The sequence below is a fragment of the Oncorhynchus nerka genome, linkage group LG27 (assembly GCF_034236695.1).
Source record: "Oncorhynchus nerka isolate Pitt River linkage group LG27, Oner_Uvic_2.0, whole genome shotgun sequence".
NCBI lineage: Eukaryota > Metazoa > Chordata > Actinopteri > Salmoniformes > Salmonidae > Oncorhynchus > Oncorhynchus nerka.
The window spans coordinates 12,626,006-12,698,094 of record NC_088422.1 but is presented as its reverse complement, the minus strand read 5'-3'; the positions used below and the strand labels follow the sequence as shown (position 1 = coordinate 12,698,094).

General features: G+C 52.1%; 2 protein-coding genes across 6 annotated transcripts; one reads left to right on the top strand and one right to left on the bottom strand.

The window, feature by feature from the left end:
- The first annotated feature begins 19,204 nt into the window (after positions 1 to 19,204).
- On the top strand, positions 19,205 to 58,307 carry LOC115111260 (SWI/SNF-related matrix-associated actin-dependent regulator of chromatin subfamily A containing DEAD/H box 1A-like). Its single transcript, XM_029637129.2, has 23 exons — positions 19,205 to 19,659; positions 20,100 to 20,229; positions 20,364 to 20,499; positions 20,614 to 20,680; positions 20,919 to 21,010; positions 23,457 to 23,555; positions 24,895 to 24,973; positions 25,136 to 25,647; positions 39,205 to 39,401; positions 39,942 to 40,032; positions 41,897 to 41,996; positions 42,223 to 42,282; positions 42,607 to 42,682; positions 52,023 to 52,158; positions 52,739 to 52,870; positions 55,141 to 55,236; positions 55,499 to 55,616; positions 56,058 to 56,173; positions 56,353 to 56,541; positions 56,719 to 56,837; positions 57,064 to 57,246; positions 57,553 to 57,662; positions 57,808 to 58,307. Exons 1-23 carry the CDS (start codon positions 19,551 to 19,553, stop codon positions 57,867 to 57,869), a joined length of 3,009 nt encoding a protein of 1,002 aa, XP_029492989.2. The 5' UTR covers positions 19,205 to 19,550; the 3' UTR covers positions 57,870 to 58,307.
- On the bottom strand, positions 50,716 to 68,095 carry LOC115111261 (hematopoietic prostaglandin D synthase). Of its 5 annotated transcripts, none has more exons than XM_065011398.1 (5): positions 67,864 to 68,095; positions 64,491 to 64,613; positions 63,388 to 63,497; positions 61,281 to 61,379; positions 50,716 to 50,912 (listed from the first exon to the last, which is right to left on the bottom strand). In XM_065011398.1, exons 1-5 carry the CDS (start codon positions 67,994 to 67,996, stop codon positions 50,814 to 50,816), a joined length of 564 nt encoding a protein of 187 aa, XP_064867470.1. In that variant the 5' UTR covers positions 67,997 to 68,095; the 3' UTR covers positions 50,716 to 50,813. The 5 variants fall into 5 exon arrangements, with proteins under 5 accessions (XP_064867470.1, XP_064867469.1, XP_029492990.1 ...); XM_065011397.1 differs by lacking the exon at positions 50,716 to 50,912 and adding an exon at positions 54,405 to 54,704; XM_029637130.2 differs by lacking the exon at positions 50,716 to 50,912 and adding an exon at positions 58,296 to 58,719.
- Positions 68,096 to 72,089: the final 3,994 nt, after the last annotated feature.

The following is a 72,089-nucleotide window of genomic DNA, read 5'->3' as shown; positions in this document are numbered from 1 at the left end:
CTCCATCCCCAGCCCCTACTCACTATCCAGCTCCCATCCCCATCCCCTACTCCCTATCCAGCTCCATCCCCATCCCCCTACTCACTATCCAGCTCCATCCCCAGCCCCTACTCACTACCCAGCTCCATCCCCAGCCCCTACTCACTATCCAGCTCCATCCCCAGCCCCTACTCACTACCCAGCTCCATCCCCAGCCCCTACTCACTACCCAGCTCCATCCCCATCCCCTACTCACTATCCAGCTCCATCCCCAGCCCCTACTCACTACCCAGTTCCATCCCCAGCCCCTACTCACTACCCAGCTCCATCCCCAGCCCCTACTCACTACCCAGCTCCATCCCCATCCCCTACTCACTACCCAGCTCCATCCCCAGCCCCTACTCACTACCCAGTTCCATCCCCAGCCCCTACTCACTACCCAGCTCCATCCCCATCCCCTACCACTACCCAGCTCCATCCACAGCCCCTACTCACTACCCAGTTCCATCCTCAGCTCCTACTACCCAGCCCCTACTCACTACCCAGCCCCTACTCACGACCCAGTTCCATCCCCAGCTCCTACTACCCAGCACCTACTCCCTACCCAGCTCCATCCACAGCCCCTACTCACTACCCAGTTCCATCCCCAGCTCCTACTACCCAGCCCCTACTCACTACCCAGCTCCATCCCCAGCCCCTACTCACTATCCAGCTCCACCCCCAGCCCCTACTCACTATCCAGCTCCATCTCCAGCCCCTACTCACTATCCAGCGCCATCTCCAGCCCCTACTCACTACCCAGCTCCATCCCCATCCTCTACTCACTACCCAGCTCCATCCCCATCCCCTACTCACTACCCAGCTCCATCCACAGCCCCTACTCACTACCCAGCTCCATCCACAGCCCCTACTCACTATCCAGCTCCATCCCCAGCCCCTACTCACTACCCAGCTCCATCCCCAGCTCCAGCCCCTACTCACTACCCAGCTCCTACCCAGCCCCTACTCACTATCCATCCCCAGTTCCAGCCCCTACTACTATCCATCCCCAGCTCCAGCCCCTACTCACTATCCAGCTCCATCCCCAGCCCCTACTCACTACCCAGCTCCATCCCCAGCCCCTACTCACTACCCAGCCCCAGCTCCAGCCCCCTACTCACTATCCAGTTCCAGCCCCAGCCCCTACTCACTACCCAGCTCCATCCCAGCCCCTACTCACTACCCAGTTCCATCCACAGCCCCTACTCAAACCCAGCTCCATCCCCAGCCCCTACTCACTACCCAGTTCCATCCACAGCCCCTACTCACTACCCAGCTCCATCACCAGCCCCTACTCACTACCCAGCCCCAGCTCCAGCCCCTACTCACTACCCAGCCCCAGCTCCAGCCCCTACTCACTACCCAGCCCCAGCCCCTACTCACTACCCAGCCCCAGCTCCAGCCCCTACTCACTACCCAGCTCCATCCCCAGCCCCTACTCACTACCCAGCTCCAGCCCCTACTCACTACCCAGTTCCATCCACAGCCCCTACTCAAACCCAGCTCCATCCCCAGCCCCTACTCACTACCCAGTTCCATCCACAGCCCCTACTCACTACCCAGCTCCATCCCCAGCCCCTACTCACTACCCAGCTCCATCCCCAGCCCCTACTCACTATCCAGCTCCATCCCCAGCCCCTACTCACTACCCAGTTCCATCCCCAGCCCCTACTCACTACCCAGTTCCATCCCCAGCCCCTACTCACTACCCAGCTCCATCCCCAGCCCCTACTCACTATCCAGCTCCATCCCCAGCCCCTACTCACTACCCAGTTCCATCCTCAGCTCCTACTACCCAGCCCCTACTCACTACCCAGCTCCATCCCCATCCCCTACTCACTACCCAGCTCCATCCACAGCCCCTACTCACTACCCAGTTCCATCCTCAGCTCCTACTACCCAGCCCCTACTCACTACCCAGCCCCTACTCACGACCCAGTTCCATCCCCAGCTCCTACTACCCAGCCCCTACTCCCTACCCAGCTCCATCCACAGCCCCTACTCACTACCCAGTTCCATCCCCAGCTCCTACTACCCAGCCCCTACTCACTATCCAGCTCCATCCCCATCCTCTACTCACTATCCAGCTCCATCCCCAGCCCCTGCTCACTATCCAGCTCCATCTCCAGCCCCTACTCACTATCCAGCTCCATCCCCATCCTCTACTCACTACCCAGCTCCATCCCCATCCCCTACTCACTACCCAGCTCCATCCACAGCCCCTACTCACTACCCAGTTCCATCCTCAGCTCCTACTACCCAGCCCCTACTCACTACCCAGCCCCTACTCACTACCCAGTTCCATCCCCAGCTCCTACTACCCAGCCCCTACTGCCACCCAGCTCCATCCCCAGCCCCTACTCCCTACCCAGCTCCATCCACAGCCCCTACTCACTACCCAGTTCCATCCCCAGCTCCTACTACCCAGCCCCTACTCACTACCCAGCTCCATCCCCAGCCCCTACTCACTATCCAGCTCCATCCCCAGCCCCTACTCACTATCCAGCTCCACCCCAGCCCCTACTCACTATCCAGCTCCATCTCCAGCCCCTACTCACTATCCAGCGCCATCTCCAGCCCCTACTACTACCCAGCTCCATCCCCCATCCTCTACTCACTACCCAGCTCCATCCCCATCCCCTACTCACTACTGGCTCCATCCACAGCCCCTACTCACTACCCAGCTCCATCCACAGCCCCTACTCACTATCCAGCTCCATCCCCAGCCCCTACTCACTACCCAGCTCCATCCCCAGCCCCAGCTCCAGCCCCTACTCACTACCCAGCTCCTACCCAGCCCCTACTCACTATCCATCCCCAGTTCCAGCCCCTACTCACTATCCAGCCCCATCTCCAGCCCCTACTCACTACCCAGCTCCATCCCCAGCCCCTACTCACTATCCAGCCCCAGCTCCAGCCCCTACTCACTACCCAGCTCCATCCCCAGCCCCTACTCACTATCCAGCCCCAACTCCAGCCCCTACTCACTATCCAGCTCCATCCCCAGCCCCTACTCACTACCCAGTTCCATCCCCAGCCCCTACTCACTACCCAGCTCCATCCCCAGCCCCTACTCACTACCCAGCTCCATCCCCAGCCCCTACTTACTACCCAGCTCCATCCCCAGCCCCTACTCACTGCCCAGCTCCATCCCCAGCCCCTACTCACTACCCAGCTCCATCCCCATCCCCTACTCACTACCCAGCTCCATCCCCATCCCCTACTCACTATCCAGCTCCATCCCCAGCCCCTACTCACTACCCAGCTCCATCCCAGCCCCTACTCACTATCCAGCTCCATCCCCATCCCCTACTCCCTATCCAGCTCCATCCCCAGCCCCTACTCACTACCCAGCTCCATCCCCATCCCCACTCACTATCCAGCTCCATCCCAGCCCCTTACTACTACCCAGCTCCATCCCCAGCCCCTACTCACTACCCAGCTCCATCCCCATCCCCTACTCACTATCCAGCTCCATCCCCAGCCCCTACTACTATCCAGCTCCATCCCCAGCCCCTACTCACTATCCAGCTCCATCCCCAGCCCCTACTCACTACCCAGCTCCATCCCCAGCCCCTACTACTACCCAGCTCCATCCCCATCCACTACTCACTACCCAGCTCCATCCCCATCCCCTACTCACTATCCAGCTCCATCTCCAGCCCCTACTCACTACCCAGCTCCATCCACAGCCCCTACTCACTACCCAGCTCCATCCCCAGCCCCTACTACTGCCCAGCTCCATCCCCAGCCCCTACTCACTACCCAGCTCCATCCCCATCCCCTACTCACTACCCAGCTCCATCCCCATCCCCACTCACTATCCAGCTCCATCCCCAGCCCCTACTCACTACCCAGCTCCATCCCCAGCCCCTACTACCCAGCCCCTACTCACTACCCAGCCCCTACTCACTACCCAGTTCCATCCCCAGCTCCTACTACCCAGCCCCTACTGCTACCCAGCTCCATCCCCAGCCCCTACTCCCTACCCAGCTCCATCCACAGCCCCTACTCACTACCCAGTTCCATCCCCAGCTCCTACTACCCAGCCCCTACTCACTACCCAGCTCCATCCCCAGCCCCTACTCACTATCCAGCTCCATCCCCAGCCCCTACTCACTATCCAGCTCCACCCCCAGCCCCTACTCACTATCCAGCTCCATCTCCAGCCCCTACTCACTATCCAGCGCCATCTCCAGCCCCTACTCACTACCCAGCTCCATCCCCATCCTTACTCACTACCCAGCTCCATCCCCATCCCTACTCACTACCCAGCTCCATCCACAGCCCCTACTCACTACCCAGTTCCATCCACAGCCCCTTTCACTATCCAGCTCCATCTCCAGCCCCTACTACTACCCAGCTCCATCCACAGCCCCTACTCACTACCCAGCTCCATCCCCAGCCCCTACTACTACCCAGCTCCATCCCCAACCCCTAATCACTATCCAGCTCCATCTCCAGCCTCCTACTACTATCCAGCTCCATCCCCATCCTCTCTACTCACTATCCAGCTCCATCCCCATCCTCTACTCACTATCCAGCTCCATCCCCAGCCCTGCTCACTATCCAGCTCCATCTCCAGCCCCTACTCACTATCCAGCTCCATCCCCAGCCCCTACTCAATATCCAGCTCCATCTCCAGCCCCTACTCACTATCCAGCTCCATCCCCAGCCCCTACTCACTACCCAGCTCCATCCCCATCCCCTACTCACTACCCAGCTCCATCCCCATCCTCTACTCACTATCCAGCTCCACCCAGCCCCTACTCACGACCCAGTTCCATCCCCAGCTCCTACTACCCAGCCCCTACTCCCTACCCAGCTCCATCCACAGCCCCTACTCACTACCCAGCTCCATCCCCAGCCCCTACTCACTACCCAGCTCCATCCCCATCCCCTACTCACTATCCAGCTCCATCCCCAGCCCCTACTCACTATCCAGCTCCATCCCCAGCCCCTACTCACTATCCAGCTCCATCCCCAGCCCCTACTCACTACCCAGCTCCATCCCCAGCCCCTACTCACTACCCAGCTCCATCCCCATCCACTACTCACTACCCAGCTCCATCCCCATCCCCTACTCACTATCCAGCTCCATCTCCAGCCCCTACTCACTACCCAGCTCCATCCACAGCCCCTACCCACTACCCAGCTCCATCCCCAGCCCCTACTCACTGCCCAGCTCCATCCCCAGCCCCTACTCACTACCCAGCTCCATCCCCATCCCCTACTCACTACCCAGCTCCATCCCCATCCCCTACTCACTATCCAGCTCCATCCCCAGCCCCTACTCACTACCCAGCTCCATCCCCAGCCCCTACTCACTATCCAGCTCCATCCCCATCCCCTACTCCCTATCCAGTTCCATCCCCAGCCCCTACTCACTACCCAGCTCCATCCCCATCCCTACTCACTATCCAGCTCCATCCCCAGCCCCTACCACTACCCAGCTCCATCCCCAGCCCCTACTCACTATCCAGCTCCATCCCCAGCCCCTACTCACTACCCAGCTCCATCCCCAGCCCCTACTCACTACCCAGCTCCATCCCCAGCCCCTACTCACTATCCAGCTCCATCCCCATCCTCTACTCACTACCCAGCTCCATCCCCATCCCTACTCACTACCCAGCTCCATCCACAGCCCCTACTCACTACCCAGTTCCATCCTCAGCTCCTACTACCTAGCCCCTACCACTACCCAGCCCTACTCACTACCCAGTTCCATCCCCAGCTCCTACTACCCAGCCCCTACTCGCTACCCAGCTCCATCCCCAGCCCCTACTCCCTACCCAGCTCCATCCACAGCCCCTACTCACTACCCAGTTCCATCCCCAGCTCCTACTACCCAGCCCCTACTCACTACCCAGCTCCATCCCCAGCCCTACTCACTATCCAGCTCCATCCCCAGCCCCTACTCACTATCCAGCTCCACCCCAGCCCCTACTCACTATCCAGCTCCATCTCCAGCCCCTACTCACTATCCAGCGCCATCTCCAGCCCCTACTACTACCCAGCTCCATCCCCATCCTCTACTCACTACCCAGCTCCATCCCCATCCCTACTCACTACCCAGCTCCATCCACAGCCCCTACTCACTACCCAGCTCCATCCACAGCCCCTATTCACTATCCAGCTCCATCTCCAGCCCCTACTCACTACCCAGCTCCATCCACAGCCCCTACTCACTACCCAGCTCCATCCCCAGCCCCTACTCACTACCCAGCTCCATCCCCAACCCCTAATCACTATCCAGCTCCATCTCCAGCCCCTACTCACTATCCAGCTCCATCCCCATCCTCTACTCACTATCCAGCTCCATCCCCATCCTCTACTCACTATCCAGCTCCATCCCCACCCCCTGCTCACTATCCAGCTCCATCTCCAGCCCCTACTCACTATCCAGCTCCATCCCCAGCCCCTACTCAATATCCAGCTCCATCTCCAGCCCCTACTCACTATCCAGCTCCATCCCCAGCCCCTACTCACTACCCAGCTCCATCCCCATCCCCTACTCACTAACAAGCTCCATCCCCATCCTCTACTCACTATCCAGCTCCACCCAGCCCCTACTCACTACCCAGTTCCATCCCCAGCCCCTACTCACTACCCAGCTCCATCCCCAGCCCCTACTCACTACCCAGCTCCATCCCCATCCCCTACTCACTACCCAGCTCCATCCCCAGCCCCTACTCACTACCCAGTTCCATCCCCAGCCCCTACTCACTACCCAGCTCCATCCCCATCCCCTACTCACTACCCAGCTCCATCCACAGCCCCTACTCACTACCCAGTTCCATCCTCAGCTCCTACTACCCAGCCCCTACTCACTACCCAGCCCCTACTCACGACCCAGTTCCATCCCCAGCTCCTACTACCCAGCCCCTACTCCCTACCCAGCTCCATCCACAGCCCCTACTCACTACCCAGTTCCATCCCCAGCTCCTACTACCCAGCCCCTACTCACTACCCAGCTCCATCCCCAGCCCCTACTCACTATCCAGCTCCATCTCCAGCCCCTACTCACTACCCAGCTCCATCCACAGCCCCTACTCACTACCCAGCTCCATCCCCAGCCCCTACTCACTACCCAGCTCCATCCCCAACCCCTACTCACTATCCAGCTCCATCCCCAGCCCCTACTCACTATCCAGCTCCATCCACAGCCCCTACTCACTACCCAGTTCCATCCTCAGCTCCTACTACCCAGCCCCTACTCACTACCCAGCCCCTACTCACTACCCAGTTCCATCCCCAGCCCCTACTACCCAGCCCCTACTCGCTACCCAGCTCCATCCCCAGCCCCTACTCCCTACCCAGCTCCATCCACAGCCCCTACTCACTACCCAGTTCCATCCCCAGCTCCTACTACCCAGCCCCTACTCACTATCCAGCTCCATCCCCATCCTCTACTCACTATCCAGCTCCATCCCCAGCCCCTGCTCACTATCCAGCTCCATCTCCAGCCCCTACTCACTATCCAGCTCCATCCCCATCCTCTACTCACTACCCAGCTCCATCCCCATCCCCTACTCACTACCCAGCTCCATCCACAGCCCCTACTCACTACCCAGTTCCATCCTCAGCTCCTACTACCCAGCCCCTACTCACTACCCAGCCCTACTCACTACCCAGTTCCATCCCCAGCTCCTACTACCCAGCCCCTACTCGCTACCCAGCTCCATCCCCAGCCCCTACTCACTACCCAGCTCCATCCACAGCCCCTACTCACTACCCAGTTCCATCCCCAGCTCCTACTACCCAGCCCCTACTCACTGCCCAGCTCCATCCCCAGCCCCTACTCACTATCCAGCTCCATCCCCAGCCCCTACTCACTATCCAGCTCCACCCCCAGCCCCTACTCACTATCCAGCTCCATCTCCAGCCCCTACTCACTATCCAGCGCCATCTCCAGCCCCTACTCACTACCCAGCTCCATCCCCATCTTCTACTCACTACCCAGCTCCATCCCCATCCCCTACTCACTACCCAGCTCCATCCACAGCCCCTACTCACTACCCAGCTCCATCCACAGCCCCTACTCACTATCCAGCTCCATCCCCAGCCCCTACTCACTACCCAGCTCCATCCCCAGCCCCAGCTCCAGCCCCTACTCACTACCCAGCTCCTGCCCAGCCCCTACTCACTATCCATCCCCAGTTCCAGCCCCTACTCACTATCCAGCCCCAGCTCCAGCCCCTACTCACTATCCAGCTCCATCCCCAGCCCCTACTCACTACCCAGCTCCATCCCCAGCCCCTACTCACTACCCAGCCCCAGCTCCAGCCCCTACTCACTATCCAGTTCCAGCCCCAGCCCCTACTCACTACCCAGCTCCATCCCCAGCCCCTACTCACTACCCAGTTCCATCCACAGCCCCTACTCACTACCCAGCTCCATCCCCAGCCCCTACTCACTACCCAGCCCCAGCTCCAGCCCCCTACTCACTACCCAGCCCCAGCTCCAGCCCCTACTCACTACCCAGCCCCAGCCCCTACTCACTACCCAGCCCCAGCTCCAGCCCCTACTCACTACCCAGCTCCATCCCCAGCCCCCACTCACTACCTAGCTCCAGCCCCTACTCACTACCCAGCCCCAGCTCCAGCCCCTACTCACTACCCAGCTCCTCCCCAGCCCCTACTCACTATCCAGCTCCATCCCAGCCCCTACTCACTATCCAGCTCCATCCACAGCCCCTACTCACTACCCAGCTCCATCCCCAGCCCCTACTCACTATCCAGCTCCATCTCCAGCCCCTACTCACTACCCAGCTCCATCCCCATCCCCTACTCACTATCCAGCTCCATCTCCAGCCCCTACTCACTACCCAGCTCCATCCACAGCCCCTACTCACTACCCAGCTCCATCCCCAGCCCCTACTCACTGCCCAGCTCCATCCCCAGCCCCTACTCACTACCCAGCTCCATCCCCATCCCCTACTCACTACCCAGCTCCATCCCCATCCCCTACTCACTATCCAGCTCCATCCCCAGCCCCTACTCACTACCCAGCTCCATCCCCAGCCCCTACTCACTATCCAGCTCCATCCCCATCCCCTACTCCCTATCCAGCTCCATCCCCAGCCCCTACTCACTACCCAGCTCCATCCCCATCCCCTACTCACTATCCAGCTCCATCCCCAGCCCCTACTCACTACCCAGCTCCATCCCCAGCCCCTACTCACTACCCAGCTCCATCCCCATCCCCTACTCACTATCCAGCTCCATCCCCAGCCCCTACTCACTACCCAGTTCCATCCCCAGCCCCTACTCACTACCCAGCTCCATCCCCAGCCCCTACTCACTACCCAGCTCCATCCCCATCCCCTACTCACTACCCAGCTCCATCCCCAGCCCCTACTCACTACCCAGTTCCATCCCCAGCCCCTACTAACTACCCAGCTCCATCCCCATCCCCTACTCACTACCCAGCTCCATCCACAGCCCCTACTCACTACCCAGTTCCATCCTCAGCTCCTACTACCCAGCCCCTACTCACTATCCAGCTCCATCCCCAGCCCCTACTCACTACCCAGCTCCATCCCCAGCCCCTACTCACTACCCAGCTCCATCCCCATCCCCTACTCACTATCCAGCTCCATCCCCAGCCCCTACTCACTACCCAGTTCCATCCCCAGCCCCTACTCACTACCCAGCTCCATCCCCAGCCCCTACTCACTACCCAGCTCCATCCCCATCCCTACTCACTACCCAGCTCCATCCCCAGCCCCTACTCACTACCCAGTTCCATCCCCAGCCCCTACTAACTACCCAGCTCCATCCCCATCCCCTACTCACTACCCAGCTCCATCCACAGCCCCTACTCACTACCCAGTTCCATCCTCAGCTCCTACTACCCAGCCCCTACTCACTACCCAGCCCCTACTCACGACCCAGTTCCATCCCCAGCTCCTACTACCCAGCCCCTACTCACTACCCAGCTCCATCCACAGCCCCTACTCACTACCCAGTTCCATCCCCAGCTCCTACTACCCAGCCCCTACTCACTACCCAGCTCCATCCCCAGCCCCTACTCACTATCCAGCTCCACCCCCAGCCCCCTACTCACTATCCAGCTCCATCTCCAGCCCCTACTCACTATCCAGCGCCATCTCCAGCCCCTACTCACTACCCAGCTCCATCCCCATCCTCTACTCACTACCCAGCTCCATCCCCCATCCCCTACTCACTACCCAGCTCCATCCACAGCCCTACTCACTACCCAGCTCCATGCACAGCCCCTACTCACTATCCAGCTCCATCCCCAGCCCCTACTCACTACCCAGCTCCATCCCCAGCCCCAGCTCCAGCCCCTACTCACTACCCAGCTCCTACCCAGCCCCTACTCACTATCCATCCCCAGTTCCAGCCCCTACTCACTATCCAGCCCCAGCTCCAGCCCCTACTCACTATCCAGCTCCATCCCCAGCCCCTACCACTACCCAGCTCCATCCCCAGCCCCTACTCACTACCCAGCCCCAGCTCCAGCCCCTACTCACTATCCAGTTCCAGCCCCAGCCCCTACTCACTACCCAGCTCCATCCCCAGCCCCTACTCACTACCCAGTTCCATCCACAGCCCCTACTCAAACCCAGCTCCATCCCCAGCCCCTACTCACTACCCAGTTCCATCCACAGCCCCTACTCACTACCCAGCTCCATCCCCAGCCCCTACTCACTACCCAGCCCCAGCTCCAGCCCCTACTCACTACCCAGCCCCAGCTCCAGCCCCTACTCACTACCCAGCCCCAGCCCCTACTCACTACCCAGCCCCAGCTCCAGCCCCTACTCACTACCCAGCTCCATCCCCAGCCCCTACTCACTACCCAGCTCCAGCCCCTACTCACTACCCAGTTCCATCCACAGCCCCTACTCAAACCCAGCTCCATCCCCAGCCCCTACTCACTACCCAGTTCCATCCACAGCCCCTACTCACTACCCAGCTCCATCCCCAGCCCCTACTAATTACCAGCTCCATCCCCAGCCCCTACTCACTACCCAGCTCCATCCACAGCCCCTACTCACTACCCAGTTCCATCCTCAGCTCCTACTACCCAGCCCCTACTCACTACCCAGCCCCTACTCACGACCCAGTTCCATCCCCAGCTCCTACTACCCAGCCCCTACTCCCTACCCAGCTCCATCCACAGCCCCTACTCACTACCCAGTTCCATCCCCAGCTCCTACTACCCAGCCCCTACTCACTATCCAGCTCCATCCCCATCCTCTACTCACTATCCAGCTCCATCCCCAGCCCCTGCTCACTATCCAGCTCCATCTCCAGCCCCTACTCACTATCCAGCTCCATCCCCATCCTCTACTCACTACCCAGCTCCATCCCCATCCCCCTACTCATTACCCAGCTCCATCCACAGCCCCTACTCACTACCCAGTTCCATCCTCAGCTCCTACTACCCAGCCCCTACTCACTACCCAGCCCCTACTCACTACCCAGTTCCATCCCCAGCTCCTACTACCCAGCCCCTACTCGCTACCCAGCTCCATCCCCAGCCCCTACTCCCTACCCAGCTCCATCCACAGCCCCTACTCACTACCCAGTTCCATCCCCAGCTCCTACTACCCAGCCCCTACTCACTACCCAGCTCCATCCCCAGCCCCTACTCACTATCCAGCTCCATCCCCAGCCCCTACTCACTATCCAGCTCCACCCCCAGCCCCTACTCACTATCCAGCTCCATCTCCAGCCCCTACTCACTATCCAGCGCCATCTCCAGCCCCTACTCACTACCCAGCTCCATCCCCATCCTCTACTCACTACCCAGCTCCATCCCCATCCCCTACTCACACCCAGCTCCATCCACAGCCCCTACTCACTACCCAGCTCCATCCACAGCCCCTACTCACTATCCAGCTCCATCCCCAGCCCCTACTCACTACCCAGCTCCATCCCCAGCCCCAGCTCCAGCCCCTACTCACTACCCAGCTCCTACCCAGCCCCTACTCACTATCCATCCCCAGTTCCAGCCCCTACTCACTATCCAGCCCCAGCTCCAGCCCCTACTCACTACCCAGCTCCATCCCCAGCCCCTACTCACTATCCAGCCCCAGCTCCAGCCCCTACTCACTACCCAGCTCCATCCCCAGCCCCTACTCACTATCCAGCCCCAACTCCAGCCCCTACTCACTATCCAGCCCCAGCTCCAGCCCCTACTCACTACCCAGCTCCATCCCCAGCCCCTACTCACTATCCAGCCCCAGCTCCAGCCCCTACTCACTATCCAGCTCCATCCCCAGCCCCTACTCACTACCCAGCTCCATCCCCAGCCCCTACTCACTACCCAGCCCCAGCTCCAGCCCCTACTCACTATCCAGTTCCAGCCCCAGCCCCTACTCACTACCCAGCTCCATCCCCAGCCCCTACTCACTACCCAGTTCCATCCCCAGCCCCTACTCACTACCCAGCTCCATCCCCAGCCCCTACTCACTACCCAGCTCCATCCCCATCCCCTACTCACCACCCAGCTCCATCCCCAGCCCCTACTCACTACCCAGTTCCATCCCCAGCCCCTACACACTACCCAGCTCCATCCCCATCCCCTACTCACTACCCAGCTCCATCCACAGCCCCTACTCACTACCCAGTTCCATCGTCAGCTCCTACTACCCAGCCCCTACTCACTACCCAGCCCCTACTCACGACCCAGTTCCATCCCCAGCTCCTACTACCCAGCCCCTACTCACTACCCAGCTCCATCCACAGCCCCTACTCACTACCCAGTTCCATCCCCAGCTCCTACTACCCAGCCCCTACTCACTACCCAGCTCCATCCCCAGCCCCTACTCACTATCCAGCTCCATCCCCAGCCCCTACTCACTATCCAGCTCCATCTCCAGCCCCTACTCTACCCAGCTCCATCCACAGCCCCTACTCACTACCCAGCTCCATCCCCAGCCCCTACTCACTATCCAGCTCCATCCCCAGCCCCTACTCACTATCCAGCTCCATCTCCAGCCCCTACTCACTACCCAGCTCCATCCACAGCCCCTACTCACTACCCAGCTCCATCCCCAGCCCCTACTCACTACCCAGCTCCATCCCCAACCCCTACTCACTATCCAGCTCCATCCCCAGCCCCTACTCACTATCCAGCTCCAGCCCCTACTCACTATCCAGCTCCTTCCCCGTCCTCTACTCACTATCCAGCTCCAACCCCAGCCCCTGCTCACTATCCAGCTCCATCTCCAGCCCCTACTCACTATCCAGCTCCATCCCCATCCTCTACTCACTACCCAGCTCCATCCCCATCCCTACTCACTACCCAGCTCCATCCACAGCCCCTACTCACTACCCAGTTCCATCCTCAGCTCCTACTACCCAGCCCCTACTCACTACCCAGCCCCTACTCACTACCCAGTTCCATCCCCAGCTCCTACTACCCAGCCCCTACTCGCTACCCAGCTCCATCCCCAGCCCCTACTCCCTACCCAGCTCCATCCACAGCCCCTACTCACTACCCAGTTCCATCCCCAGCTCCTACTACCCAGCCCCTACTCACTACCCAGCTCCATCCCCAGCCCCTACTCACTATCCAGCTCCATCCCCAGCCCCTACTCACTATCCAGCTCCACCCCCAGCCCCTACTCACTATCCAGCTCCATCTCCAGCCCCTACTCACTATCCAGCGCCATCTCCAGCCCCTACTCACTACCCAGCTCCATCCCCATCCTCTACTCACTACCCAGCTCCATCCCCATCCCCTACTCACTACCCAGCTCCATCCACAGCCCCTACTCACTACCCAGCTCCATCCACAGCCCCTATTCACTATCCAGCTCCATCTCCAGCCCCTACTCACTACCCAGCTCCATCCACAGCCCCTACTCACTACCCAGCTCCATCCCCAGCCCCTACTCACTACCCAGCTCCATCCCCAACCCCTAATCACTATCCAGCTCCATCTCCAGCCCCTACTCACTATCCAGCTCCATCCCCATCCTCTACTCACTATCCAGCTCCATCCCCATCCTCTACTCACTATCCAGCTCCATCCCCAGCCCCTGCTCACTATCCAGCTCCATCTCCAGCCCCTACTCACTATCCAGCTCCATCCCCAGCCCCTACTCAATATCCAGCTCCATCTCCAGCCCCTACTCACTATCCAGCTCCATCCCCAGCCCCTACTCACTACCCAGCTCCATCCCCATCCCCTACTCACTACCCAGCTCCATCCCCATCCTCTACTCACTATCCAGCTCCACCCAGCCCCTACTCACTACCCAGCTCCATCCCCATCCCCTACTCACTACCCAGCTCCATCCCCATCCCCTACTCACTACCCAGCTCCAACCCCAGCCCCTACTCACTACCCAGCTCCATCCCCAGCCCCTACTCACTACCCAGCTCCATCCCCAGCCCCTACTCACTACCCAGCTCCATCCCCAGCCCCTACTCACTACCCAGTTCCGTCCACAGCCCCTACTCACTACCCAGCTCCATCCCCAGCCCCTACTCACTACCCAGCTCCATCCCCAGCCCCTACTCACTACCCAGCTCCATCCCCAGCCCCTACTCACTACCCAGCTCCATCCCCAGCCCCTACTCACTACCCAGTTCCGTCCACAGCCCCTACTCACTACCCAGCTCCATCCCCAGCCCCTACTCACTACCCAGCTCCATCCCCAGCCCCTACTCACTATCCAGCTCCAACCCCAGCCCCTACTCAATATCCAGCTCCATCTCCAGCCCCTACTCACTATCCAGCTCCATCCCCAGCCCCTACTCACTACCCAGCTCCATCCCCATCCCTACTCACTACCCAGCTCCATCCCCATCCCCTACTCACTACCCAGTTCCATCCTCAGCTCCTACTACCCAGCCCCTACTCACTACCCAGTTCCATCCCCAGCTCCTACTACCCAGCCCCTACTCGCTACCCAGCTCCATCCCCAGCCCCTACTCCCTACCCAGCTCCATCCACAGCCCCTACTCACTACCCAGTTCCATCCCCAGCTCCTACTACCCAGCCCCTACTCACTACCCAGCTCCATCCCCAGCCCCTACTCACTATCCAGCTCCATCCCCAGCCCCTACTCACTATCCAGCTCCACCCACAGCCCCTACTCACTATCCAGCTCCATCTCCAGCCCCTACTCACTATCCAGCGCCATCTCCAGCCCCTACTCACTACCCAGCTCCATCCCCATCCCCTACTCACTACCCAGCTCCATCCCCAGGCCCTACTCACTACCCAGCTCCATCCACAGCCCCTACTCACTATCCAGCCCCTACTCACTACCCAGCTCCATCCCCAGCCCTACTCACTACCCAGCTCCATCCCCAGCCCCTACTCACTACCCAGCTCCATCCCCAACCCCTACTCACTATCCAGCTCCATCCCCAGCCCCTACTCACTATACAGCTCCAGCCCTACTCACTATCCAGCTCCATCCCCATCCTCTACTCACTATCCAGCTCCATCCCCAGCCCCTGCTCACTATCCAGCTCCATCTCCAGCCCCTACTCACTATCCAGCTCCATCCCCATCCTCTACTCACTACCCAGCTCCATCCCCATCCCCTACTCACTACCCAGCTCTATCCACAGCCCCTACTCACTACCCAGTTCCATCCTCAGCTCCTACTACCCAGCCCCTACTCACTACCCAGCCCCTACTCACTACCCAATTCCATCCCCAGCTCCTACTACCCAGCCCCTACTCACTACCCAGCTCCATCCCCAGCCCCTACTCACTATCCAGCTCCATCCCCAGCCCCTACTCACTATCCAGCTCCACCCCCAGCCCCTACTCACTATCCAGCTCCATCCCCAACCCCTACTCACTATCCAGCTCCATTCCCAGCCCCTACTCACTATCCAGCTCCATCTCCAGCCCCTACTCACTATCCAGCGCCATCTCCAGCCCCTACTCACTACCCAGCTCCATCCCCATCCTCTACTCACCACCCAGCTCCATCCCCAGCCCCTACTCACTACCCAGCTCCATCCCCAGCCCCTACTCACTACCAGCTCCATCCCCAACCCCTACTCACTATCCAGCTCCATCCCCAGCCCCTACTCACTATCCAGCTCCAGCCCCTACTCACTATCCAGCTCCATCCCCATCCTCTACTCACTATCCAGCTCCATCCCCAGCCCCTGCTCACTATCCAGCTCCATCTCCAGCCCCTACTCACTATCCAGCTCCATCCCCATCCTCTACTCACTATCCAGCTCCACCCCAGCCCCTATTCACTATCCAGCTCCATCTCCAGCCCCTACTCAATATCCAGCTCCATCCCCATCCTCTGCTCACAATCCAGCTCCACCCCCAGCCCCTACTCACTATCCAGCTCCATCTCCAGCCCCTACACACTATCCAGCTCCATCCCCAGCCCCTAGTCACCACCCAGCTCCATCCCCATCCCCTACTCACTACCCAGCTCCATCCCCATCCTCTACTCACTATCCAGCTCCACCCCCAGCCCCTACTCACTACCCAGCTCCATCCCCGTCCCTACTCACTACCCAGCTCCATCCCCATCCTCTACTCACTACCCAGCTCCATCCACAGCCCCTACTCACTACCCAGCTCCATCCCAGCCCCTACTCACTACCCAGCTCCATCCCCAACCCCTACTCACTATCCAGCTCCCTCCCCAGCCCCTACTCACTATACAGCTCCAGCCCCTACTCACTATCCAGCTCCATCCCCATCCTCTACTCACTATCCAGCTCCATCCCCAGCCCCTGCTCACTATCCAGCTCCATCTCCAGCCCCTACTCACTATCCAGCTCCATCCCCATCCTCTACTCACTACCCAGCTCCATCCCCATCCCCTACTCACTACCCAGCTCCATCCACAGCCCCTACTCACTACCCAGTTCCATCCTCAGCTCCTACTACCCAGCCCCTACTCACTACCCAGCCCCTACTCACTACCCAGTTCCATCCCCAGCTCCTACTACCCAGCCCCTACTCACTACCCAGCTCCATCCCCAGCCCCTACTCACTATCCAGCTCCACCCCAGCCCCTACTCACTATCCAGCTCCATCTCCAGCCCCTACTCACTATCCAGCTCCATCCCCAGCCCCTACTCACCACCCAGCTCCATCCCCAGCCCCTACTCACTACCCAGCTCCATCCCCAACCCCTACTCACTATCCAGCTCCATCCCAGCCCCTACTCACTATCCAGCTCCAGCCCCTACTCACTATCCAGCTCCATCCCCATCCTCTACTCACTATCCAGCTCCATCCCCAGCCCCCTGCTCACTATCCATCTCCATCTCCAGCCCCTACTCACTATCCAGCTCCATCCCCATCCTCTACTCACTATCCAGCTCCACCCCCAGCCCCTACTCACTATCCAGCCCCTACTCACTATCCAGCTCCATCCCCATCCTCTACTCACTATCCAGCTCCACCCCAGCCCTACTCACTATCCTGCTCCATCTCCAGCCCCTACTCACTATCCAGCTCCATCCCCAGCCCCTACTCACTACCCAGCTCCATCCCCATCCCCTACTCACTACCCAGCTCCATCCCCATCCTCTACTCACTATCCAGCTCCACCCCAGCCCCTGCTCACTACCCAGCTCCATCCCCAGCCCCTACTCACTACCCAACTCCATCCACAGCCCCTACTCACTACCCAGCTCCATCCCCAGCCCCTACTCACTACCCAGCTCCATCCACAGCCCCTACTCACTATCCAGTTCCATCCCCAGCCCCTAATCACTACCCAGCTCCATCCATAGCCCCTACTCACTATCCAGCTCCATCCCCAGCCCCTACTCACTAACCAGCTCCATCCACAGCCCCTACTCACTATCCAGCTCCAACCCCAGCCCCTACTCACTATCCAGCTCCATCCCCAGCCCCTACTCACTACCCAGTTCCAGCCTCTACTCACTACCCCGTTCCAGCCCATACTCACCACCCAGTTCCAACCTCTACTCACTACCCAGTTCCAGCCCCTACTCACTACCCAGCTCCATCCACAGCCCCTACTCACTATCCAGTTCCATCCCCAGCCCCTACTCACTACCCAGCTCCATCCACAGCCCCTACTCACTATCCAGCTCCATCCCCAGCCCCTACTCACTAACCAGCTCCATCCACAGCCCCTACTCACTATCCAGCTCCATCCCCAGCCCCTACTCACTATCCAGCTCCATTCCCAGCCCCTACTCACTACCCAGTTCCAGCCTCTACTCACTACCCAGTTCCAGCCCATACTCACTACCCAGCTCCAACCTCTACTCACTACCCAGTTCCAGCCCATACTCACTACCCAGCTCCAACCTCTACTCACTACCCAGCTCCAGCCTCTACTCACTACCCAGTTCCAGCCTCTACTCACTACCCAGTTCCAGCCTCTACTCACTACCCAGTTCCAGCCCATACTCACTACCCAGCTCCATCCACAGCCCCTACTCACTACCCAGCTCCAGCCTCTACTCACTACCCAGTTCCATCCACAGCCTCTACTCACTACCCAGTTCCAGCCTCTACTCACTACACAGTTCCAGCCTCTACTCACTACCCAGCTCCAACCTCTACTCACTACCCAGCCCCTACTCACTACTCACTACCCAGCTCCAACCCCAGCCATTACTCACCACCCAGACCCTACACATCACCCAGCTCCATCCTCAGCTCCAGCCCCAGAAGAGAGTATTTGTATGTGTTTCCCCCCTGTGGACACGACATGTATGAGGGTGGATGAAATAGCAGCTCTGTTATAGTGTCACCTAGTGGACATTCGTATCGCATACACCTCTAACCACAGCTTCAAATCTTACCGGCTGGCCTGCAAAGATCATTGTTTATTTTATCGATAATCTTATTTTATAATTTTATCCTGTTACAACAATATAATTAATTTCTTATTATGTAATTACTATTATGGATCAGATTGAAACCTTAAGGAAATTAGCAAATATTGAAATAACCAAGACAGAATACCATAATCATGAAAAACGTTTGACAATAAACTGCAATTAATTTCTGTTGTGCTGGAATACATAAAACATATACAAAGTTTCTGGCTACACAAATGTATTCATTAAAATGTAACAAGATGCATGCTAGCTTACGTTACAACATGTATATGGTTACATACTGGTGCCGGATGTGAAAAGCCGGTCGATTCTCTGCTTTAGTGTGTGGTTTTGCTATTGGTCCATTGCTCTTGCAGTGGAGAAATCTTGTCCAATCGAAAACGTCCTTATAGTCATTCGAGGCAGAATGAGTTCGCGGGAAAGTAAATGGATTCTCACAGTATAAGATTTTTTATAGTTAGTGTTAACGTTTAGCTAGCCATATATCTAAAAAAATAATGAACGTATGTTGGATTGTATGATTGATGAGTTTATCGTTGGATAGTTTGAGTTCTGACAACTTGAAAGTCCCGCATTCAAAGGTGGAACGTTTCGTGGCTAGCTTGCTAGCTACTGTTAACTGTTGGTTAATCGTAGCCAGAATAAGCAATCTTTTGTACGGAGACAAAGAGCTCACCTCTATTGCTTGCTAGCTAGTTGTGTAACGTTTTAATACTTGTCGTTTTGAAAATGAGTTTATTTAATTTGGAGCGGTTTCGTTTTGACAATAATAAAACGTCAAACCAGGACAAATACACCGGTTCCGTAAGTCCAGAGTCAGAAAAGGAGAATAAACCAGGTATGATTTGCTTGCTAAGCTAACAGTAGTCAGCCATTATGTAGCTAGCTAGACCGCTATCTGGCACATCGCTTCATGGCTTATAACCTGATATATTTAACTCGTTCACCGGCAAGAGCAGGACCTACAGTATACCTATTTGGCTTAGCTAGCTAGCTAACCCTAATCATAATATTTGCTGACACTATACTGTTGACATTTAGCTATACCTTAGTCGCTAGCTAACGTTAGCTAGCTTTATCAGTCGTTTTCTCTGGGCGACAGCTAACATTAACGTTAGCTAGCTAAATAGAAAGCTAGTTGGTTGGTCGGTCAATCAAATTGTGTTTTGGGTGTTGAACTGGTAGCTAGCAACAATCGCATAACTACAATATGTGCCCTCGCTTTAATTGCATGTGATTGCTAAACTGTCTTTGCCCATATTTCTATGGCGCATACAGCACGCGTAACAACACCTATAGCCAACCTTGGAAAACCTGGGCGAGGAGTAGTTTTTGAAGATGTCATCAGTGACCCTGATGACGATTTGGCAAGTGATTCGAGGAGGGATAAATTAACGAAAGTGGTGAAGTAAGTACAGCGGCGTTGAGATGAAATATCTAGGCCTAGCCTATATTTCCCCCATGACTTGCGTCAAGGTAACGTTATAACTAATTCCATGAAGTGTTGCTTAACATGCCAGTCTAATCTTGTAGTTCTTTCAGGGAACCAGTGAAGCTAGATGTAAGAGAGATGACTGAGCCATATGATAAGGAAGACCAAGTTGATAAGGCGCTGGAAGAGAGACTGTACAAACTGCAGGAAATCTTCCCTAACAGAAACAGGAAGGAGTTGTTGGAGGTAATTTCATATGAATCACTTTTCTGTCACAAACTATTGTATAGTCTCTTAAAGACAGCTGCTGCTCACTGCCGATTCACATTGCTTATATATTGAACTTTGCTTTGTTTTCAGGTGATTGAAAGCACAAGCACTTTAGATGGTGCCGTAGCCTCATGCCTGATGATGTTTGGTGACAAAGGTATCTAATTTGATTTACTACTACCATAGACAGCAGGTTGCGGCCTGTCCCCTACTATACCACCAAACATGGCCAGCTTGACCAGTGTTTTCTATGTTTATGACATCTCTTCTTACGCTCATGACAACACAGCGAAGGCCTCATTGTAATGATGGTTATAGGGCTTTGTCTGCCATTGCTAAAACATGACAAATATAGGCATGTTTCTCCTCACACATTGACTCAATCGGTTGTCCAGACTCAACGAGGAAGAGGAAACCGGACGGATCCAGCAGTTGTCGAGACAAAGATGTGGTCCAGCAGCCCAGCAAGAGGAGGAGAACGTCTCTGGTAAGACGAGGGTGAGGTAGACCGTCTCGGGTGAGGCCGCAGTGGGTGGGGAAGACCGTCTCGGGTGGGGCTGCCGGGGGTGCGGTAGACCATCTCGGGGGTAGACCGACTCTGGTGAGGGGGATTTAGACTGTCTCTGGGGGTGGGGTAGAACATCTCTGGTAAGATGGAGGGGGGCGACCGTCTCTGGTGAGGGGGTAGACCGTCTCTGGTGAGGGGGTGACCGTCTCTGGCGAGGTCGCCAGGGGTGGGGTAGACCGTCTCTGGCGAGGTCGCCAGGGGTGGGGTAGACCGTCTCTGGCGAGGTCGCCAGGGGTGGGGTAGACCGTCTCTGGCGAGGTCGCCAGGGGTGGGGTAGACCGCGGTCGCCAGGGGTGGGGTAGACCGCGGTCGCCAGGGGTGGGGTAGACCGCGGTCGCCAGGGGTGGGGTAGACCGTCTCTGGCGCGGTCGCCAGGGGTGGGGTAGACCGTCTCTGGCGAGGTCGCCAGGGGTGGGGTAGACCGTCTCTGGCGAGGTCGCCAGGGGTGGGGTAGACCGCGGTCGCCAGGGGTGGGGTAGACTGTCTCTGGCGAGGTCGCCAACAATAGGAAATCGGTATTTCCTATTTCAATTTGGTGGACAATTTACTAGACCTTTTATTTAATCTTTATTTAACTAGGCAAGTCAGTTAAGAACACATTCTTATTTTCAATGACGGCCTAGGAATGGTGGGTTAACTGCCTCGTTCAGGGTCAGAACAACAGATTTTTTCCTTGTCAGCTCGGGGGATTCAATCTTGCAACCTTAGTTAACTAGTCCAACGCTTGAACCACCTGATTACATAGCACTCCACGAGGAGATTGCCTGTTACGCGAATGCAGTAAGCCAAGTTAAGTTGCTAGATAGCATTAAACTTATCTTATAAAAAACAATCAATCAATCATAATCACTAGTTAACTACACATGGTTGATGATATTAATAGTTTATCTAGCGTGTCCTGCGTTGCATATAATCGATGCGGTGCGTATCGTTGCTCCAATGTGTACCTAACCATAAACATCAATGCCTTTCTTAAAATCAATACACAGAAGTAAACATTTATAAACCTGCATATTTACCTAACAGAAATCCAGGTTAGCAAGCAATATTAACCAGGGGAAATTGTCACTTCTCTTGCGTTCATTACATGCAGAGTCAGTGTATATGCAACAGTTTGGGCTGCCTAATTTGCCAGAATTTTACGTAATTATGACATAACATTGAAGGTTGTGCAATGTAACATGAATATTTAGACTGATGGATGCCACCCCTTAGATAAAATACGGAACGGCTCCATATTTCAGTGAAAGAATAAACGTCTTGTTTTCGAGATGATAGTTTCCGGATTCGGCCATATTAATGACCTAAGGCTCGTATTTCTGTGTGTTATCATGTTATAACTAAGTCTATGATTTGATAAAGCAGTCTGACTGAGCGATGGTAGGCACCAGCAGGCTCGTAAGCATTCATTCAAACAGCACTTTACTGTGTTTGCCAGCAGCTGTTTATGACTTCAAGCCTATCAACTCCCGAGATTAGGCTGGTGTAACCGAAGTGAAATGGCTAGCTAGTTAGCGGGGTGCGCGCTAATACGTTTCAAACATCACTCGCTCTGAGACTTGGAGTGGTTGTTTCGCTTGCTCTGCATGGATAATGCTGCTTCGAGGGTGGCTGTTGTCGATGTGTTCCTGGTTCGAGCCCAGGTAGAAGCGAGGAGAGGGACGGAAGCTATACTGTTACACTGGCAATACTAAAGTGCCTATAAACATCCCAATAGTCAATAGTCAAAGGTTAATGAAATACAAATGGTAAAGAGTGATAGTTCTATAATTCCTATAATAACTACAACCTAAAACTTCTTAACTGGGAATATTGAAGACTCATGTTAAAAGGAACCACCAGCATTCATATGTTCTGAGCAAGGAACTTAAACGTTAGCTTTCTTACATGGCACATATTGCACTTTTACTTTCTTCTCCAACACTTTGTTTTTGCATTATTTAAACCAAATTGAACATGTTTCATTATTTATTTGAGGCTAAATTGATTTTATTGATGTATTATATTAAGATAAAATAAATGTTAATTCAGTATTGTTGTAATTGTCATTATTACAAATACATATTTTTTTAATCGGCCTGTTAATCGGTATCGGCTTTTTTTGGTCCTCCAATAATTGGTATTGGTATCGGCGCTGAAAAATCATAATCGGTCGACCTCTAGTCTCTGGTGAGGCGGAGGGGCTTCAGACCGTCTCTGGTGAGGCGGAGGGGGTCGACCTTCACACCAGACATGCATTGTGCTGTTGCTGCTTCTCCTCGGCAGTACTAACCTTCACTGTGCGTGTGTTCACTATTATTATTTTTTTGTGCAAAATGTTTTGCTACGGTGTACACTAATGAATACACGCTGTCTGATTCACCAGGCTGAAGACTCTGAAGAGGAGGGCGCAGAGCCCAGCTGGGAAAGACAGGAGACCATGGTTAGGAAACTGCAGAGGAAATTCCCTGACCAGGATAAGGAAGTGAGTGAGAGTGTCAGCCACACAGAAATCCTACAAATCACTTTCTGTACGTGTCAGTTCTAGATATATCACAGGAGGCTGCTGAGGGGAGTACGGCTCATAATAATGGCCTGAGCGGAGCGACTGGAGTGGCATCAAACGCATGGAAACCATGGGTGGTTCTCAAAATGCATGCTACCGCACGGGAGGGTCGGCGTGATTCCAAATCAAAGTATGCGAAATGGGGCACGGAGGGCACTACTCAATTGTGTACTCAGTTTGTACATATTTTGAAGCATGTGTCAATGCAAACTTCAATGGAAAGTATGCCAAGAAATGACTCAAACATGTAACATTTAAAAAATATAAAAAATATCAATGAATGAATCTCAGCCATTGTTTGAGCTGAATCGAGAGAGAATTCACTCCGACTTCAGAATGAAATGTTGCCTCATGTTTCCCGACTGCAATATTTTATCTTGATGTGTTAATTAATACGTGCTATGGTAATTTTGGCATGGTTACCTGCCTACGAAGTAGGTAGCAAGCCCATAGTAAGTTAATAGATCTAACTGGCTAGCTAGTACTGTTAGCTAGTCGTATACCCACAAAGAACCGTTATCTAGCTATCCATGAAGAATTGACATCTACCTTGGATAACATTGGTTTTAGATCATTTTTTTGTCTGTTATCCTCTCTGGTTAGGTACATTGTTAAGATTCACATATAGCTAGCTGATAGTTATGAAGTAAAATGTTTTGCTTTGTGTGTATCTTGTTTGGTCTTTATTGCCATTATCCTGGCAGGAAGAAGGGTCAGGGAATGGGGAGGTGCAGAGTGAGGTATTGCAGTAGGGGGAGAGCCAGTGTCTCCACACTCGTCCTCACAAGAACGTACTCAATAGAACGTCCTCTGAGAGTGTACTTGGAGCATGAGTGTTGATCACGGTAGTATTCATATTGAGAATCGCCCCAATGTGTCTGATGTATTTGATACCATCTCCAATTAAGGTGCCACCAACCTCCTGTGATGTAATTCTATGGTCAGCCGTTGCCACGCATACCTCGCAGAGTCATGATCACAACACACCAGGTGGTGAGAGAATCTTTCTTAGACTCACTGCAAACTTCGAGGAATAGGCTTTTTTTAAAGAGTTGGTCTGACGGTGGCATCATCCTCTTCCCTCGCTTGCGGAAACAAATAGAGAAGCAATAAAGAAAATCGAGCAAATTAAAAAAAAATATATATTTTTTTATTTATTTTTTAAAATATATATATATAATTATTTTTTTAAAGAGGTGAAAAGGTGACTGGAGTGTGACAATTAATCTCTTCTACCCCTGTCTGTCATATCCTACAGGAACTCAGGGCTGTGCTCCAGGAACATAAGTGGAACGTAGCCGACGCCTTGGAGGCGCTTCGCATGTTCTCTGACCCAGGTGATCATGACACTGTCCTCGTCCAGATGAAACATCACTGATAGTGTTGCTACAGTCATGTGACTGTTTCACCTATTCTTACCATCTAGTGTGTTTATTACTACTGTACTCGTTATATTTATCAATGTGCCCTTTTTTTTTTACTGATTTCTTCTCCTGAAGAGGAATACACCAGCTCTCCTGAAGTCAAGCAAAAGGAACCCAAAGCCAAGAGCGACACCAAACCAAGCAAGAGTGACGCCAAGCCAAGCAGAGAGTCCAAGAACAGCATGGAGGAAGCCAAGCCAAGCAAAGCTTCCCCTCTGAAATGGATGTTCAAGAAATTTGCCCCTGAATCCAAACCTACCTCCTCTTCAAATTTGCAGAGCCTGAAGATGTCCAACGGGACCAGCATGGCTAGAAAGGAGGCAGTGGAGAGGAAGGCTCACACCTCTGACGAGAGGGCCAGCAGCTCGGAGGGCGAGGACGAGGAGGCGACCAGCAGCGAGTTTGAGGGCGAGGACGAGGAGCTGGACTCTGGGGCGGAAGACGAGGGCACATCCACGCTACAAGGCCAGATTCTGCTCTTCTTCCAGGAGGCCTCGCTGGACGAGCTGTCCCTCATCACCGGCTGTTCGGTGAAGAAGGCCAAGAAGATCGTGGAGCTGCGGCCTTTTACTTTTTGGCACAAGCTGGTAAAAGATTGCCCACCACCCCTCCTATCTGCATGCTCTTGTGTCACTGAGCCTCAATGCTCCCTCCAACTAAGGCCCTGCAGTTCTGTCCCGTTTTCTTCCATTTGTGTCTCTTGTTCTTTTTGCAATGTACACTGATTTTGGTTTTAGGTGAAGGTGTGTTCTACTCAGTCTACGACTCGTGGCCTGGCCTCCTTAGCCATGTTAGGTTTCTACTCTCTCTCTACTCTCTCTTAGCCAATGGCCTACTATGACAAACCATGTGACTAGTTGTGGAATGATGGAAACCCCAGCTCATTGGCTGCTGCCAATGTCACTCATGTTGGCAGCAGAGAAATATAAGCTAGCAGTGTTTTCCACTAGCATCCGCTATACAGCCGGTTACACACACTTTCAGCAGGGTACTTTTTCCACTTAAATTAAAAAGGCTACTTTTTTACAATTTGCTAGTCAGAAAAAGTCACCCGAGCCCTCTCTCCCTAGAATGAACGATATGCATCTTGCGATTTATTCATAGGACAGGTGCCTGTTAGTCACAAAGTGAGCGACAACAGGGAAACACTGCTGTAAACTAAAGATCTCCTTTGTATTTTCCATATGGGGGGGTGTTCAAAAGCTCTATCCCAAAAAAACAAAACAAAACTTTTTATGAGCCTCTTCTGGCTTATTAGTCTACTTTCTCCTTCTGTGCTGTGGACCTTCCCTCTCGCACACGGAGCCCAAGCCCCTCGCACACGGAGCCCAAGCCCCTCGCACACGGAGCCCAAGCCCCTCGCACACGGAGCCCAAGCCCCTCGCACACGGAGCCCAAGCCCCTCGCACACGGAGCCCAAGCCCCTCGCACACGGAGCCCAAGCCCCTGCCCCTCGCACACGGAGCCCAAGCCCCTCGCACACGGAGCCCAAGCCCCTCGCACACGGAGCCCAAGCCCCTCGCACACGGAGCCCCTGCCCCTCGCACACGGAGCCCCTGCCCCTCGCACACGGAGCCCCTGCCCCTCGCACACGGAGCCCCTGCCCCTCGCACACGGAGCCCCTGCCCCTCGCACACGGAGCCCCTGCCCCTCGCACACGGAGCCCCTGGCACTCGCACACGGAGCCCCTGGCACTCGCACACGGAGCCCCTGGCACTCGCACACGGAGCCCCTGGCACTCGCACACGGAGCCCCTGGCACTCGCACACGGAGCCCCTCCCACTCGCACACGGAGCCCCTCCCACTCGCACACGGAGCCCCTCCCACTCGCACACGGAGCCCCTGCCACTCGCACACGGAGCCCCTGCCACTCGCACAGAGCCCCTGCCACTCGCACACAGAGCCCCTGCCACTCGCACACAGAGCCCCTGCCACTCGCACACGGAGCCCCTGCCACTCGCACACGGAGCCCCTGCCACTCGCACACGGAGCCCCTGCCACTCGCACACGGAGCCCCTGCCACTCGCACACGGAGCCCCTGCCACTCGCACACGGAGCCCCTGCCACTCGCACACGGAGCCCCTGCCACTCGCACACGGAGCCCCTGCCACTCGCACACGGAGCCCCTGCCCCTCGCACACGGAGCCCAAGCCCCTGCCCCTCGCACACGGAGCCCAAGCCCCTGCCCCTCGCACACGGAGCCCAAGCCCCTGCCCCTCGCACACGGAGCCCAAGCCCCTGCCCCTCGCACACGGACCCAAGCCCTGCCCCTCGCACACGGAGCCCAAGCCCCTGCCCCTCGCACACGGACCCAAGCCCCTGCCCCTCGCACACGGAGCCCAAGCCCCTGCCCCTCGCACACGGAGCCCAAGCCCCTCGCACACGGAGCCCCTGGCACTCGCACACGGAGCCCCTGGCACTCGCACACGGACCCCTGCCCTCGCACACGGAGCCCAAGCCCCTGCCCCTCGCACACGGAGCCCAAGCCCCTGCCCCTCGCACACGGAGCCCAAGCCCCTGCCCCTCGCACACGGAGCCCAAGCCCCTGCCCCTCGCACACGGAGCCCCTGCCCCTCGCACACGGAGCCCAAGCCCCTGCCACTCGCACACGGAGCCCAAGCCCCTGCCACTCGCACACGAGCCCCTGCCACTCGCACACGGAGCCCCTGCCACTCGCACACGGAGCCCCTGCCACTCGCACACGGAGCCCCTGCCACTCGCACACGGAGCCCCTGCCACTCGCACACGGAGCCCCTGCCCCTCGCACACGGAGCCCAAGCCCTGCCCCTCGCACACGGGAGCCCAAGCCCCTGCCCCTCGCACACGGAGCCCAAGCCCTGCCCCTCGCACACGGAGCCCAAGCCCTGCCCCTCGCACACGGAGCCCAAGCACCTGCCCCTCGCACACGGAGCCCCTGCCCCTCGCACACGGAGCCCTGCCACTCGCACACGGAGCCCCTGCCACTCGCACACGGAGCCCCTGCCACTCGGACCCCTGCCCCTCGCACACGGAGCCCCTGCCACTCGCACACGGAGCCCCTGCCACTCGCACAGAGCCCCTGCCACTCGCACACAGAGCCCCTGCCACTCGCACACAGAGCCCCTGCCACTCGCACACAGAGCCCCTGCCACTCGCACACAGAGCCCCTGCCACTCGCACACAGAGCCCCTGCCACTCGCACACAGAGCCCCTGCCACTCGCACACAGAGCCCCTGCCACTCGCACACAGAGCCCCTGCCACTCGCACACGGAGCCCAAGCCCCTGCCACTCGCACACGGAGCCCCTGCCACTCGCACACGGAGCCCCTGCCACTCGCACACGGAGCCCCTGCCACTCGCACACGGAGCCCCTGCCCCTCGCACACGGAGCCCCTGCCCCTCGCACACGGAGCCCCTGCCCCTCGCACACGGAGCCCCTGCCCCTCGCACACGGAGCCGCACACGGAGCCCCTGGCACTCGCACACGGAGCCCCTGGCACTCGCACACGGAGCCCCTGCCACTCGCACACGGAGCCCCTGCCACTCGCACACGGAGCCCCTGCCACTCGCACACGGAGCCCCTGCCACTCGCACACGGAGCCCCTGCCCCTCGCACACGGAGCCCCTGCCCTCGCACACGGAGCCCAAGCCCCTGCCCCTCGCACACGGAGCCCAAGCCCCTGCCCCGCACACGGAGCCCAAGCCCCTGCCCCTCGCACACGGAGCCCAAGCCCCTGCCCCTCGCACACGGAGCCCAAGCCCCTGCCCCTCGCACACGGAGCCCAAGCCCCTGCCCCTCGCACACGGAGCCCAAGCCCCTGCCCCTCGCACACGGAGCCCAAGCCCCTGCCCCTCGCACACGGAGCCCCTGCCACTCGCACACGGAGCCCCTGCCACTCGCACACGGAGCCCAAGCCACTCGCACACGGAGCCCAAGCCCCTGCCACTCGCACACGGAGCCCAAGCCCCTGCCACTCGCACACGGAGCCCAAGCCCCTGCCACTCGCACACGGAGCCCAAGCCCCTGCCACTCGCACACGGAGCCCAAGCCACTCGCACACGGAGCCCAAGCCACTCGCACACGGAGCCCAAGCCACTCGCACACGGAGCCCAAGCCCCTGCCACTCGCACACGGAGCCCAAGCCCCTGCCACTCGCACACGGAGCCCAAGCCCCTGCCACTCGCACACGGAGCCCAAGCCCCTGCCCCTCGCACACGGAGCCCCTGCCACTCGCACACGGAGCCCAAGCCCCTGCCACTCGCACACGGAGCCCCTGCCACTCGCACACGGAGCCCCTGCCACTCGCACACGGAGCCCCTGCCACTCGCACACGGAGCCCCTGCCACTCGCACACGGAGCCCCTGCCACTCGCACACGGAGCCCCTGCCACTCGCACACGGAGCCCCTGCCCCTCGCACACGGAGCCCCTGCCCCTCGCACACGGAGCCCAAGCCCCTGCCCCTCGCACACGGAGCCCAAGCCCCTGCCCCTCGCACACGGAGCCCAAGCCCCTGCCCCTCGCACACGGAGCCCAAGCCCCTGCCCCTCGCACACGGAGCCCAAGCCCTGCCCTCGCACACGGAGCCCAAGCCCCTGCCCCTCGCACACGGAGCCCAAGCCCCTGCCCCTCGCACACGGAGCCCAAGCCCCTGCCCCTCGCACACGGAGCCCAAGCCCCTGCCCCTCGCACACGGAGCCCAAGCCCCTGCCCCTCGCACACGGAGCCCCTGCCCCTCGCACACGGAGCCCCTGCCACTCGCACACGGAGCCCCTGCCACTCGCACACGGAGCCCCTGCCCCTCGCACACGGAGCCCCTGCCACTCGCACACGGAGCCCCTGCCACTCGCACACGGAGCCCCTGCCACTCGCACACGGAGCCCCTGCCACTCGCACAGAGCCCCTGCCACTCGCACACAGAGCCCCTGCCACTCGCACACAGAGCCCCTGCCACTCGCACACAGAGCCCCTGCCACTCGCACACAGAGCCCCTGCCACTCGCACACAGAGCCCCTGCCACTCGCACACAGAGCCCCTGCCACTCGCACACAGAGCCCCTGCCACTCGCACACAGAGCCCCTGCCACTCGCACACGGAGCCCAAGCCCCTGCCACTCGCACACGGAGCCCCTGCCACTCGCACACGGAGCCCCTGCCACTCGCACACGGAGCCCCTGCCACTCGCACACGGAGCCCCTGCCCCTCGCACACGGAGCCCCTGCCCCTCGCACACGGAGCCCCTCGCACACGGAGCCGCACACGGAGCCCCTGGCACTCGCACACGGAGCCCCTGGCACTCGCACACGGAGCCCCTGGCACTCGCACACGGAGCCCCTGCCACTCGCACACGGAGCCCCTGCCACTCGCACACGGAGCCCCTGCCACTCGCACACGGAGCCCAAGCCCCTGCCCCTCGCACACGGAGCCCCTGCCCCTCGCACACGGAGCCCCTGCCCCTCGCACACGGAGCCCCTGCCACTCGCACACGGAGCCCAAGCCCTGCCACTCGCACACGGAGCCCAAGCCCTGCCACTCGCACACGGAGCCCAAGCCCTGCCACTCGCACACGGAGCCCAAGCCACTCGCACACGGAGCCCAAGCCACTCGCACACGGAGCCCAAGCCACTCGCACACGGAGCCCAAGCCACTCGCACACGGAGCCCAAGCCCCTGCCACTCGCACACGGAGCCCAAGCCCCTGCCACTCGCACACGGAGCCCAAGCCCCTGCCACTCGCACACGGAGCCCCTGCCACTCGCACACGGAGCCCAAGCCACTCGCACACGGAGCCCAAGCCACTCGCACACGGAGCCCCTGCCCCTCGCACACGGAGCCCAAGCCCCTGCCCCTCGCACACGGAGCCCAAGCCCTGCCCCTCGCACACGGAGCCCAAGCCCCTGCCCCTCGCACACGGAGCCCAAGCCCTGCCCCTCGCACACGGAGCCCAAGCCCTGCCCTCGCACACGGAGCCCCTGCCCCTCGCACACGGAGCCCCTGCCCCTCGCACACGGAGCCCCTGCCACTCGCACACGGAGCCCCTGCCACTCGCACACGGAGCCCCTGCCACTCGCACACGGAGCCCCTGCCACTCGCACACGGAGCCCCTGCCACTCGCACACGGAGCCCCTGCCACTCGCACACGGAGCCCAAGCCACTCGCACACGGAGCCCAAGCCACTCGCACACGGAGCCCAAGCCACTCGCACACGGAGCCCAAGCCACTCGCACACGGAGCCCAAGCCACTCGCACACGGAGCCCAAGCCACTCGCACACGGAGCCCAAGCCACTCGCACACGGAGCCCAAGCCCCTGCCACTCGCACACGGAGCCCCTGCCACTCGCACACGGAGCCCCTGCCACTCGCACACGGAGCCCAAGCCCCTGCCACTCGCACACGGAGCCCCTGCCCCTCGCACACGGAGCCCCTGCCCCTCGCACACGGAGCCCAAGCCCCTGCCCCTCGCACACGGAGCCCAAGCCCCTGCCCCTCGCACACGGAGCCCCTGCCACTCGCACACAGAGCCCCTGCCACTCGCACACAGAGCCCCTGCCACTCGCACACAGAGCCCCTGCCACTCGCACACAGAGCCCCTGCCACTCGCACACAGAGCCCCTGCCACTCGCACACAGAGCCCCTGCCACTCGCACACGGAGCCCCCCCTGCCACTGCACACGGAGCCCCTGCCACTGCCTGCCACTCGCACACGGAGCCCCTGCCACTCGCACACGGAGCCCCTGCCACTCGCACACGGAGCCCCTGCCCCTCGCACACGGAGCCCCTGCCCCTCGCACACGGAGCCCCTCGCACACGGAGCCGCACACGGAGCCCCTGGCACTCGCACACGGAGCCCCTGGCACTCGCACACGGAGCCCCTGGCACTCGCACACGGAGCCCCTGCCACTCGCACACGGAGCCCCTGCCACTCGCACACGGAGCCCCTGCCACTCGCACACGGAGCCCCTGCCACTCGCACACGGAGCCCAAGCCCCTGCCCCTCGCACACGGAGCCCCTGCCCCTCGCACACGGAGCCCCTGCCCCTCGCACACGGAGCCCCTGCCACTCGCACACGGAGCCCAAGCCCCTGCCACTCGCACACGGAGCCCAAGCCCCTGCCACTCGCACACGGAGCCCAAGCCCCTGCCACTCGCACACGGAGCCCAAGCCACTCGCACACGGAGCCCAAGCCACTCGCACACGGAGCCCAAGCCACTCGCACACGGAGCCCAAGCCACTCGCACACGGAGCCCAAGCCCCTGCCACTCGCACACGGAGCCCAAGCCCCTGCCACTCGCACACGGAGCCCCTGCCACTCGCACACGGAGCCCCTGCCACTCGCACACGGAGCCCAAGCCACTCGCACACGGAGCCCAAGCCACTCGCACACGGAGCCCCTGCCCCTCGCACACGGAGCCCAAGCCCCTGCCCCTCGCACACGGAGCCCAAGCCCCTGCCCCTCGCACACGGAGCCCAAGCCCCTGCCCCTCGCACACGGAGCCCAAGCCCCTGCCCCTCGCACACGGAGCCCAAGCCCCTGCCCCTCGCACACGGAGCCCCTGCCCCTCGCACACGGAGCCCCTGCCACTCGCACACGGAGCCCCTGCCACTCGCACACGGAGCCCCTGCCACTCGCACACGGAGCCCCTGCCACTCGCACACGGAGCCCCTGCCACTCGCACACGGAGCCCCTGCCACTCGCACACGGAGCCCAAGCCCCTGCCACTCGCACACGGAGCCCAAGCCCCTGCCACTCGCACACGGAGCCCAAGCCACTCGCACACGGAGCCCAAGCCACTCGCACACGGAGCCCAAGCCACTCGCACACGGAGCCCAAGCCACTCGCACACGGAGCCCAAGCCACTCGCACACGGAGCCCAAGCCCCTGCCACTCGCACACGGAGCCCCTGCCACTCGCACACGGAGCCCCTGCCACTCGCACACGGAGCCCAAGCCCCTGCCACTCGCACACGGAGCCCCTGCCCCTCGCACACGGAGCCCCTGCCCCTCGCACACGGAGCCCCTGCCCCTCGCACACGGAGCCCAAGCCCCTGCCCCTCGCACACGGAGCCCAAGCCCCTGCCCCTCGCACACGGAGCCCAAGCCCCTGCCCCTCGCACACGGAGCCCAAGCCCCTGCCCCTCGCACACGGAGCCCAAGCCCCTGCCCCTCGCACACGGAGCCCAAGCCCCTGCCCCTCGCACACGGAGCCCAAGCCCCTGCCCCTCGCACACGGAGCCCAAGCCCCTGCCCCTCGCACACGGAGCCCCTGCCACTCGCACACGGAGCCCCTGCCCCTCGCACACGGAGCCCCTGCCACTCGCACACGGAGCCCCTGCCACTCGCACACGGAGCCCCTGCCACTCGCACACGGAGCCCCTGCCACTCGCACAGAGCCCCTGCCACTCGCACACAGAGCCCCTGCCACTCGCACACAGAGCCCCTGCCACTCGCACACAGAGCCCCTGCCACTCGCACACAGAGCCCCTGCCACTCGCACACAGAGCCCCTGCCACTCGCACACAGAGCCCCTGCCACTCGCACACAGAGCCCCTGCCACTCGCACACGGAGCCCAAGCCCCTGCCACTCGCACACGGAGCCCCTGCCACTCGCACACGGAGCCCCTGCCACTCGCACACGGAGCCCCTGCCACTCGCACACGGAGCCCCTGCCCCTCGCACACGGAGCCCTGCCCCTCGCACACGGAGCCCTCGCACACGGAGCCGCACACGGAGCCCCTGGCACTCGCACATCGAGCCCCTGGCACTCGACACGGAGCCCCTGGCACTCGCACACGGGAGCCCCTGCCACTCGCACACGGAGCCCCTGCCACTCGCACACGGAGCCCCTGCCACTCGCACACGGAGCCCCTGCCACTCGCACACGGAGCCCAAGCCCCTGCCCCTCGCACACGGAGCCCCTGCCCCTCGCACACGGAGCCCCTGCCCCTCGCACACGGAGCCCCTGCCACTGCACACGGAGCCCAAGCCCCTGCCACTCGCACACGGAGCCCAAGCCCTGCCACTCGCACACGGAGCCCAAGCCCCTGCCACTCGCACACGGAGCCCAAGCCACTCGCACACGGAGCCCAAGCCACTCGCACACGGAGCCCAAGCCACTCGCACACGGAGCCCAAGCCACTCGCACACGGAGCCCAAGCCCCTGCCACTCGCACACGGAGCCTGCCCCTGCCACTCGCACACGGAGCCCAAGCCCCTGCCACTCGCACACGGAGCCCCTGCCACTCGCACACGGAGCCCCTGCCACTCGCACACGGAGCCCAAGCCACTCGCACACGGAGCCCCTGCCCCTCGCACACGGAGCCCAAGCCCCTGCCCCTCGCACACGGAGCCCAAGCCCCTGCCCCTCGCACACGGAGCCCAAGCCCTGCCCCGCACACGGAGCCCAAGCCCCTGCCCCTCGCACACGGAGCCCAAGCCCTGCCCTCGCACACGGAGCCCAAGCCCCTGCCCCTCGCACACGGAGCCCCTGCCCCTCGCACACGGAGCCCCTGCCACTCGCACACGGAGCCCCTGCCACTCGCACACGGAGCCCCTGCCACTCGCACACGGAGCCCCTGCCACTCGCACACGGAGCCCCTGCCACTCGCACACGGAGCCCAAGCCCCTGCCACTCGCACACGGAGCCCAAGCCCCTGCCACTCGCACACGGAGCCCAAGCCACTCGCACACGGAGCCCAAACCAGCCCGCCACTTGCACACGGAGCCCAAGCCACTCGCACACGGAGCCCAAGCCACTCGCACACGGAGCCCCTGCCACTCGCACACGGAGCCCCTGCCACTCGCACACGGAGCCCCTGCCACTGCACACGGAGCCCCTGCCACTCGCACACGGAGCCCCCTGCCACTCGCACACGGAGCCCCTGCCACTCGCACACGGAGCCCCTGCCACTCGCACACGGAGCCCAAGCCACTCGCACACGGAGCCCAAGCCACTCGCACACGGAGCCTGCCACTCGCACACGGAGCCCAAGCCACCACTCGCACACGGAGCCCAAGCCACTCTCACGGCCCACACTCGCACACGGAGCCTGCCACTCGCACACGGAGCCCAAGCCACTCGCACACGGAGCCCAAGCCCCTGCCACTCGCACACGGAGCCCAAGCCACTCGGCACACGGAGCCCCAAGCCACTCGCACACGGAGCCCAAGCCACTGCACACGGAGCCCAAGCCACTCGCACACGGAGCCCAAGCCACTCGCACAGCGGAGCCCAAGCCACTCGCACACGGAGCCCAAGCCACTCGCACACGGAGCCCAAGCCACTCGCACACGGAGCCCAAGCCACTCGCACACGGAGCCCAAGCCACTCGCACACGGAGCCCAAGCCACTCGCACACGGAGCCCAAGCCACTCGCACACGGAGCCCAAGCCACTCGCACACGGAGCCCAAGCCCCTGCCACTCGCACACGGAGCCCCTGCCACTCGCACACGGAGCCCCTGCCACTCGCACACGGAGCCCCTGCCACTGCACACGGAGCCCTGCCACTCGCACACGGAGCCCGTGCCACTCACACGGAGCCCAAGCCCCTGCCACTGCACACGGAGCCCCTGCCACTCGCACACGGAGCCCAAGCCCCTGCCACTCGCACACGGAGCCCAAGCCCCTGCCACTCGCACACGGAGCCCAAGCCCCTGCCACTCGCACACGGAGCCCAAGCCCCTGCCACTCGCACACGGAGCCCAAGCCACTCGCACACGGAGCCCAAGCCCCTGCCACTCGCACACGGAGCCCAAGCCCCTGCCACTCGCACACGGAGCCCAAGCCCCTGCCACTCGCACACGGAGCCCAAGCCCCTGCCACTCGCACACGGTGCCCCTGCCACTCGCACACGGTGCCCCTGCCACTCGCACACGGAGCCCCTGCCACTCGCACACGGAGCCCCAAGCCACTCGCACACGGAGCCCAAGCCCCTGCCACTCGCACACGGAGCCCAAGCCCCTGCCACTCGCACACGGAGCCCAAGCCCCTGCCACTCGCACACGGAGCCCCTGCCACTCGCACACGGAGCCCCTGCCACTCGCACACGGAGCCCCTGCCACTCGCACACGGAGCCCCTGCCACTCGCACACGGAGCCCCTGCCACTCGCACACGGAGCCCCTGCCACTCGCACACGGAGCCCCAGCCCCTGCCACTCGCACACGGAGCCCCAGCCCCTGCCACTCGCACACGGAGCCCAAGCCACTCGCACACGGAGCCCAAGCCACTCGCACACGGAGCCCAAGCCCCTGCCACTCGCACACGGAGCCCCTGCCACTCGCACACGGAGCCCCTGCCACTCGCACACGGAGCCCCTGCCACTCGCACACGGAGCCCCTGCCACTCGCACACGGAGCCCCTGCCACTCGCACACGGAGCCCCTGCCACTCGCACACGGAGCCCCTGCCACTCGCACACGGAGCCCCTGCCACTCGCACACGGAGCCCCTGCCACTCGCACACGGAGCCCAAGCCCCTGCCACTCGCACACGGAGCCCAAGCCCCTGCCACTCGCACACGGTGCCCCTGCCACTCGCACACGGTGCCCCTGCCACTCGCACACGGAGCCCCTGCCACTCGCACACGGAGCCCAAGCCCCTGCCACTCGCACACGGAGCCCAAGCCCCTGCCACTCGCACACGGTGCCCCTGCCACTCGCACACGGTGCCCCTGCCACTCGCACACGGAGCCCCTGCCACTCGCACACGGAGCCCCTGCCACTCGCACACGGAGCCCCTGCCACTCGCACACGGAGCCCCTGCCACTCGCACACGGAGCCCCTGCCACTCGCACACGGAGCCCCTGCCACTCGCACACGGAGCCCAAGCCCCTGCCACTCGCACACGGAGCCCAAGCCCCTGCCACTCGCACACGGAGCCCAAGCCCCTGCCACTCGCACACGGAGCCCAAGCCCCTGCCACTCGCACACGGAGCCCAAGCCCCTGCCACTCGCACACGGAGCCCAAGCCACTCGCACACGGAGCCCAAGCCCCTGCCACTCGCACACGGAGCCCAAGCCACTCGCACACGGAGCCCAAGCCCCTGCCACTCGCACACGGAGCCCCTGCCACTCGCACACGGAGCCCCTGCCACTCGCACACGGGAGCCCCTGCCACTCGCACACGGAGCCCCTGCCACTCGCACACGGAGCCCCTGCCACTCGCACACGGAGCCCCTGCCACTCGCACACGGAGCCCCTGCCACTCGCACACGGAGCCCCTGCCACTCGCACACGGAGCCCCTGCCACTCGCACACGGAGCCCTGCCACTCGCACACGGAGCCCCTGCCACTCGCACACGGAGCCCCTGCCACTCGCACACGGAGCCCCTGCCACTCGCACACGGAGCCCCTGCCACTCGCACACGGAGCCCCTGCCACTCGCACACGGAGCCCAAGCCCCTGCCACTCGCACACGGAGCCCAAGCCCCTGCCACTCGCACACGGTGCCCCTGCCACTCGCACACGGAGCCCCTGCCACTCGCACACGGAGCCCCTGCCACTCGCACACGGAGCCCCTGCCACTCGCACACGGAGCCCAAGCCCCTGCCACTCGCACACGGAGCCCAAGCCACTCGCACACGGAGCCCAAGCCCCTGCCACTCGCACACGGAGCCCAAGCCCCTGCCACTCGCACACGGAGCCCAAGCCCCTGCCACTCGCACACGGAGCCCAAGCCCCTGCCACTCGCACACGGAGCCCAAGCCCAAGCTGTTTTTGTTTTCAATGTGTGCATCAAATGCATTGAGTTTGTCTGGTAGAGAGGCATCGTTGGGCAGATCAAGGTTAGTTCTTCTGTTGTAATCTTTAATGGACTGTAGCCCCTACCACATGCCTTGGGCGTCAGACCCTGTGTAGTATGACTCCACCTTATTCCTATAATGTCCCTTTTCTCGTTTGATGACTGGAGGTCATTGTGGGACTTCTTTTACTTGTTCCTGTCCTCAGCCATAGTGTGTGGTAGTCCTGTGTGTGGTAGCCCTGTTCTTTAGTTTAGCGCCAACCTCTGTGTTAATCCAAGGCTTTTGATTGGGGAAGATTCAAACCCTCGCCATGGGCACAACGCCGCTGATGTATTTTCTAATGAAGCCAGTGGTGGTTTGCTCATCGGCAGAGCCTCAAAACATCCCAATCAGCGCTAGCAAAGCAGTCCAGAAGCATACCAACTGATTTTGGTGGCCATTTCTCAACGGAGCAAATCACAGGTACTTCCTGTTTCGGCTTCCAGGAAGGGTCATTGGATATGCAGGGTTGTCACTCCCACACAGCTCTAAGCAGGACCATTGGATATGCAGGGTTGTCACTCCCACACAGCTCTAAGCAGGACCATTGGATATGCAGGGTTGTCACTCCCACACAGCTCTAAGCAGGACCATTGGATATGCAGGGTTGTCACTCCCACACAGCTCTAAGCAGGACCATTGGATATGCAGGGTTGTCACTCCCACACAGCTCTAAGCAGGACCATTGGATATGCAGGTGTGAATTGAAGAGCCACAAGGCACTTTAAACCTGAACTGGCTCCCTCACCACCATGAACCACCAGCTGAAAGATGTTGTGTGAATGTGGTGTGAATTCAGCTGGCTCACGGTATGGTAGTCCTCAACGAACATGACATAGATTCAGCTGGCCCACTGTATGGTAGTCCTCAACGAACATGACATAGATTCAGCTGGCCCACTGTATGGTGGTCCTCAACGACCATGACATAGATTCAGCTGGCCCACTGTATGGTGGTCCTCAACGACCATGACATAGATTCAGCTGGCCCACTGTATGGTGGTCCTCAACGACCATGACATAGATTCAGCTGGCCCACTGTATGGTAGTCCTCAACGAACATGACATAGATTCAGCTGGCCCACTGTATGGTAGTCCTCAACGAACATGACATAGATTCAGCTGGCCCACTGTATGGTGGTCCTCAACGACCATGACATAGATTCAGCTGGCCCACTGTATGGTGGTCCTCAATGAACATGACATAGATTCAGCTGGCCCACTGTATGGTGGTCCTCAACGAACATGACATAGCCTCCTCTTTAATTCACGTCTTGGGCTTCGTTGTGCAACCGTACAATTGCATAACTGATCTCATGTCAGATGAAAAAGATGAGGCATTATGACCGGTTGGTGACACACTTTTTTTTAATGTGTGTGTCCGTTTCTCAGAAGGAGCAGTTCCACAAGGCGAAAGGCCTGTCTGTGGAGCTGCTGCTGGGCTGCAGGGTGGTGCTGAGGGAGAGAGCCGTGCTCCGGGGTCTCATGTCCAAGTGCCAGAACATCTCGGGCAGGATGGTGAAGGGAGTCAGCCAGGTCATCGACAACGGCATGGGCTCCATGACCCAGCCCTCCATCCTCAACAGAAAGTAAGTGAAATGTCCAGAGGCGCCATTCGTTTTGGAACCGTTAACATAGAAATATGTTGTGTAGAACAAATATGCGTCTCTGACAAGGAGTAATGGCATTTCTATCTTAAACGTTCAGCGTTTGCCTGCTGAACATAGATTACATCTAATCTGCTGTAGTCATTTTATATTCCAGCTGGGGAATTACAAGGTATTGGAAGGACCGACCAATAGACCCTTTATTAAGAGAACAAATCCTCACTGGTAACGAAAATAAAAATCCCAAATGCTAAGTGAATGCCATGGTAATTCATTCATCCATTTACCATGGCATAATGGATGTATTCTGAAAACAGTTGTCCCCACATCGGCTATGACTTATTGTCTGGAAATAATAAAGGAATAAACCTTTTTGACCCCATTAAACAAATATGTATCGCATCATAAATGTTACGCTACATGTCTGTCAGATACTGGAATGTCTTATTTTAGCATATAAATATATTGTATTGTGATTGGTTTGTGTCTAAATGTCTTACATCATGATTGGTTGCCATGCAGGTTAAAATTGAAACCCTACCAGTTGATTGGGCTGAAATGGCTTCTCCTGCTGCACCAACACAAGCTGAGTGGAATCCTGGCTGATGAGATGGTGAGCTGACTACACAATACAGATACATTCTGTTTCCCAAATGCCACTCTATTATCTCTAGTGTACTATTGGCCAGGGCTCATAGGGAATAGGGTGCCATTTGGGACCTTGCCACATACTATGGTGTTCCTTAATTATGTGGATTACCCCTCCCTGTGTTGTAGAACTGTTACTAACCAAAAACAGATAATGGCAAGTATAAAATGCCCTGTAAAGGCCGTCCTCCTCCTGTCGACCTAACTTCCACTCGCAGTCCCTTCAGTTTCTCTGAAGTCCCCATCAGTTTGGCTGCTCAGCCTACCTTCGTTATCCCTCTCTCATCATAGCACTTTCATTCCTAACCAATCGGAGCGCTTGAATACGTTTCAGCCATATGTGTTCTACTGTATGGCTGTTACTATTCTTTAATGTTAGAGTTGCCAATACCACTTGACGGATTGTTTTTCCTATGTAGTATTATTGCCTACTGCCGGAAGTGTTATCGCATTGGTTGTACTTGTGCAGAAGTGGTTTAATTGTCGATAAACATAGTGTTATGTCTGCTCACGCTTCCACATCGTTTTCCAAAGTTTTATTGGGGGGTTTTATTGTGCTGCCATGAGCGAGCTTCTTACGTCATCCCAGACAGTTCTTGGAGATTGCTCATGCTGAGTCATTTACGACTCTGTGGCACCAGGACACATCTGATCTCAAGGCTGGAGCGAGACGGGGACGTAAATCTTGACCCCTTTTTCAATCCAAGTCATTTGTTTCTCTCTTTCTCTCCAAGAGGTGAATGTTTATGTCTATATTGATGCCATTTATGCCCTTAATGTACATATATTGCATAGTTACAACCCTTAACCAGTACTGTTTACATGTGTTCGTATCTTTGTCTTCTACAACCACAACGATAACATTCCAAGTCATTTGGATTACCAGAACCATATAAACATCCTCAAATGGAAACGTGTGTGTGTGTGTGTGTGTGTGTGTGTAATGGTGACTGTCAAGAGTACAGTGATGTTTTACCCAGACAGTACTATAGAGGGCAGAACCAAACCAATCAGTTAGAAGTATACAGCGGGTGAGGTTATTCACAGCCGACCGCTCAGACGGGTGAGGTTATTCACAGCCGAACGCTCAGACGGATGAGGTTATTCACAGCCGAACGCTCAGACGGATGAGGTTATTCACAGCCGACCGCTCAGACGGGTGAGGGCATTCACAGCCGACCGCTCAGACGGGTGAGGGCATTCACAGCCGACCGCTCAGACGGGTGAGGGCATTCACAGCCGACCGCTCAGACGGATGAGGGCATTCACAGCCGACCGCTCAGACGGGTGAGGGCATTCACAGCCGACCTCTCAGACGGGTGAGGGCATTCACAGCCGACCGCTCAGACGGGTGAGGGCATTCACAGCCGACCGCTCAGACGGGTGAGGGCATTCACAGCCGACCGCTCAGACGGGTGAGGGCATTCACAGCCGACCGCTCAGACGGGTGAGAGGGTATTCACAACCAATCGTTTTTACGTGGCCCTTCTCGATGGATTTAGCTACCAACAGTTTTTACAAAGGCTCTCGTTAAGTGAGTGTTTGACTAATGGTGTGGGTGGAGCAACGGCAGGTGACAACACAGAGAGAACTAAAGGAATGTGGGACAGATCAGAATGTTAAAAATAACAGAAGGAAAGGCTATCTTGTTTGGTTTAAATACTGTTCTGTTTCCAGGAGGTGATTCAAGTCCTGACAAGAGACCTGGGACTCCGTGATGCTGTTTTTAACTCATACTTGTTTTGAAGAGCAGATATTGATCTCTATTTTCTCTCTTTCTCACTCTCTCTCCATCTCTCTTTTTACTCTCTTGGTCATCTACTCGACAGGGTTTGGGAAAGACCATCCAGGCCATAGCCTTCCTGGCCAGGCTGTACCAGGATGGCATCAAAGGCCCCCACCTCATCACTGTGCCCGCCTCCACCCTGGGTAAGGGCTCTGCTCATGTCAATCCACTCACTTTATAACCAATTAAGTGTGTTTTATAACCACTTACAGAAAACATGACACAAACAAGGGAGTATTGTTTGATCATTTTACTTAAAAATGACTGGCCTTTTAATAATATCTGTGTAGCATAAATATCAGGGTTTGTCTGAGTCAATTGTACTAAAATGTATTAAAGTGGTCTGAAATGTTGTTCCCTTGGCTCCAGATAACTGGGTTCGGGAGCTAAAGCTGTGGTGCCCCAGTCTCAAGGTGCTAGTCTATTACGGTGAGGCATTTTGATTGGTTTATTTTCATTGTCAATTAAATTATTTATTTATTTTTAACATGACTGGCACAATAACATCTAACTTATTTTGGTTGCGGTCCCATCTCTTCCTTAGCTTTTATCTGTTCAGGTCCAGGATAAAGTGATCGGTTGTTAGCTTTGAGTCTTGTTAGCTTCGGTTGTTAGCATTGAGTGATCGGTTGTTAGCTTTGAGTTGTTTGCTTTGAGTCTATTATTACTAGAAAGGGCGTCCCCGTTGTAATCAATGAGGCCATATTGGATGGTAATTATATTTCTATGGCATAAACCCTGATGTGTTTTCAGGCTCTGTGGAGGACCGTCAGTATCTGCGACATGACATTCTGAATAATCGGGTGGACTTCAACGTCATCGTGTCCACGTGAGTCGTTCAACACACATGCTTGTTAGATACTACTGCTCTGTTGGAGCTAGAAACACAAGCATTTAGTTAGATATCACTGCACTGTTGGAGCTAGAAACACAAGCATTTAGTTAGATATCACTGCTCTGTTGGAGCTAGAAACACAAGCGTTTAGTTAGATATCACTGCACTGTTGGAGCTAGAAACACAAGCATTTAGTTAGATATCACTGCTCTGTTGGAGCTAGAAACACAAGCATTTAGTTAGATACTACTGCACTGTTGGAGCTAGAAACACAAGCATTTAGTTAGATATCACTGCACTGTTGGAGCTAGAAACACAAGCATTTAGTTAGATATCACTGCTCTGTTGGAGCTAGAAACACAAGCATTTAGTTAGATATCACTGCACTGTTGGAGCTAGAAACACAAGCATTTAGTTAGATATCACTGCACTGTTGGAGCTAGAAACACAAGCATTTAGTTAGATATCACTGCACTGTTGGAGCTAGAAACACAAGCATTTAGTTAGATATCACTGCACTGTTGGAGCTAGAAACACAAGCATTTAGTTAGATATCACTGCACTGTTGGAGCTAGAAACACAAGCATTTAGTTAGATACTACTGCTCTGTTGGAGCTAGAAACACACGCATTTAGTTAGATATCACTGCACTGTTGGAGCTAGAAACACAAGCATTTAGTTAGATATCACTGCACTGTTGGAGCTAGAAACACAAGCATTTAGTTAGATATCACTGCACTGTTGGAGCTAGAAACACAAGCATTTAGTTAGATATCACTGCACTGTTGGAGCTAGAAACACAAGCATTTAGTTATATATCACTGCACTGTTGGAGCTAGAAACACAAGCATTTAGTTAGATATCACTGCACTGTTGGAGCTAGAAACACAAGCATTTAGTTAGATACTACTGCACTGTTGGAGCTAGAAACACAAGCATTTAGTTAGATATCACTGCACTGTTGGAGCCAGGAACACAAGCATTTAGTTAGATACTACTGCACTGTTGGAGCTAGAAACACAAGCATTTAGTTAGATACTACTGCTCTGTTGGAGCCAGGAACACAAGCATTTAGCTAGATATCACTGCACTGTTGGAGCTAGAAACACAAGCATTTAGTTAGATACTACTGCTCTGTTGGAGCTAGAAACACAAGCATTTAGTTAGATACTACTGCTCTGTTGGAGCTAGAAACACAAGCATTTAGTTAGATACTACTGCTCTGTTGGAGCCAGGAACACAAGCATTTAGCTAGATATCACTGCACTGTTGGAGCTAGAAACACAAGCATTTAGTTAGATATCACTGCACTGTTGGAGCTAGAAACACAAGCATTTAGTTAGATACTACTGCTCTGTTGGAGCCAGGAACACAAGCATTTAGTTAGATACTACTGCTCTGTTGGAGCTAGAAACACAAGCATTTAGTTAGATATCACTGCACTGTTGGAGCTAGAAACACAAGCATTTAGTTAGATACTACTGCTCTGTTGGAGCCAGGAACACAAGCATTTAGCTAGATATCACTGCACTGTTGGAGCTAGAAACACAAGCATTTAGTTAGATACTACTGCTCTGTTGGAGCTAGAAACACAAGCATTTAGTTAGATACTACTGATCTGTTGGAGCTAGAAACACAAGCATTTAGTTAGATACTACTGCTCTGTTGGAGCTAGAAACACAAGCATTTAGTTAGATATCACTGCACTGTTGGAGCTAGAAACACAAGCATTTAGTTAGATATCACTGCACTGTTGGAGCTAGAAACACAAGCATTTAGTTAGATATCACTGCACTGTTGGAGCTAGAAACACAAGCATTTAGTTAGATATCACTGCACTGTTGGAGCTAGAAACACAAGCATTTAGTTAGATATCACTGCACTGTTGGAGCTAGAAACACAAGCATTTAGTTAGATATCACTGCACTGTTGGAGCTAGAAACACAAGCATTTAGTTAGATATCACTGCACTGTTGGAGCTAGAAACACAAGCATTTAGTTAGATACTACTGCTCTGTTGGAGCTAGAAACACAAGCATTTAGTTAGATACTACTGCTCTGTTGGAGCTAGAAACACAAGCATTTAGTTAGATACTACTGCTCTGTTGGAGCCAGGAACACAAGCATTTAGCTAGATATCACTGCACTGTTGGAGCTAGAAACACAAGCATTTAGTTAGATACTACTGCTCTGTTGGAGCTAGAAACACAAGCATTTAGTTAGATACTACTGCTCTGTTGGAGCTAGAAACACAAGCATTTAGTTAGATACTACTGCTCTGTTGGAGCCAGGAACACAAGCATTTAGCTAGATATCACTGCACTGTTGGAGCTAGAAACACAAGCATTTAGTTAGATATCACTGCACTGTTGGAGCTAGAAACACAAGCATTTAGTTAGATATCACTGCACTGTTGGAGCTAGAAACACAAGCATTTAGTTAGATATCACTGCACTGTTGGAGCTAGAAACACAAGCATTTAGTTAGATATCACTGCACTGTTGGAGCTAAAAACACAAGCATTTAGTTAGATATCACTGCACTGTTGGAGCTAGAAACACAAGCATTTAGTTAGATATCACTGCACTGTTGGAGCTAGAAACACAAGCATTTAGTTAGATATCACTGCACTGTTGGAGCTAGAAACACAAGCATTTAGTTAGATACTACTGCTCTGTTGGAGCTAGAAACACAAGCATTTAGTTAGATACTACTGCTCTGTTGGAGCTAGAAACACAAGCATTTAGTTAGATACTACTGCTCTGTTGGAGCTAGAAACACAAGCATTTAGTTAGATATCACTGCACTGTTGGAGCTAGAAACACAAGCATTTAGTTAGATATCACTGCACTGTTGGAGCTAGAAACACAAGCATTTAGTTAGATATCACTGCACTGTTGGAGCTAGAAACACAAGCATTTAGTTAGATATCACTGCACTGTTGGAGCTAGAAACACAAGCATTTAGTTAGATATCACTGCACTGTTGGAGCTAGAAACACAAGCATTTAGTTAGATATCACTGCACTGTTGGAGCTAGAAACACAAGCATTTAGTTAGATATCACTGCACTGTTGGAGCTAGAAACACAAGCATTTAGTTAGATATCACTGCACTGTTGGAGCTAGAAACACAAGCATTTAGTTAGATATCACTGCACTGTTGGAGCTAGAAACACAAGCATTTAGTTAGATATCACTGCACTGTTGGAGCTAGAAACACAAGCATTTAGTTAGATATCACTGCACTGTTGGAGCTAGAAACACAAGCATTTAGTTAGATACTACTGCTCTGTTGGAGCTAGAAACACAAGCATTTAGTTAGATACTACTGCTCTGTTGGAGCTAGAAACACAAGCATTTAGTTAGATACTACTGCTCTGTTGGAGCTAGAAACACAAGCATTTAGTTAGATATCACTGCACTGTTGGAGCTAGAAACACAAGCATTTAGTTAGATATCACTGCACTGTTGGAGCTAGAAACACAAGCATTTAGTTAGATATCACTGCACTGTTGGAGCTAGAAACACAAGCATTTAGTTAGATATCACTGCACTGTTGGAGCTAGAAACACAAGCATTTAGTTAGATATCACTGCACTGTTGGAGCTAGAAACACAAGCATTTAGTTAGATATCACTGCACTGTTGGAGCTAGAAACACAAGCATTTAGTTAGATATCACTGCACTGTTGGAGCTAGAAACACAAGCATTTAGTTAGATATCACTGCACTGTTGGAGCTAGAAACACAAGCATTTCGCTACACCAGCAATAACATCTGCTAAACGCGTGTATGTGACATGTAACATTTGATTGACACTTGCGTACATACAGTTGAAGTCGGAAGTTTCCATACACCTTAGCCAAATACATTTAAACTCAGTTTTTCACAATTCCTGACATTTAATCCTAGTAAAAATTCCCCATTTTAGGTCAGTTAGGATCACCACTTTATTTTAAGAATGTGAAATGTCAGAATAATAGCAGAGAGTGATTTATTTCAGCTTTTAATTATTTCATCACATTCCCAGTGGGTCAGAAGTTTACATACTCTCAATTTGTATTTGGTAGCATTGCCTTTAAATTGTTTAACTTGGGTCAAATGTTTCGGGTAGCCTTCCACAAGCTTCCCACAATAAGTTGGGTGAATTTTGGCCCATTCCTCCTGACAGAGCTGGTGTAACTGAGTCAGGTTTGTAGGCCTCCTTGCTCGCACACGCTTTTTCAGTTCTGCCCACAAATATTCTCTGGGACTGAGGTCAGGACTTTCATGGCCACTCCAATACCTTGACTTTGTTGCCCTTAAGCCATTTTCCACAACTTTGGAAGTATGCTTGGGGTCATTGTCCATTTGAAAGACCCATTTTTGACCAAGCTTTAACTTCCTGGCTGATGTCTTGCGATGTTGCTCCAATATATCCACGTAATTTTCCTTTCCTCATGATGCCATCTATTTTGTGAAGTGCACCAGTCCCTCCTGCAGCAAAGCACCTCCACAACGTGATGCTGCCACCCCCATGATTCATGGTTGGGATGATGTTCTTCGGCTTGCAAGCCTCCCCCTTTTTCCTCCAAACATAACGATGGTCATTTTTTATTATTATTATACCTTTATTTCAACAAGGAACACCGACTGAGACCAAGGTCTCTTTTACAGCTGGGCCCTGCGTATACATGTTTATACATTATGGCCAAACAGTTCTATTTTTAGTGCCTCCCGGGTGGCGCAGTAGTCTAAGGCACTGCATCACAGTGATAGAGGTGTCACTACAGACCCTGGTTTGATTCCAGGCTGTATCACAGTGGTCTAAGGCACTGCATCACAGTGATAGAGGTGTCACTACAGACCCTGGTTTGATTCCAGGCTGTATCACAGTGGTCTAAGGCACTGCATCACCAGAGATTCTGGGTTCGAGGGGCGCACAACAGTTCTATTTTGTTTCATCAAACCAGAGGACATTTCTTCAAAAAGTAAAATCTTTGTCCCCATGTGCAGTTGCAATCCGTAGTCTGGCTTTTTTTATGGCAGTTTTGGAACAGTGGCTTCTTCCTTGCTGAGCGGCCTTTCAGGTTATGTCGATTTAGGACTCGTTTTACTGTGGATATAGATACTTTTGTACCGGTTTCCTCTAGCATCTTCAAGGTCCTTCGCTGTTGTTCTGGGATTTAGTTGCACTTTTCGCACCAAAGTACGTTCATCTCTAGGACACAGAATGCGTCTCCTTCCTGAGCGGTATGACGGCTGCGTGGTCCCATGGTGTTTATACTTGCGTACTAATGTTTGTACAGATGAACATGGTACCTTCAGGCATTTGGAAATGGCTCCCTAGGATGAAGCAGACTTGTGGAGGTCTATAATGACGTTTTGTTGGTTGATGTCTTCTGATTGTCCCATGATGTCAAGCAAAGAGGCAGTGAGTTGGAAGGTAGGCCTTGAAATACATCCACAGGTACACCTCCAATTGACTCAAATGATGTCAATTAGCCTATCAGAAGCTTCTAAAGCCATGACATCATTTTCTGGAATTTTCCAAGGCACAGTCAACTTAGTGTATGTAAACTTCTGACCCACTAGAATTGTGATACAGTGAATTATAAGTGAAATCTGTCTGTAAACAATTGTTGGAAAAATTACTTGTGTCACACAAAGTAGATGTCCTAATCGACTTGCCAAAACTATAGTTTGTTAACAAGATTATGGATTGGGGAGTGGTTGAATACAAGTTTTAATGACTCCAACCTAAGTGTATGTAAACTTCAGACTTCAAATGTACACACCATAGACTTAGACGACTCATCTTTGTCTGTCCGATTATGGCGTCTGAATGTTCGGATAGTGCCAATGAGGCCATCTCCATTTTGAAGTCGTCCACCTGGAGTGTGTTGTTTGAACAGGTATAAAGACGAGGTTGGCGATTTACTGCCACCTGACGTTATGGAATGTTTGCGAACAAGTATAAATCATTGGCTGATCCCTCCTGAGGACCTGGATGGAATCATGTGATCCTTCCTTAACCCATATGAAGTCCCACCCAGTTGACTACTTCAAAATGGTCAAAGTACTTAATGGTGTCGCCCATGCTTTCTTTAAATAGCTTTTGGGAACTAGAGTTGTATATAACAGACACATGCACACCATGTTGTCAGATAGGTTTCAGTCTGTCTGTCAGTGGAACCACAATAACCCCTAGTGCAGGGTTCCCCATCTGGCGGACTGCGGGCAGAATTTTCCCTGCGGGTGGTTTTATTTGCCCCCCCCCAAGTTTTCTGAGCAAAACATTTTTAATGTGTTTTATTTATGTATTTTCAAACTGACCCAAGATCAGCATCTAGGGCCTACTTCACTCTACAGCTGTGCAAGGGGTGTACTGACCCAAGATCAACGTCTAGGGCAGGGGTGGGCAAACTTTTTTTGGGCTCAAGGGCCACATTCAGCTTTTGAAACAAAGTGAAGGCACACATACTATATGTGAGACAAAACATATGAAGCCTTTTGTTCACGTTGACACAAGTAGGAGTGTACTATATATAGGTGTACGTATGCTGCTAAGATTGCAGAACAACTATTTCACTGTATTATCTCTACCCACAATCAGACTCATGTTTATATGACTGGAAAAAGCAAACATCTGATAAAGATCGTCTCTGATCCTGATGTACAATTTGAGTGCCGCAAATAAGAGCAAAAAATGTCAAGTATTTGAGTTCATATTGAATGGCCTGTTTATGACAGTATATTATGGAATTCCACCCTAAATAAAGAACATTGTAAACCACATACACAAAGCATTTGGCTTCATGTTTATATGTAGACGGTCTATAACTCTTTATATGGTCACCATAGCTTCTCCCACCTGTAGCACACGCTCCAGCAGGTATATCTCTGTAGTCACCCCCAAAACCAATTCTTTCTTTGGCAGCCTCTCCTTCCAGTTCTCTGCCAATGACTGGAACTGGAAACTCTTATCTCCCTCACTAGCTTTAAGCACCAACTGTCAGAGCAGCTCACAGATTACTGCACCTGTACATAGCCCACCTATAATTTAGCCCAAACAACTACCTCTTTCCCTACTGTATTTATTTTGCTCCTTTGCACCCCATTATTTTTATTTCTACTTTGCACATTCTTCCACTGCAAATCTACCATTCCAGTGTTTTACTTGCTATATTGTATTTACTTTGCCACCATGGCCTTTTTTTTGCCTTTACCTCCCTTATCTCACCTCATTTGCTCACATCATATATAGACTTGTTTATACTGTATTATTGACTGTATGTTTGTTTTACTCCATGTGTAACTCTGTCGTTGTATGTGTCGAACTGCTTTGCTTTAGCTTGGTTAATGAGAACTTGTTCTCAACTTGCCTACTTGGTTAAATAAAGGGGAAATAAAAATAATAAATATTAAAGCAGATTACTGAACAGTTGTCAAATCATCTCAGCCCAAATAAAGTACAATCTGAACCATTTGAATGTAAAATGAATGGGGACAAATCCAGTATCCGAGTGCATTGCTGGATAATTCTCACTGCAATAACCATCACATATTTTTTTAAAGACTGTTTTGGAAAGAATACCCTGGCCTGGCCTATCCCACTCTTGGTGATTTCAGTCTTAATGTGAGCAATGGGTCTGGTCAGCTCTCTTGGAAAGAGTGTTAAAGTCTGGTGTCATTTCTGAAGTAGAGATCCTCAGAACAGCTGACAAGTGGTTTGTTATATTTGTTGTAGTGGCCCTGCCCATGCTTTAAATGACTGAGAAAGTTTATTCACACACACGACCTGAATATAACCAGCATACTCTGAGTGTGCTTTTTCATGTTTGGAAACTTTTTGTGGTTGTACTTCTCCTTCAAAGCACTGTCACACTGGATGTAGATAAGCTCCAGTTGTGTGGGTGGAAAGTCTGCTGCCTCAGTTTGTATGAGATGGCAATTTGAATATACTCCAGAATGATCAGATGAATTGCGATTTAATTGCAAAGTCTCTCTTTGCCATGCAAATGAACTGAATCACACAAAAAACATTTCCACTGCATTTCAGCCCTGCCACAAAAGTACCAGCTGACATCATGTCAGTGATTCTTTCGTTAACAGGTGTGAGTGTTGACGAGGACAAGGCTGGAGATCACTCGGTCATGCTGATTGAGTTTGAATAACAGACTGGAAGCTTCAAAAGGAGGGTAGTGGTTGGAATCATTGTTCTTCCTCTGTCAACCATGGTTACCTGCAAGGAAACACGTGCTGTCATCGTTGCTTTGCACAAAAAGGGCTACACAGATGTTGCTGCCAGTAAGATTGCACCTAAAATCAACCATTTATCGGATCATCAAGAACTTCAAGGAGAGCGGTTCAATTGTTGTGAAGAAGGCTTCAGGGCGCCCAAGAAAGTCGAGCAAGCGCCAGGACCGTGTCCTAAAGTTGATTCAGCTGCGCGATCAGGGCACTACCAGTACAGAACTGGATGATATTAAAGAGCTTTACGTGCTGTGGCTGTCCCAAGTGGCATCCTCTTCCCTTTATAGTGCACATATTTTGACCAGAGCCCTATGAGCTGTGGTGAAAAGTAGTGCACTATAAAGGGAAAAGGGTGCTATTTGGGATGGTTCCAGTGTACGAGGCGGCCATATGGAAAATGAAGGCACGGAGTCCACCCTTGGTACGGTCTTCTCCAATCTTGTTAGCTGACATTAAGCCTCCACACATGATGAGTCAATTCGATAAGTACCAGGAATTCACTGGAACTTAAAGGCCCAGACATCTTGACTTTGCTTAGTGTGTGCATGCGTGCTAGGGGTGTGAATGTTTAAACGTTAATGTTTTGAGAAAATCGCTAACTGAAAGTAAAAAAAAATCTTCACCTAATATGTAAATGATAAAATAACCACTCCCGATCATCATCATCATCATCATCATCATCATCAACAACGATGGCATGCTGAGCATGATATCGTTGTTAACAGTTGGGAAAATGGCAGAGAATGGCAAGCAACAGCTGTGAAGTCCAATATGGCAGTACTTTGAGATGTTAAATGAGATGGTGGTGAAATACTAACATTGTGAGGTACAGTGATGATACTACAGGTCCAATGCCTTGTGAAAAACGCACGGAGACCCAAACCGTTGCTGGCAGCAGCGCATGCCCCCAACAACAGACATTAGACAGCTTCACACGAAAGCCGACAGTATCTGATGTAAAATAGATAGAAATGTATTGTCCCCCCTAGTGGTCATAGTGTGCGCTTGCATGCCTGAAGCCCTTCCACTTTGATGTAGGCCCGACATGGGGAATGAACGTTCAACTATAGATGCTGATGTCTGTCATTCCTCTCTGCAGATACAACCTGGCCATCGGCAACGACAGCGACCGCAGTCTCTTCCGCAAGCTCAAACTGAAGTACGCCGTGTTTGACGAGGGCCACATGCTGAAGAACATGAAGTCCCTCCGTTACCGCCACCTCATGGCCATCAATGTTAGTGTACCCAACACTGCCTGGCTCTGTCTGACTCTGTGTGTACCCAGGCTGAGCACCGGTTGCTCCTAACTCTCTGTTTACCTCTCCCTGCCTGTGTTTCTCTCCCTGCCTGTGTTTCTCTGTGTTTCTCTCCCTGCCTGTGTTTCTCTCCCTGCCTGTGTTTCTCTCCCTGCCTGTGTTTCTCTCCCTGCCTGTGTTTCTCTCCCTGCCTGTGTTTCTCTCCCTGCCTGTGTTTCTCTCCCTGCCTGTGTTTCTCTCCCTGCCTGTGTTTCTCTCCCTGCCTGTGTTTCTCTGTGTTTCTCTGTGTTTCTCTGTGTTTCTCTCCCTGCCTGTGTTTCTCTCCCTGCCTGTGTTTCTCTCCCTGCCTGTGTTTCTCTCCCTGCCTGTGTTTCTCTCCCTGCCTGTGTTTCTCTCCCTGCCTGTGTTTCTCTCCCTGCCTGTGTTTCTCTCCCTGCCTGTGTATCTCTCCCTGCCTGTGTATCTCTCCCTGCCTGTGTTTACCTCTCCCTGCCTGTGTTTACCTCTCCCTGCCTGTGTTTACCTCTCTCTCCCTGACTACCTGTCTCTGTGTCCCCAGGCTGAGCACCGGTTGCTCCTGACCGGCACCCCTGTGCAGAACAACCTGCTGGAGCTGATGTCGCTGCTCAACTTCATCATGCCCTCCATGTTCTCCAGCAGCACCACGCAGATAGCCAAGATGTTCTCCATGGTAAGGTCAGGTTTAGGGTTGACATTTTTGGTCAATTTCCCCAAATTCCCAGGGTTGGAAGATTTGAAGACAGTTGGAACATTCTTGTAATCTGGAGGGAATAAGCAGGAAATCTATCTTCCAACCACGATTTATAGACAAACTGGGAGTTACTGGAATTTTGCAACACGAGTCAGGCTGGCAGAAGCTTGGATCGAGCGGATGAGGATTGGAGATCAAAACTGTGTTTGAAACCAAGCTTGTACCAAACTCAGACCAGGGCCTGTCTTCACAAAGCGTCTCAGAGTAGGACTGCTGATCTGGGATCCGTTTTGCCTTTTAAATCCTAACAACTAACTCTTGCTCAGTGCTCCTACTCTGAGACATTATCATGCCAAGACAAAAACCTGCCAACTTCAGCTTTTTACCGCCTTACCTTTATCTGAAAAGGTACTTTTCATGATTGCGGTATTATGTTTAAAAGTCCCACCAACGCCTCAGTATAAAATGTCTCCTTTCATCTTACTGGCTTTGGCCCTCGTTAAATCATGAACATTCTTATCTGACATCAAACTTCTCAGTCACAATTCATTTGAATGCATTCTCCATTAAAATGTAGGTATTTTGGTCCTGGAGCTGTTCATGCTTGTTACAGTAATGCTTTGCCTTTTAACCGTTTTTTTTTATGTTTTCTCGACTTTGACAGATAAATATTTAAAGGCCCTTATAATTAGCTTTAAAATTCTGGGTAATGTGCATGCGATTTTGTAGTGTATCGGTCTTCGGCCAAAATAGCTGGTGGGGACTTTGAAAAGAGAGAGAGCGATGGTGTGATCACATTGGCTGGTGATGATGCATTTACTTCAGTATTACAGCTAATATTTATCCAAGGAATAATGCGCAATTATGCAAGCTGCTGCACTAGTCCTCTCCTGCTGGAGCCAGAAGCTATAGGTTACAGTATCTTGGACATTTATGTTGAGCATGTTTTGCTACGATTATTACTATTTAAAAAACAGTTAGCTGGAATGGTTTTGCAGCAAGCTATCAATGTGTATGACACTGTATCTAACAAAGCAGAGTGATGGTAGGAAACAAAGATGGAAACAACTTTTTCAAATGCTCCTACAGAGGTCATCCAGGTCAGATTTACATGATTAGAAACCTGTTGTTTCCAACGCACATACAAACTCTCAGGAAGAGGGCATGCGCTCTGTTTCAAATTGGAGTGGCAGGCAGCCTAGTGGTTAGAGCGTTGAGCCAGTAACCGAAAGGTTGCTAGATCGAGTCCCCGAGCTGACAAGGTCAAACTCTGTCGTTCTGACCCTGAACGAGGCAATTAACCCACTGTTCCCCGGTAGGCCGTCATTGTAAATAAGAAAAGTTTAAATACATTTTTTTTTAAGGCACTTTTTTGTTTGTTATGACTGGTTCCCATGACACTCAAGTTGATGGGAAAAATATTAAATCCCATTCTTACTATAAAATGTGTGTTGACTGTGATCAGTGTCACGAACCGGCTCAAAGCCCGTAACAAAGGGAGACAACGTGGAGATAAGGAGTAGCAAAATATATATTTATTAACTAAAGCAACTAAGTATAATATACAATGGTGTGTGTAATCAGTAGTGTAAGTGAGTGTTTTGCATGCATGAATGTGATAATGCAGGGTGTTGAAAGGTGCCAAAGCAAACAAACAAAAGGCCACCAAGAACCACAACACAATCTACAAAAGGTGTCTGCATGGAGAGAGTCTCCTCCATGAATGTGGAAGAGGTCTATTTATCCTGGGAGACACCTGGCCCAGGTGTTTCCCATGTAGCTGACGACCCTCTGCACTCCGCCCACCGGCATCCTAATAAGGAAACAAGAACAATGACAGAATACGGCAGACAGAGTGGGAGGGTCGTCACATCAGCAAGTGTGTCGTAAATTTAGTTTGAACAAACGATTGAGTTAATTTGGTGCCGTCATGTTTCCTGTCGACCAGGGTGTCCATGACTCGGTCCTGTTGTCTCATTGTTCTGAAGACCTGCCTAAACTAATTCATGTATACAATGGATTTATTCCACTAGACGCACACCCCTATTCCCACTCAGCATGCGGGGAGATATAAAAGGCTTAGAGTGTGGGGGGGGGGGTGAATCATCCTCTTTCACCGGCCACATACCAACGATGCTGTCTAAATGAGGTATTTGTGAATACGGACCGTGGTCCCACTCCCCTCATGTTTAGTCAGACTCGTACTGTAGGATGTGTTTTGATGGTGTTTATATTTTGTTTTGTCGTAGAAATCCCATGAGGAGCAGAGTCGTTTCGAGAGGGACCGCATCGCCCAGGCTAAACTCATCATGAAACCTTTCATCCTCAGACGAGTCAAGAGTGAGGTAAGGACTCAGTGACTGGGTAAACTTAGAAATGTTGGATGGTTCACAATGTTACATTTTAAAGATATCTGTGTGGGGCGGCAGGTAGCCTAGTGGTTAGAGCGAAAAGTTGCTGGTTCGAATCCCCGAGCTGACAAGGTAAAAATCTGCTGTTCTGCCCCTGAACAAGGCAGTTAACCGGTAGGCCGTCATTGTAAATAAGAATTTGTTCTTAACTGACTTGCCTAGTTAAATAAACTTTAAATGTGTCTGTGTGTCTCAGGTTCTTAAGCTGCTGCCAGCGAAGGAGGAGAAGGTGGTATTCTGCCCAATGAGTGAGAAGCAGCAACAGCTTTACCAGACCATGGTGGGCAGGTTCAAGAAGTCTGCCATCGGAGAGAGTACGTACTGAACTGTAGGGAACTCTGGGATGAGGTTTCTCCTAGGTACAGATCGGTTTCCCCTCCCTGTTCCTAACTGCAACCATTAGTGGGGGAAAATGTCAAATAGACCCAAAGTCAGGATCTAGTGGCAGTTTCACCCTACTGTGTGTTACAGCAGTGTCGTGACACATTGGTGCCTCGTAACTAGCACAATGTGATGGCAGATGAGATAACAGGGATACCGCTTTGTGTGGTCGGTGTCTTACATCCTGTGTCCTCAATTGAACTCAACTGTTTCTCTCACTCACACACACCAATGGGTACCGTGTGTTGCCATAGCAATGCAGTTGTAGTACAGTAAAGCAATTGAATAGATCAGTTACATTAATTTATACATTTAATTCCATTCAATAAAATCTTTCACCCACCCACACGCTCTCATTCTTTTCACGTGTGTAGAGCGAGAGCTGTGCAACGTGATGATGCAGCTGAGGAAGATGGCCAACCACCCTCTGCTCCACCGGCAGTACTACACCACAGAAAGACTGGAGGCCATGAGTAGCCTCATGCTCAAGGTTGTTGCTTCATTCATTTTGTGTTTGTTCTGGTTTATTCAGTAAATAACAGAGATAAAAGTCCCTCTCCTATGTAATCCTGTTGTTTACCACCCGTACCTGTTAAATCTGCTCTCTCTGTTTATATTCATCTCCTGTCTCTTCTCTCTATAATTGTTCTTTATGCCCCCCCTCCCTAGGAGCCGACCCATTTTGATGCAGACCCAGTGCTGATCCAAGAGGACATGGCTGTGATGTCTGACTTTGAGCTCCACAGGCTGTGCCAGCAGTACTCGTCCTTGGACAAATACCAGCTGGACAAAGACCTTGTACTGGACTCTGGGAAGTTTCACCTGCTCCAGACACTACTTGCCACGCTCAAGACCAAGGTAATGAGAGGAAGAGGGTGAGACGAGGAAGAGGGGCCGGGCCATGTTTTAGCGCCGGGTTAAATGTCATGGTGTCTCCACATCACTGAATACAGTCCTGATCTGTGCTTTACTGTGCTCTAATAATAATAATACATCATAGCGCTTTTCAAAGACTTAAACGTGCTGTCTCTGCAGGGAGACCGAGTAGTGCTCTTCAGTCAGTTCACCATGATGCTGGACATCCTAGAGATTCTGCTCAAACACCTGGGCCACCGCTACATCAGACTGGACGGCTCCACGCCCATAGCAGACAGGTGGGTTCAACTCAATGGCTTCCGTCCAACATTGTATGCAAGTATTTCGGCAGAGTGCAACTGGAGCCAAGGTAATTCATCACAAAAAGCTCTTAACTGGCAGTGGCCAATATTCAGAGACCAATGTTAGTGTTGTAGTAGTGTTGTATGTAGTAGTAGTGTATGTAGTTGTAGTGTCTGTGCAGAAAGCCATTGTTTTCCCCGGACCCACCTGTGTTTGGTGCAGGATCGTGCTGATTGATGACTACAACACGGACCCGGAAATCTTTGTGTTCCTGCTGTCGACGCGGGCCGGAGGCCTGGGTATCAACCTGACCTCAGCCAACGTGGTCATTATGCATGACATCGACTACAACCCTTACAATGACAAACAGGCTGAGGACCGTTGCCACAGACTAGGGCAGACCAGGTGAGAGACACACAGAAATGGGGGCAGACCAGGTGAGACACAGACAGGAAAGGGGGGGCCCAGGTGAGACGGGCCCCCCCTACTGACCCAAACCACATAATGCGGACGGACGGAGAGGGCTGGGCTGCATTATGGGGTTAGGGTCAGTAGTGAGAGATGGCTTGCTTAGAGACAAGTCTCTAGAAGTAGTGACGATAAGAGTTACCATGTGGTCACGCAAAAAAAACCTGGCAAGTTATGAGACAATACTACAATACTCTTGTGATGAATGACTGGTGGTCAGTGTCTGTCCATGTCCTCCTACAGGACAGTCCAGGTGATCAAGCTGATCCACAAGGACACCATAGAGGGCTGCATGCTGCAGCTGGGTCAGAAGAAACTCAAACTGGAGCAGGACATGACTGCTGCCGAGGAGGGTAAGGACCTAGCACACATACAGACGCGCGCTTGACACACTCAACCCTGGAAGTCCAGTGTCCATGGTCTCTTCTTTATGTAATAAATCAGTATCACATGTTGAGAAATGGAATCATCACTTAATCGTTTTGTTTTCGTACCCAGGTGACGAGGGCACCATACCCGAGGACATGGCCTCTCTGCTCAAAGCATCACTGGGCCTGTGAGGATCTGGGATCCAGCCTGGAGTGTCACCGCCCAGGCGCCGCCGATTGACTGAAACTTGCCACGGATACTTGAATCCTCCTCCTGGAACTTTGTGGGTCTCCCTGCTCACACCCACCCATGAGGCACAGCTGTCCACTTCCAACAGTCTGGAATAGAGATGATATGAATGGATTGTTTGCCCCTGTTGACAGTGTCGTTGAGGCCACTCTGCTCTGTGCAGAACTAGGGATGTATTCATTAGGAACCAAGCAAAAGGGCCAAAACGGGGAAGGACTAACCTGAACTTGTCCATTTAAGAAATGCTCGTTTTTGTTGCGGTTGTACTGTAAAACCCATGTTGAAGCTGTTACTTGGCCGTTTTTTTTTTTTTTTTGTATGTCCTTGTTGCGACATCAACAGGGTTTGTCGAAACATTAAATAAAGATTTTAATATTTAATGGTTTATTTTTAAAGTACATTTGCAATCTTCATTTTGTCATGTCTGGCTATACTTCTACAGTAATGTGCCTCACATCAGTACTTCCTGCATACACTCCTCATTGCAGGGTAAGTTGTGGTTTGTGTTCAGTAAGCACGGAAATGCAAACACATTTGAAACTGAAACATTTAAATGAGAATTATCGGACCAATTCTAAGCTTCAGAACATGTATCCTGTTTTATCCCTACTGAACTGGGCTCAGGTTTTAGAACTCTGTTGTAGGTCTGCACTGGATCCACTTAGCGATGTTCGGGATGGCCTCCACCCGGTCAGTCAGGCCACACAGGGCAGGATGGTGATCAGCAAAGCCCGGTCTCAGCACACTGAAGGTAGTGAAGCACACATGGCAGTACAGATCAGCCCAGGTCTCCTGCACCAAACAGAATAAGGTAAGGTATGTCAGACTATGGTGGCCACATTAAGCGAGGCAGTTGGAGAAACTGACATGGCTTGGTCCCAGATCTGTGTATGCTATCCTGTCAACTCAAACAGGACAATTGGCAGGTTTCCATTGACCCACCCAGGTTAATTCTACAAAAGCAATGTCGCAACAACAACAAAATGACTGCAGATATGAGACATTTTCTAAAGATCTACATTTCTGTTCGACAGGTGGATTATTTTATTTAGTCAAATTATGGAAACTAATTTTCAAATTATTGCTGAGTAGTTTAAGGTATGCGAGGTAATCCCGTAACTAAACACACCAATAAATGTAACCTGTGAAGTGTTGGTCCCATGTTTCATGAGCTGAAATGCATCCTAAAAATGTTCCATACGCACAAAATGCTTATTCTCAAATTTTGTGCACATTTGTTCGCATCCCTGGGGATATTTCTCCTTTGCCAAGATAATCCATCCACCTGACAGGTGTGGCATATCAAGAAGCTGAGTTAACAGAATTGATACACAGGTGCACCTTGTGCTGGGCGCAATAAAAGGCACAGTTTTGTCAACACAATGCCACAGATGGTCAAGTTTTGCAGGAGCATGCAATTGACGTGCTGACTGCAGGAATGTCCACCAGAACTATTGCCAGAGAATGTTCATTTCTCTATCATACAGTAAGTTGCGCACCCTTCCAGTACACTATACTATTCCACTCTGAAACCTTAATGACTGTATGAAATTGATTAGAATCATACAATTATTATCTGATGGTTTTGTGTAGTTTTACTCAGTAAAGTTATAATAAATGATGTGTGTAGTTTGTCAGAATTCTCGTAAAACAATATCTGTACAATATGTCTTTATGGTTGAAAAAATAGTTTTAATGACTCCAACCTAAGTGTATGTAAACTTCCGACTTCAACTCTCTCTCTCGATATGATATCCTCTTGGTGCACCCATCCCTTTAGCGGGATAATTGTCATCAACTTCCGCTGAATTGCAAAGCGCCAAATTCAAATTAAATTACAAAAAATATTTAATTTTCATGAAATCACAAGTGCAATATAGCAAAACACAGCTTAGCTTGTTGTTAATCCACCTGGCGTGTCTGATTTCAATAAAGCTTTTCGGCGAAAGCATAACAAGCGTTTATGTAAGAACATCTCCTCAGTAGACAAAATATTACAAACAGCTAGCAGCCAAGTAGATTGGTCACGAAAGTCAGAAAAGCAACAAATTAAATCGCTTACCTTTGATCTTCAGATGTTTGCACTCACGAGACTCCCAGTTACACAATAAATGCTCCTTTTGCTCCATAAAGATTATTTTTATATCCAAAATACCTCCATTTGTTTGGCGCGTTATGTTCAGAAATCCACAGGCTCGAGCGGTCACGACATCGCAGACAAATTCCAAATAGTATCCGTAAAGTGCGTAGAAAGATGTCAAATGTTTTTTTTATAATCAATCCTCAGGTTGTTTTTACAATATATAATCGATAATGTCAACTGGAATGTAGCTTCTTCCATAGGCGAGAGAAAGAAAATGGCTGTTGCGCATGAAAAACTCTGCTGGCACCCAGCCATCCACTAACGCGATGGGTTCTTTCTTGCTAATTTTTCAAAATAAAAGCCTGAAACTATGTTTAAAGACTGTTCACAGCATGAGCAAGCCATAGGAAAAGGAATCTGGTTGATATCCCTTTAAATGGAGCGAAGGCAGGCTGGTTTGATTTTCTTCAGGTTTTCGCCTGCAATATCAGTTCTGTTATACTCACAGACAATATTTTAACAGTTTTGGAAACTTTAGAGTGTTTTCTATCCTAATCTGACAATTATATGCATATTCTAGATTCTGGGCATGAGAAATAGGCAGTTTCATTTTGGGTATGTTTTTCATCCAAAAATCTAAATACTGCTCCCCTAGTCTCAAGAGGATATAGATCTAACAGACACATCTCAATATCCACTGTTGAGTATAAAGTACCAGTCAAAAGTTTGGACACTTACTCATTCCAGGTTATTTGTATTTTTCTTTTACATTTCAAAGTCCTTGACATTTTTTGGATTGACTGACCTTCATGTCTTAAAGTAATTATGGGCTGTTGTTTCTCTTTGCTTATTTTAGCTGTTCCTGCCAAGAGTGTGCAAAGCTGTCATCAAGGCAAAGGGTGGCTACTTTGAAGAATCTCAAATGTATTTTGATTTATTTAACGTTTTTTTTGTTTACTACATGATTCCATAGTTTTGATGTCATCACTATTATTTCTACAATGTAGACAGTAGTCAAGTAAAGAAAAACCCTTGAATGAGTAGGTGTGTCCAAACTTTAGGAGGACAGGTTCATTGTAATGGCTGGAATGGTACCAAACATCCAACACATGGGAATAACTCTGTTCCATTGATGCTGTTACAATGAGCCCATAGTCCTATAGCTCCTCACACTATTTAGATGTCTCATGAGTCATGTTAACAAACCAATGTCATTGGCCAAAATTATGGGACTGAATTACAGTGGAGAGCCCCCCTCCTTTCAACTTACCGAATCACCCACTAACCACTTCCTGTCTCCCAAATGACACTGGAGATGGTCCAGTAACTTGGGGGCGTGGCTTTGGAAAAGCATGTCAATCTTCTGTGTCTGCAGAACAAAACAGGGTTCTCACTCAGGTGAGCACTGTGAATCATTCAGCATGCAGAGGTTGAGCCCCACTGTGGTTTAAACTAAAGTCACTATTAATGGCTTGATTTCTTGGGATGGGTTTCCCTGACAACAAAAAAACATCTGTCCTGGAAAAAAGGAAATGGAGATTCTCCATTGAGAATGCTATTTATTCAAGGAGTGGTCATAAGTGTACAGTGTCCTAGACACAGATTATGTTATGAATGATTGTCAAGGCATTGTCAAACACTTCATGAACATATCTCTGGTCCAATCCTAAATGGACCACTAGACCCTATACACTTGTTGAGATCTGGGAGAATTAGCGAATAGCTCTACCTTGCCTTCTGATAACCTCCATCTAGTGCCAGCCTTTCGCATATCAAATCCTCCCAGATCTTCATAACTGCATTGGGCATACTGTGCACTTGGAAGGTATTCAAACCCCTGGACTTTTTCCACATTTAGTTACGTTACTTATTTTAAAATGGATTAAATAGAACATTTTCCTCAACAATGTACACACAATACCTCATATTGACAAAGCAAAAAACTTTTATACATTTTTGCACATTTATATAACACTGAAATATCTTATTTACGTAAGTATTCAGACCGTTTGCTATGAGACTCGACATTGAGCTCAGGTGCATCCTGTTAACATTGATCATCCTTGATGTTTCTACAACTTTATTGGAGTCCACCTGTGGTAAATTCAATTGATTGGACATGATTTGGAAAGGCACACATGTCTATACAAGCTCCCACAGTTGTGCATGTCAGAGCAAAAACCAAGCTATGAGGTTGTCCATAGAGCTCCAAGACAGGATTGTATTGAGACACAGATCTGGGGAAGGCTACCAAGACATTTCTGCAGCATTGAAGGTCCCAAAGAACACAATGGCCTCCATCATTCTTAAATGAAAGGAGTTTGGAACCACCAAGACTCTTCCTCGAGCTGGCCGCCCGGTCAGGGAGGTGACCAAGAACCTGATGGTCATTCTAACAGAGCTCCAGAGTTCCTCTGTGGAGATGAAGAACCTTCCAGAAGGACAACAATCTCTGCAGCACTCCACCAAATCAGGCCTTTATGGTAGAATGGCCAGACGGAAGCCACTCCTCAGTAAAAGGCACATGACAGACCGCTTGGAGTTTGCCAAAAGGCACCTAAAGGACTCTGAACATGAGAAACAAGATTCTCTGGTCTGATGAAACCAAGCTTGAGCTCTTTGGCCTGAATGCCAAGAGTCACATCTGGAGGAAACCTGGCACCATCCCTACGGTGAAGCATGGTGGTGGCAGCATCATGCTGTGGGGATGTTTTTTAGCGGCGGGGACTGGGAGACTTGTCAGGATCAAGGGAAAGATGAAGGGAGCGAAGTACAGAGAGATCCTTGATGAAAACGTGCTCCAGAGCACTCAGGACCTAAGACTGCGGCGAAGGTTCACCTTCCAACAGGACAACAACCCTAAGCACACAGCCAAGAAAATGCAGGAGTGGCTTCGGGACAAGTCTTAATGTCCTTGAATGGCCCTGTCAGAGCCTGGACTTGAACCCGATCTAACATCTCTGGAGAGACCTGAAAATAGCTGTGTACCGATGCTCCCCATCCAACCTGACAAAGCTTGAGGATCTGAAGAGAAGAATGGGAGAAACTCTCCAAATACAGGTGTGCCAAGCTTGTAGCGTCATACCCAAGAAGACTCGAGGCTGTAACAGCTGCCAACGGTGCTTCAACAAAGTACTGAGTCAAGGGTCTGAATACTTATGTAAGTGTGATATGTCTAGTTTTGTAAATTAGAAAAAAAAATATACAAAGCATTTTTTCTTTGTCATTATGGGGTATTGTGCATAAGGGAAAAAACTATATAATATTTTAGAATAAGGCTGTAACGTAACAAAATGTGGAAAAGGTCACAGGGTCTGAATACTTTCCGAATGCACTGTAAGTGTCGATTTGGGATTGGGTGTCCGTGCCTTTCCTACTTTGATCTGTGGGTTGTCCTCTCTCCATGGGATTAAGAGGGTGAAGTCATTGAGAGTGTCGACCAGAGCGTCTGCCTGGGCCTCGGCTAGTCTGCTGTTACCCACAAGCCCTGGGGAAAAAAACAGTTGCGCCAGGAAGGGAATGAACACAGTTGTTACTAAAGCACAGTGGCTACCGAGTTCCCAAGTGTTTTATGTTCCTCTCTTGCCTTTTAAATGTCATTAAATGCAAGAGGAGAACAGAATGTTCTGGAATATCCTCTTCTTCTTGCTACTTGACCTGTTTCACCATAACAAGATGATTCAATATATTGTTAAAAGATCCAATGCAGTTTCCTGTGTTGTGTATATATATTTCCACACTATGAGGCTGCAATAATACTGTGAAAATGAATGATAATGCCCTTTGAGTGTAAGAGCTGTTTGAAAAGACTGCCTGACATTTCAGCCTGTTTTGGGGGGATGGAGTTTTGGCCTGCCTGGAGACATCCCCAGGTGGTAAATCATTTTAATAGACCAATAAGAAAGAGATCCAAACCTCTCTACCAATAACAGCTAGTTTTCCCCTCCCCACTCAGACCAGTCCAAGTTAAATTATTGCTTGAGAAATTGCTTAAGTTATTTTTTTCTTTTTTTTACAATTTTGATTGAAAACAATCGCAGTAAGGTACTCGATTGTTGACCAGAAATGATTTGATATCGAGATAAAAATGTGCAGTAGGGGGCCTTTAAGATCTGAGCTGTGCATGTTGGGGAATACTAGTCATTACTAGCATACAGTAGTTGGCTACCGTTCAAATATAGGATTATAATATAAGACACATCTCCGTCACAACGGCGGACCGAGCCTTCTGCTCCCTTGCCCCTAGTCTATGGAATGCTCTCCCTGGCCATCTGAGAGTCACTGCATCAATCTGAACTTTTAAAAACAGGCCATGAAACACATTTCTACAGACTTTCTTATAGTCCTCATCTTTTTAGCACCTAGCCTATTATTGCTATTTCCTGCCTTGATTCAAAATGTTTTTCTTGTATTTCTGCCTATGTAGAGCTTTGGGAACACTAATGAAAAGCACTTTACAATGTAAATGTATTATTATTACCTGCTTCCTTTGCCAGGAACCGTGCAATGGCCAGACTCTGGGTCAGAGGGAGTCCATTCACCTCTAGCACTGGGAGCTTTCCTAATGGAAAGGCTGAGAGAGTGTTGTTCGTCATCAACACTTCTAACCAGAAGATGGAAAATATCAGTGTTGTGTTTGAGACCACCTAAAGTGAGACCGATTCGAGACAGGAGCAAATCGAATCGGAGTCAAAACCAAAGACCGTGAGGGGGGCAAGGGGACCGAGACCGAGTCAAGACCAGAAGAATGGGAGTCCAATTCAAGACCATGATTGTAATTTTGTCAAATCGCCGCCATAAGAGGTAAAAATGTCCGGTATTTCTGTGTTCATATTTCAAAAGAACATATGGATTCTTTATGCATTCAGAATGGTGAAAGAAATGCATGCTGGGGACAAATAGAGAGTCACTTTACAAATACTCACTGACCCAAACAGGTCTATAAAGATAAAAAGACCAAACATGTTACAACTTCCCCCGGTCTCCCCTTACTAATAGTGAGTGTGGCACTTTCAAACAATTTCCCAAGTGCAGTAATGCTATGAGTAAAGTAAGTCCAGGTCCAGGTTTCAATAGGCGATAAGATATTGTGTGCTAAAACCCTTACAAAAAAAGATTGCCGTTTAGTAACTGCAGTTGACTGGTATTGTGGACGTAGTACATGCAGAATTACTGCAGTTGACTGGTATTGTGGACGTAGTACATGCAGAATTACTGCAGTTGACTGGTATTGTGGACGTAGTACATGCAGAATTACTGCAGTTGACTGGTATTGTGGACGTAGTACATGCAGAATTACTGCAGTTGACTGGTATTGTGGACGTAGTACATGCAGAATTACTGCAGTTGACTGGTATTGTGGACGTAGTACATGCAGAATTACTGCAGTTGACTGGTATTGTGGACGTAGTACATGCAGAATTACTGCAGTTGACTGGTATTGTGGACGTAGTACATGCAGAATTACTGCAGTTGACTGGTATTGTGGACGTAGTACATGCAGAATTACTGCAGTTGACTGGTATTGTGGACGTAGTACATGCAGAATTACTGCAGTTGACTGGTATTGTGGACGTAGTACATGCAGAATTACTGCAGTTGACTGGTATTGTGGACGTAGTACATGCAGAATTACTGCAGTTGACTGGTATTGTGGACGTAGTACATGCAGAATTACTGCAGTTGACTGGTATTGTGGACGTAGTACATGCAGAATTACTGCAGTTGACTGGTATTGTGGACGTAGTACATGCAGAATTACTGCAGTTGACTGGTATTGTGGACGTAGTACATGCAGAATTACTGCAGTTGACTGGTATTGTGGACGTAGTACATGCAGAATTACTGCAGTTGACTGGTATTGTGGACGTAGTACATGCAGAATTACTGCAGTTGACTGGTATTGTGGACGTAGTACATGCAGAATTACTGCAGTTGACTGGTATTGTGGACGTAGTACATGCAGAATTACTGCAGTTGACTGGTATTGTGGACGTAGTACATGCAGAATTACTGCAGTTGACTGGTATTGTGGACGTAGTACATGCAGAATTACTGCAGTTGACTGGTATTGTGGACGTAGTACATGCAGAATTACTGCAGTTGACTGGTATTGTGGACGTAGTACATGCAGAATTACTGCAGTTGACTGGTATTGTGGACGTAGTACATGCAGAATTACTGCAGTTGACTGGTATTGTGGACGTAGTACATGCAGAATTACTGCAGTTGACTGGTATTGTGGACGTAGTACATGCAGAATTACTGCAGTTGACTGGTATTGTGGACGTAGGGTACATGCAGAATTACTGCAGTTGACTGGTATTGTGGACGTAGTACATGCAGAATTACTGCAGTTGACTGGTATTGTGGACGTAGTACATGCAGAATTACTGCAGTTGACTGGTATTGTGGACGTAGTACATGCAGAATTACTGCAGTTGACTGGTATTGTGGACGTAGTACATGCAGAATTACTGCAGTTGAACTGAAGCTTTAGTGCAGTTACACTGCAATTACTGCAGTAAAATTACATTATTTTGGACCAGTATTTGCCGCATACTGCAGTTATACTGCACTCTGACTGCAATCTTTTTTCGTAATTTAAGGGGTGAGGATATTTGACTGACTAACGGTTTTATGCACTGACTGAATGGGAGCTGATAATGAGTTTTTTTACTGGGCTGGTCTCTGGAAGAAATTAGAGGAGTCCTCAGTATCTAGGTTTCCATCCAATTGACGACAGATTTTCATGCGAATATTCTAAAATCAGCATAACGAAAATATGCACATTTCCCTCCAGTGGTGTGTTTCCACCAAATTGATTTGTACAGAATACAAATCTAAAGTTCAATGTGTTTCCATCGCATTTTCAGCTCTACGGATAGTTCTGTCCCTCCAAAAAGGTTGCGTTAAATACCAAATATGCCGACTCTGGTCTGTCTATGCACATGCGCTCTAGTCAACAGCTCGCAGATAGTGCAGGAAGGGTAGTCTACAATGATGAGATTATGGATAAGAGCGAGAGTATTTGTCAAACGGCAATCAAGCATCGACCATCATGTCACCAGAATAAGACCCTCTATATTTATTGGAAATCAGCATCAAAGTCATAGCGTGCACGTTCAACACCCTGTCAAATTCATAATGTACTGTGTATCTATAGCCTAATAAACTGCATCGTTTCCCGAGTCGTAGTGTACGACCACACACCATATATGCTTTCCTTCGATATGATGGTTAATTATAACGTTTTTTTGCGCAAAAAAAAAGCGTTTCCAACGCTATTTCTCGCTTGTTACATTTACTAACACAAAAAATATCCCACCATGTCTAATGAACACATTATCCGTAGGAAAATTATAAAATTGTAACGAAACTTCATGTTTCTATCACTGCTGTCTTGATTTTTTAATATATACGATATGACTTCACTCTCATGAAAACCTACTGACCGAGTAAAAATGTATCCGACAACGAGATTGAGACCGAGTCTCACTGGTCACAGACGTCAGTTCAACGTTTAGTTTTGATGTACATTTGGTTGAGTTGTAAACTAACGTGAATTCAACAAATATTTCACCATGTTATTGCATTTAAGTTAAAAGTTGGGTGAAAATACTAACTTCCCTTACGTTGGTGACTTTTCCACGTTGATTCAAACTTCCCCGGAGTTGGTACCTACAACACTGGAAATCGGGGCCATACCAGGGTAAGTAGGGGTCGGGATCATAAAATCCATACAGTCGCATACCGATTTTTTCTTATAGCTCCTCTATTAGCTCATAACTGCTCAGTAGCTAATTGTCTTGTCAATGTGTTTGAAGTGATCTGGTTACTAAAACATTACTCACTCTTCTTAATCGATGGCCAGTCACTCCACTCTACCCGTCGATCCTCGAAGGCTATTCCAGCATAGGCAAAGATATACCGAGGCAGCTCTGCTCTACCTCGCATGTTGAAATAGGTGAGCTTGTAAGATGTCATTGCTCCTGCGGAATTGGAATGCAGTTTGAAAGGTTATCCAGTGCAATTTTGAGTGCGGATAAGTGATCCACCCCCGAACTGAGACCTGGTGACCCATATGTGAGGCGACTTCGAAAAAAACAACTCGTTTTCGTTTTCTGCATTTTAAAAACAAAACCCTTAAATCGACTTGTTTTCTCATTTATTGTGTCAAAATTGGACATGGAATAACAGAAAACAAATAACACAATTTATTCAATGTTTTGATTTTCTTTTTTTGCTTTGTTCATATCCTGAAGTACACACCCCTTCATAGAATATTCATGCGTTTAGGAGGTGTATTAAAAGCCTAGGTTGGCAGCAACAACAATGGACTAGACTATGTGAGTGTGACAGGAAGATACAAATACTCATGTTAGCTAAGATGCAGAACTTATCATGAAGGTAGCATGCCAATAGAACAAACTCAACTACAACTGAACAAAGTTGGCTTGCACATGAATGAAAATGGTGCCAACAGACATGGCAGCTCTGCTTCTAGCTCCTAAGCAACTTTGTAGTATTTAGGTTTTTGTGTGTGTTATATCTTACATTATTAGCTCAGAACGTTTTTTGTTTTATTACATAACATAAATAACTTTTGGATATCGAAGCGGCGGTAACTCACAAGCATTACAACCAGAAATACGACTTTCCCTAATTGCATCCTGAGGAAAATTGAACTTATGCCAGAGACTGCCCCAAGATGTATCCGGTGGAGAAGAGGTATTCAGAGTGGACCTCTAGTATGACTCAGGAGGCGTGCACACCAGCCACCACTTCAGAGTATATAACCTGCTAATGTTCAGTCCCTGGCCAATAAAGTAGACGAGCTCAGGGCGAGGAGCTCCTTCCAGAGAGACATCAGGGACTGTAATACTCGGTTTCACAGAATCAAGGCTCTCTCCGGCTGTACTGTCCATACAGCCAGCTGGGTTCTCGGTACATCATGCAGACAGGAATAAATAACTTTCCGGGAAGAAGAAAGGTGGGTGTGTATGTTTCATAATTAACTACTCATGGTGTGATTGTGATAACGTACAAGTCATTTTCTTCACCAGACCTAGAATATATCTCACAATCAATTGCCGACCATATTACCTCCCAAGAGAATGATCTTTGGTTATCCGTGAATATTCCCCCTCGAGCTGATACCACGACGGCCCTCAAGGAACTACATTGAACTTTGTGCAAACTTCTAACCACATATCCTGAGGCTGCATTTATTGTAGCTGGGGATTTTAACAAAACAAATAGGGATAAAGCTACCAAAGTTCTATCAACACATTGCCTGGAGTACTTGCACATTAAACTCAACCATTGTTACTTCCCCTTCCGGGATGGCTCCAAGGCCCTCCCTTCGGCAAATCAGATCACGACTCCATCCTGTTCCTCCCTTCCTATTGTCAGAAACTCAAACAGGAAGTACCCGTGCTAAGGTATATTCAACGCTGGTCTGACAATCGGAATCCATGTTCCAGGTTGCCTCTGAAAATAACATTGACGTATATACGGACACAGTGACGGAGTTCATCAGGAAGTGTATAGGGGAGGTTGTTCCCACTGTGACTATTAAAACCGAGACAAAATCAAAAACCTGGATAGATGGCAGAATTTGAGCAAAACTGAAAGCGCAAACAACCGTATTTAACCACAGAAAGATGACTGGGAATATGGTTGAATACAAACAGTGTAGTTATTCCCTCCATAAGGCAATCAAACAGGCAAAACGTCAGTACAGAGACAAAGTGGAGTCGCAATTCAACGGCTCAGACACGAGACGTATGTGTCAGGATCTACAATCACGGATTATGAAGGGGAAACCAGCCATCTTTCTCCCGGACAAGCTAAATACCTTTTTCGCCCGCTTTGAGGATAACACAGTGCTACCGACGCAGCCCGCTCCCTAGGACTTTGGGCTCTTGTTCTCCGTGGCCAATGTGAGTAAGGCATTTAAGCGTGTTAACCATCGCAAGGCTGCCGGCCCAGATGGCATCCCTAGCCGTGTCCTCAGAGCATGTGCAGACCAGCTGGCTGGAGTGTTTACGGGCATATTCAATCTATCCCTATCCTAGTCTGCTGTCCCCACTTACTTCAAGATGTCCACCATTGACCCTGTAACCAAGAAAGCAAAGGTAACTTAACTAAATGACTATATCCCCATAGCACTCACTTCTGTCATCATGAAGTGCTTTGGGAGGCTAGTTAAGGATCATGTCACCTCCACCTTACGTGACACTCTAGACCCACTTCAATTTGCATACCGCCCCCAATAGATCCACAGACGATGCAATCACCATCACACTGCACGCTGCTCCATTCCATCTGGACAAGAGGAATACCTATGTAAGAATACTATTCATTGACTATAGCTCAGCCTTCAACACCATAGTACCCTCCAAGCGCATCATTAAGTATAAGTCCCTGGGTCTGAACCCCGCCCCCTTTGCAACGGTTTCCTGGGCTTCCTGATTGGCTGCCCCCAGGTGGTGAAGGTAGGAAACAACACCTCCACTACACTGATCCTCAATACAGGGGACCCAGAAGGGTGCATGCTCAACACCCTCCTGTACTCCCTCATTTAGTGTTATTGTGGAACCTTTGGGCCACCGTAGCACCCACGAAATATATGTCAAACACCCTACGAGAGCTTTTTAACCCAGTCTCTACTTTTAGCGGTGTACACTTTTATCGTTAGGATATCCTGTTGGAGCAGCAAGAACATTTTGGTACTGTTATTTCACTGCTGCTCTTTAATTACTTGTTACTTTTATCTCTTATCTGTATTTTTTGAAACTGCATTGTTGGTTAGGGGCTCGTAAGTAAGCATTTCACTGTAAGGTCTACTACACCTATTGTATTCGGCGCATGTTCCTAGGCCGTCATTGAAAATAAGAATTTGTTCTTAACTGACTTGCCTAGTTAAAGGTAAAATCAATTTAAAAAATGTGACTAATAACATTTGATTTGAAGTTGCAAATTGGTCAACCTATATGGCTTATTTTTGTGACCGGGGGCAAACGAGTGAGATTTACTACATTTAAATTAGGAATGGGATTGGTGTGTATAACTTTGTTTTACTCTAGGCTAAAAAAACAACAGGAAAATGGGCTTTATGCTCACCGTTACCCTTTGAAACTGCTAAATCCATCTTTCAACATTCAGTAGTGGTGGTAGCACATGACTGCCATCTAGTGGATTAAAAAGTGGACAACGGGTATTCTGTGCATGGGTCTTTCTATATACTGGGATACAAGTTCTTATAATAGAGCTGCTACAAAGTCATTAAAAATAATTAGCCTTTTTATTTTCATGTGAATTCATTAAGATAAAGAATACAAATATAAATGCAACCTGTAAAGTGTTGGTCCCATGTTGTTATGAGCTGGAATAAAAGATCCCAGAAATGTTCCATATGCACAAAAAAGCGTATTTCTCTTCAATTTTGTGCACAAACTGGTTTACATCCCTGTTAGAGAGCATTTCTCCTTTGCCATCTGACATATGTGGCATATCAAAAAGCTGTTTAAACATCATGATTATTACACAGGTGCACCTTGTGCTTGGGGACAATAAAAGGCCACTCTAAAATGTGCAGTTTTGTCACACAACACAATGCCACAGATGTCTCACATTTTGAGGGAGTGTGTAATTGGCATGCTGACTGCAGGAATATCCACCTGAGCTGTTGCCAGAGAATTTAACATTCATAAGCTATGAACACAATTGCATTTTATAGATGGAAATTTGAATGCACAGAGATACCATGATTGGGTTGACGTGTACAACAGCGTGTTCCAGTTCCCTCCAATATCCAGCAACTTTGCACAGCCATTGAAGAGGAGTGGGACAACATTCCACAGGCCACAATCAACAGCCTGATCAACTCTATGTGAAAGAGATGTGTCGCGTTGCATGAGGCAAATGGTGATTTTCTGATCCACACCCCTACATTTTCTTTAAGGTATCTGTGACCAATAGATGCATATATGTATTCCCAGTCATGTGAAATCCATAGATTAGGGTAGGGCTGCCCAACCCTCTTCCTGGAGATCTACAGTCCTGTGGGTTTTCA

Bases quoted from the DNA above. Each gene is read 5' to 3' on its own strand.
- LOC115111260 (XM_029637129.2), top strand. From the start codon at position 19,551: ATGAGTTTATTTAATTTGGAGCGGTTTCGTTTTGACAATAATAAAACG. The intron at 25,648-39,204 runs GTAAAAGATTGC...TCCGTTTCTCAG, and splicing joins TTACTTTTTGGCACAAGCTG to AAGGAGCAGTTCCACAAGGC. The intron at 40,033-41,896 runs GTGAGCTGACTA...TCTACTCGACAG, and splicing joins GAATCCTGGCTGATGAGATG to GGTTTGGGAAAGACCATCCA.
- LOC115111261 (XM_029637130.2), bottom strand. From the start codon at position 67,996: ATGACATCTTACAAGCTCACCTATTTCAACATGCGAGGTAGAGCAGAG. The intron at 64,614-67,863 runs GTGAGTAATGTT...TCTTCTGGTTAG, and splicing joins CTGGCCATCGATTAAGAAGA to AAGTGTTGATGACGAACAAC. The intron at 61,380-63,387 runs GTAGGAAAGGCA...TTTGTTCTGCAG, and splicing joins AGGACAACCCACAGATCAAA to ACACAGAAGATTGACATGCT.